Genomic DNA, 60948 nt, shown 5'->3' on the forward strand with positions numbered 1-60948 from the left:
GAGCCATGAGCTAATTGGCACAGGGTCAATAAAATTAAGTAGGTAAATGCGTGGCTCAAAGATTGATGTGGGAGAAATGGGTTTGCATTCATGGGAGATTGGCACCAGTGCAGGAGAAGGAGGGAGCTGTTCCGAGGAAGGGTGTACTTGCTCTCGAGGGAGTGCAGCGAAGGTTTACCAGACTGATTCCTGGGATAGCGGGACTTATGTATGAGGAGAGATTGAATCGGTTATGGTTGTATTTGCTGGAGATCAGAAGAATGAGGGGGGATCTCTTAGAAACCTATAAAATTCTAACAGGACTGGACAGGGTAGACGCAGGAAGGATGTTCTCGATGGTGTGTGTGTCCGGAACCAGGGGTCACAGTCTGAGGATACGGGGTAGACCATTTAGGGCAGAGATGAGGAAAAATGTCTTCACCCAGAGAGTGGTGAGCCTGTGGAGTTCATTACCACAGGAAGTAGTTGAGGCCAAAACATTGTCCGTCCAGCGACGCTGGAATCGCGAATTGCAATTGAGTGGAGAATAGCGCGTCAGCCGACAACTATAAAAATAATCTTTATTGCTACAAGTAGGCTTACATTAACACTGCAATGAGGTTACTGTGAAAAATCCCCTAGTCGCCACTTTCCGGCGCCTGTTCAGGTACACTGAGGGAGAATTCAGAATGTCCAAATGACCTAACAGCACGTCTTTCGGGAGTTGTGGGTGGAAACCGGAGCACCCGGAGGAAACCCACGCAGACACGGGGAGAACATGCAGACACTGCACAGACAGTGACCCAAGCCAAAATCGACCCTGGGACCGTGGAGCTATGAAGCCACAGTGCTAACCACTGCACTACCATGCTGAGGCACCCAATGGAATGCCGTGCTCCTGCGCCTGGACAGCAGCGTAAATGCATTCCATGCCACGCATGCAAATTGGACAGTAAAAGCCGTTGACATAACATTAATGGTCCCAACCCAGCACGATGCTCCGCTCCTGCCTCCGCCATACAGAATTGCCGATGGCGAGGCTCATGTGTGGTATTTAAAATTGGGAAATGGCTGCTGTAGCTGCTGGGAGGGGCTAGGAGAAGGTCAATCATGTTCTCAAAGGTACAACCATGGGCTGCCAGTCCTGACACTGCCTGGTGGTGTGTTGGGGGGGAACGTCTACTAGAGCTGGGGGGGACCAGCAGGGGGCGACTTTGGGATGGGCCGTGGTGTCAGGATATCCCCGCAGGACTAGGATGTCCTGGCGCGGATGACATCCATGGGTGGAAGCCTCCTGCCCATCCCGGGAACAGGGTGTCCCACCTCTCCTCCACGGCATCCAACAGTGTCTTGAGCTCGGCATCAGCAAATCTCGGTGCCCGTCTTCGGGGTGACGTCTTCTTGGCTGGAATGAGAGTGTGTGGGGAGTGGAGCGCTGAGATGCAGCTGCAAATTGACAGGTTGAGTGAGTGAGGGGGGTACAAAAAGTGTCCAACTTAGTAATAGTGTGCTGACAGTTGTGCCGCTAGCCGGCGGGGGAGGGGTGGGGGGGGGGGACTTCTGCCAGAGATGGGGGTGTAACGGGGGGGGGGGGGGGGGGCAGCCGAAAGGTGGGCCGTGTGACCGGGTTGGACAATGCCGCAGCCTGTAAGGCAGCCATGCAGCTGCGCAGTCCAAAGACTGCCCACTGTGAATTTAGTACCACTGGTCTTATGGGGTACCACCCAGGGCCGCCACCTAGATACCCTCTGGCCCCAGCTGACCTATCAATGGGATGGGTGCTCCAGCGCAACCAGTGCCATCTTCTTGGCTGGGATGAGGTTGTGTGAGGAGTGGAGTTTCTAAATGCAGCTCCTGCTTGTCAGGCCCTTGAACTCCGATCGCGACCCTGGCGAATCACATGCCAGCGTTCGTTGGAATTGCACTAGTGTGGTGCCGGTGCTAGCCCATTAGGATGTCCTGAATCGTTCCTGGACTGGTTCCCCTTGCGGGGCCAAAGAACTCTCGCGATTCAGTGCCGGTGTCAGCACTGTCTCTGAAATGGAGAATTCCACCCTGTGTGCTTTTAGATATAGCGAAGCAGTTATATATAGCACATAGGTCAAAGGGAATCAAAGGATATGGGGGGGAAATGGGATTAGGCCATTGAGTTGGATGATCAGCCATGATCATCGTAAATGGCGGAGCTTATCCTCAGGCTGTGTCCCCTGGTTCTGGACACACACGATAATGGGGAGCACAGAGATGGCGGAGGCACTGAACCAATATTTTACCCCTGTCTTCATTTGGAAGGTCTAATGCAGGTAGGGAATATACAGTGAATGGTAGAACCCTCAAGATTATTGACAGTCAGAGAGATCTAGGTGTACAGGTCCACAGGTCACTGAAAGGGGCAACACAGGTGGAGAAGGTAGTCAAGAAGGCATAGGCATGCTTGCCTTCATTGGCCGGGGCATTGAGTATAAGAATTGGCAAGTTATGTTGCAGCTGTATAGAACCTTAGTTAGGCCACACTTGGAGTATAGTGTTCAATTCTGGTCACCACACTACCAGAAGGATGTGGGGGATTTAGAGAGGGTGCAGAAGAGATTTACCAGGATGTTGCCTGGTATGGAGGGCATTAGCTATGAGGAGGGGTTGAATAAACTCAGTTTGTTCTCACTGGAATGACAGAGGTTGAGGGGCGACCTGATAGAGGTCTACAAAATTATGAGGGGCATAGACAGAGTGGATAGTCAGAGGCTTTTTCCCAGGGTAGAGGGGTCAATTACTAGAGGGCATAGGTTTAAGGTGCGAGGGGCAAGGTTTAGAGTAGATGTACGAGGCAAGTTTTTTACACAGAGGGTGCCTGGAACTCGCTGCCAGAGGAGCTGGTGGAAGCAGGGACGATAGTGACATTTAAAGGGCATCTTGACAAATACATGAATAGGATGGGAATAGAGGGATACGGACCCAGGAAGTGTAGAAGATTTTATTAAGTCGGGCAGCATGGTCGGCACGGGCTTGGAGAGCCAAAGGGCCTGTTCCTGTGCTGTACTTTTCTTTATTCTTTATTCTTTGTTCTTTGTTCTTTTGATCGGGAACATCCTTCCTGCATCTACCCTGTCTAGTCTTATTATAATTTTATAGGTTTCTCAGGGATCCCCACTCATTCTTCTGATCTCCAGCGAATACAATCTTAACCGATTCAATCTCTCCTCGTACGTCAGTTCCACTATCCCAGGACTCAGTCAAGTAAACCATCGCTGCACTCCCTCTAGAGCAAGAACACCCTTCCTCGGAACAGTTCCCTCCTCCCCCAGTGCTGGTGACAATGTCCCATGAATTCAATGACCCCGCAGCTTGCTGAGCTACACTGGCTCATGGGTGGCACGATAGTACAGTGATTAGCACTGTTGCTTCACAGCACCAGGGTTCCAGGTTCGATTCCCGGCTTGGGTCACTGTCTGTGTGGAGTCTGCATGTTCTCCCTGTTTCTGCGTGGGTTTCCTCCGGGTGCTCCCGTTTTCTCCCACAAGACGTGCTTGTTGGATGAATTGGACATTCTTAATTCTCCCTCTGTGTACCCGAACAGGCGCCGGAATGTGGCGACTCGGGGATTTTCACAGCAACGTCATTGCAGTGTTAATATAAGTCTGCTTGTGACAGTAAAGAGTATTATTATTATAATTTGCAAATCTCTCCTGATTTCTGCAATCTCCTCCTGCCTCACAACCACCAAGATCTCTGCGTCCCTCTAATTCTGGTCATTTGTGCATCCCTGATTTCCCCGGTCTCATCTTCAGCTGCCAAGACTTACGCTCCGGAACTCCCTCCACACCCTCTCTGTCTCTCTTTCAGTTTATTTTAAGACGCTCCTTAAAACCTTGCTCAAAGCTTTAGGTCATCAGGCCCAATATCTCCCTCTGTGGCTCAGTGCCAAGTTTTTTGTTCATACTCCTGTTTACTGCATTAAAGGTGCTATATAAATGCAAGTTGTTGTTGTATCTATGCATCAGTCTGCCTGCCTGTTGGTTCGGGGGCCTGTTGATCTACCTCGTTGATGTTATATATGTTTTGATTTCACGACCTCATGCCTGTTGCATACATACTGTGTACTTAAAATACAACTAAGTCACAGAATTTGATTTCCAGTGTTTCATCTGACAACACAATTCTTTCTATTTTTAAGTTTGCCACCATCCCTGACTTAGAAACTCATTTGCTCATGGCCAGAGCTAATTACAGTTGTTGCAATCTCAAACCTGTATGAATCACACCCTAGATTAGCATCTGATTGGCAATATGGCAACACTGATACCAAAAGCTTCTAGAAGTATTTAAAGAGGAAGAGAATAGTTTAAAATTTCATTTACGGGATATGGGCGCCACTGGTTAGGCCAGCATTTATTGCCCATCCCTAGCTGCCCTTCAGAATAGCTAAAGTAAATGTTGACCCTTTAGAGGACGATACTGGTGAGGTAATAATGAGGAACACAGAGATGGCGGAGGCACTGGACCAATATGTTGCCTCTGTCTTCATTGTAAAAGACAATAAAAATTTACAAAAGCTGCAGTTAATGCAGAGGAACCTGGTGCAATAAACATCACTAGAGAGATGATTTTGAATAAACAAATGGGATTAAGGGCAAATAAGTCTCTGGGACCTGATAGCTTGCACCCTCGGGTATTAATGGAGGTGGCAGCAGATAGTGGATGGATTGGTTATGATATTTCAAAATTCCCTGGGTTCTGTGTCATGTGAGAGTACCTTTAAGAAATGGGTGTTTAAGAAATGTACCTTTAAGAAATAGATGTTTATCAGTGATGTCAGGGCAGCACGGTGGCGCAGTGGGTTAGCCCTGTAGCCTCACGGCGCCGAGGTCCCAGGTTCGATCACAGCTCTGGGTCACTATCCGTGTGGAGTTTGCACATTCTCCCCGTGTCTGCGTGGGTTTCGCCCCCACAACCCAAAAAAAGATGTGCAGGCTAGGTGGATTGGCCATGCTAAATTGCCCCTTAATTGGAAAAAATGAATTGGATACTCTAAAGTTTATCAGTGATGTCAGAGTGTGGGTGGAGCTGGGCTTCCTGTCTGCTTTTACTTTCGTTTTAGGCTGTTTACTGCAGGGTGCGTTTTAGTTTCGTTTTCAGTGTTGGAGCTGAAGCCAGACAGAGCAGGTGTACTGTTGATCTCGCTGCCATGAAAAGACTATCTCTTGATCGTTTGGTGTATTCAGAATTATAAATGTTCCCAGTAGTGAATGTAAACCTGATGTGTGTCTGTTAAAAGGTGTTTCTTTTGTCTTCTGGATGTTGTTTGGGAAGTTATTAAGGATTACTTAGTGTTGCGCTCTTTGCGGGTTGTATTTGAATTGATGGTTGCTAAGATGTTCATTGTATGTTTTAGAAAGGTTAACTTGAGTTCATAGAATAAACATTGTTTTGCTTTAAAAAATACTTTTCCATTTCTGCTGTACCACACCTGAAGAGTGGGTCGTGAGCTCCCCATACCACAATCTATTAAAAGTTGTGGGTCAGGTGAACTCCATGATACACTTTGGGGTTCTCTAAACCCTGGCCCATAACATCTGGAAAGGTCCCAGTGGATTGGAAACACAATTAATGTAATTCCCTTATTGAAAAAGGGAGAGAGGAAAAAGCAGGAAATTATAGACCTGTTAGCTTGGCCTCTGTGGTGGGAAGTTGCTGGAATCAATTATTAAGGAGGAGATGACTGAAAATTTGGAAAGACAAAGCTCAGTCCACCATTGGCAGCATGGTGTTATGAAGGGTAAGTCATGCTTGACAAACTTGCTTGAATTATTTGAGGATGTAACCAGCAAATTGGATAATGGGGAACCTGTGGATGTGGTATATCTAGATTTCCAGAAGGTGCTTGACAAGGTGCTGCAAAACAAGTTTATCCAGAAGGTGAGATTGCAGGGGATTGAGCTAAAGTATTAGATTGGATTGAAGATTGGCTGACTGATAGAGAGCAGACGGTCGGGATAAATGGTTCTTCTCTGCCTGGTGAACTGTAACTAGTGGGGTGCCTCAGAGGTAACTCCTCGGACCTCAACTATTTACAATCGATATAAATCGTAATATAGCAAAATTTGCGATTATACTAAAATAGTTGGGAAAGCAGCCAATGAAGAGGAGATAAAGAGTTTACAGACAGATATAGATAGGCAAGACGAATGGGCCAATATTTGGCAGATAGGGTTTAATATGGATAAGTATGGAGTTATCCACATTGGAGAGCAGATTCAAAATGTGTCTGGACAAAGGGATCTGGGTGTCTTTGTCCATGAGTTGTAGAAAGTCGCTATGCAGGTACAGCATGTAATTAAAAAGGGAAATGGGATGTTAGCGTTCGTTGCAAGAAGACTGGAGCATAAAAGTAGAGATGTGTTGTTGCGATTGTATAGGGTGTTGATGAGACCACATCTGGAGTATTGTGTCCAGTTTTGGTCTCCTTATTTGAGGAAGAATGTGGAGGCATTGGAGGCAGTTCAGAGGAGGTTCACCAGATTGATTCCGGGGATGAAAGGGCTGACGTATGAGGAGAGATTGAACAGTTTGGGCTTATATTTGCTGGAGTTTAGAAGGACGAGAGGCGATCTGATCGAGGCACATAAAATACCAAAAGGGATTGATAAACTAAATGTCGACCAAATGTTCCCCCTTGTGGGGCAATCTAAAACGAGAGGTCACAGATATAGGGCGTCATTCTCCGACCCCCCAGCGGGTCGCGCCGGTTGGCGGGCCCCCCCGCTCGATTCTCCGGCCCGAATGGGCCGAAGTCCCGCCGAGAAATTGCCTGTCCCGCCGGCGTAAATTAAAGTAGCTATTTACTGGTGGGACAAGGCGGCGTGGGCGGGCTCCGGGGTCCTGGGGGGGGCGCGGGGCGATCTGACCCCGGGGGGTGCCCCCACGGTGGCCTGGCCCGCGATCGGGGCCCACCGATCCACGGGCGGGCCTGTGCCGTGGGGGCACTCTTTCCCTTCCGCCTCCGCAACGGCCTCCACCATGGCGGAGGCGGAAGAGACTCTCCCCACTGCGCATACGCGGGAAACTGTCAGCGGCCGCTGACGCTCCCGCACATGCGCCGGCCCGAATGTCATTTCCGCGCCAGCTGGCGGGGCAACAAACGCCGTTTCCGCCAGCTGGCGGGAATGAAATCCCTCCGGCGTCGGCCTAGCCCCTCAATGTCGGGGCTCGGCCCCCAAAGATGCAGAGCATTCCGCACCTTTGGGGCGGCGCGATGCCCGTCTGATTGCCGCCGTTTTGGGCGCCAGTCGGCGGACATCGCGCCGTTTGGGGAGAATTTCGCCCATAGTTTGAGAGGCGGTATATTTAAACCTGAGACAAGGAGGAACTACTTCTCGCAGAGGGTGGTGAATTTGTGGAACTCGCTGCCTTATAGTGTGGTGGAGTCTGAATCATTAAATGGTTTCAAGAAGGAGATAGATAGGGTGGCATGGTGGCTCAGTGGTTAGCACTGCTGCCTCAAGCTGGTGAGGTATGGGTTCGATCCCGGCCCCATGTCACTGTCCGTCTGGAGTTTGCCCATTCTCCCTAAATCTGCGTGGGTCTCACCCCTACAATCCAATGATGTGCAGGGTATGTGGATTGGCCACTCTAAATTGCCCCTTAATTGGAAAAAAAAAATTGCCTACTCTAAATATGTGCGGCACGGTAGCACAGTGGGTAACACTGTTGCTTCACAGCTCCAGGGTCCCAGGTTCGTTTCCCCGCTTGGATCACTGTCTTTGTGGAGTCTGCACGTTCTCCCTGTGTCTGTGTGGGTTTCCTCCGGGTGCTCCAGTTTCCTCCAAGTCCCGAAAGGCATGTTGTTAGGTAGTTTGGACATTCTGAATTCTCCCTCAGTGTACCTGGACAGGCGCTGGAATGTGGCGACTAAGGGATTTTTGCAATAACTTCATTGCAGTGTTAATGTAAGCCTACTTGTGACACTAATAAAGATAATAATTATTATTAAATTTATAAAGAATTAAGGAATAGATATATTTCTGATAAAAAATGGGTTAAAGGGATATGGGGAACAGGTGGGGAGGTGGATTTGAGACCAGGAAGAGATCAGCCATGATCTGTTTGAATGGCGGAGCAAACTTGAAGGGCTGAATTGCCCACTTCTGCTTCTAATTCCTTGGGTGCCCTGGATTCTGGATGCATAGTAACAGGGTGTGAGATTGGCAGTGTCCTAGTCCCAGTATGCAGCTGGCCCCACAACTCCTAGAATTCCTTTAAGAATGACAGCAGGAATGTCTGGATGTACTGCTTAGAAATGCTTCCCCTCCTCCACTGCTGTGTAGTACTGCAAGTATTAAGGATTATAATTCCGCAGGCAAACAGTTTGTAGGGCTGGTGAGAATTGTTAAGGGTTCTTAACAGCTATTTGCTTGTGCCATCCTAGGCTTTGCGGATTCTTCTGATGCCAAGTGATGTCACTATTTTGTGTTTGCTTCCACTAAATGTGAATAACTATCACCATTTTGCCGGCCGCTGCCACCATGTTGTGTTATTGGCACTTTACACAAATGTTCCAAACACTATAGCCCGGGTCCCCCCACTTCCTCCCACCTCCCTCACTGCCCAACCCAGTAGCTGGTTTTCTGGAGGTGGGGCCTGCCATTGGTCGGTGAGCCTTGGAAAACACCATTTCCATCAGCAGGACTGGAACATCCTGCCTCTGGCCCATAGCGGGCTGTTTCCACCACTGGGAAACCCACCACGGGGTGGGGTGTGGCCGGAAGGGGGGCTTAGTAAATGGTCAGTTACTGAAGAATTCCAGGACAACTTTTTATACACTTTTCTTTTAAAATTTAGAGTACTCAATGCATTTTTTCCAATTAAGGGGCAATTTAGCGTGGCCAATCCACCTAGCCTGCACCTGTGGGGGCAAAACCCACGCAAACATGGGGAGAATGTGCAAACTCCACACGGACAGTGACCAAGAGCCGGGATCGAACCTGGGACCTCAGCGCCGTGAAGCCGCAGTGCTAACCCACTGCGCCACCGTGCTGCCAACTTTTCATGCACATCTAACATGCTGGACAACACTGCTGCAACTACTGTAGTAAACGTTTACATGGACCACTTTCCATAGTGATGCATACTAAACTATTTACATGTTCATCTGCATGTTAATCAATATGTTAAATTATAAGCAATATAAAACAGGAATACAAAGAAAAACATGATCGTTTCCAGTTTTTTAAACTTAACATTGATGAAATCTATGTATGATGCTACAAAAACAATAACTTGCACCTTTAACCTAGTTAAACAGCAAATTCACAGGAACATCAGCAAACATAAGTTGGTAACAACAACATGAAGCCATTTCTATTTATTTATAGGATATGGTGTTGCTGGTTGGGCCAGCATTTGTTACCCATCACTCATTGCCCTTGAACTGAATAGCTTGCTAGGCTATTCCATTTTTTCTAAATTTAGAGTACCCAATTCATTTTTTCCAATTAAGGGCCAATCCACCTCCCCTGCACATCTTGGTGTTGTGGGGGCGAAACCCACTCAAACACGGGGAGAATGTGCAAACTTCACACGGACTGTGACCCAGAGCCAGGATTAAACCTGGGACCTCGGCGCCGTGACACAGCAGTTCTAACCACTGTGCCACCTTGCTGCCCTTACTCGGCTATTTCATGAGGAAAAGCAAGACTCTGGGGCCACATGTAGGCCTACCAGGTTAGGGCTGGCAGAATTCCTTCCTGAAGGACATTTGTGAACTATGTGGGATTTTCTCTTTACAACAATGGCTTTATGGTCACCATTAGAATTTTAATTCCAAACTTTCATAGACTTAGAATTTCACCATCTGCTGTGGTAGAATTCTAACCTTGGTCCCCAGAAGCTTTCTGTCTAGAGGCAATACCATTTACGTCATCAACTTCCCCCTCATAAACAAGGAAAGTTTTAAGGAACATCTTAAAGGAAGAGAGAGATCAAAAGGTTTCAAGAGGAAATTTGGTGCTATAAATGCTCAAAAGGTGGCACAATGTTTAGCACTGCTGCCTCACAGCACTAGGGACCCAGGTTCGATTCCGGCCTTGGCTGACTGTGTGGAGTTGGCAATTTTTCCCCTTGGGCAGCACGGTAGCACAAGTGGATAGCACTCTGGCTTCACAGCGGCAGGGTCCCAGGTTCGATTCCCTGCTGGGTCACCATCTGTGTGGAGTCTGCACGTTCTCCCAGTGTCTGCGTGGGTTTCCTCCGGGTGCTCCGGTTTCCTCCCGCAGTCCAAAGATGTGCAGGTTAGGTGGATTGGCCATGCTAAATTGCCCTTAGTGTCCAAAAAGGTTAGGAGGGGTTATTGGGTTACGGGGATAGGATGAAAGTAAGGGCTTAATGTGGATCGGTGCAGACTCGATGGGCCAAATGGCCTCCTTCTGCACTGTATGTTCTATGACTGTGCGGGTTTCCTCCGGGTGCTCTGGTTTCTTCCCACAGTCCAAAGATGTGCAGGTTAGGTGGATTGGTCATGCTAAATTGCCCCTTAGTGTCTGAAGCTGTGTAGGTTAGGTTAAGGGGTTATTGGGATAGGGCAGGGGTGTGGACCTGGGTGGAGTGCTCTGTCAAAGTATCAGTGCAGACTCGATGGGCCGAATGGTCTCCTTCAGCACTCTAGGGATTCTATGATTCTATGAAGGCCAGGATAGGCAGACCATAGACATCTCAGAGGACAGGAGAAGATGAAAGTTTTCAGAAGGGCAAAGGGAATGGAGGGATTTGAACACAAGGATGAACATTTTAAAATCAAGGCAATGCTTGACCGCAGGAGTCAAGTCAGGTCTACGAGCACAGTGCTCACTGATGAACGGGACTTGCAAGTTAGGAAATGCGCAGCAGAATTTTGGATGAGCTCAATTGTGTTTGAAGCAACTCAAGATAATAAAGGCATGGACAAGAGTTTCAGGGCAGGTGAGCTGAGGCCGGGGAGGAGCCAGGTAGTGTTACAGCGGTGTAAATAGGTGGCGTTATTGATAGTCAGTAGCTAATCTTGGGACCAAAAACAGCACAAAGCATATGAATACTCTGAGTCTCAGACTGTTGCCAGGGCGAAGGATGGAACTGGCAATCAGGGAAGGCAATGACTTGAATTGCGTGTTGTCAGCTTACTGATACAGATTTTGGGAAGATGTTGCAAGGGACAGCATGTAGATAAGAAATAGGTGGGAGGTCAAGGGTAAGTCCTTTAGGTACAACCAGAAGTAAAGGTGAGGGGGCAAAAAAATAAACACTATTTCAGGTAACTGTCTGGCTACAATTGGATGGCTATGAACCAAACCATGCGAAGGTTGTGCAATCCAGCTGAATGGCATCCAACCTACACTCTGTTTGGCATTGATCAGAAAGCAGAGAGATGAATAAATACTCTTTACTGTAGAGTGGTTCGAGCATGGAGTGGTTTACCTCAGGGAATAGTTGGTGCCGAAACCACTGCATCTTTTGAGCGTAAGATGGAGAAAAAGTTGAACTGGAGAATTTTTGTTCTTTCATGAGATGGAGACATCTCTGGCAAGGCCAGCATTTGTTGAGGACACTTTACAGTCAACCACATTGCTGTGGTTCTGGAGTCACATGTAGGCCAGGCCAGGTAAGGATGGCAGATTTCCTTCCTTAAAGGACATTAGTGAACCAGATTGTTTTTTTTATCACAATTGATGATAGGTTTCATGCTCACTATTAATGAGACCAACTTTCAATTCCAGATATTATTCATGGAATTTAAATTCCATCAGCTGCCATAGTGGGATTTGAACTGACATCCCAAGAGCATTGGCCTGGACCACTGGATTACTAACCCAGGGATATGAGAACTTCTCCCCACTGGTACAAAGCTAAAGTAGAAAGAAACAGCTGGGGGGGACGGGGGGACGAGAGAGGTGGGGGGGGAGGGGGAGGGGGGGCGGGGAGAGGGGGAGGGGGGGGGGCGGGGGGAGGGGGAGGGGGGGGCGGGGGGAGGGGGAGGGGGGGTGGGGGGTCCATTTTCGATTAGTTTTGGCAACAAATCAGTGTGATAAGGCCAAATGAGGCATTTTGGGATCTATCCATGCTCTGAATTATTGTAGTTTTAGCTTTTAAAAAAATAAATTTAGAGTACCCAATTTTTTTTTCCCAATTAAGGGGTAATCTAGCGTGGCCAATCCATCTAATCTACACATCTTTGGGTTATGGGGGTGAAGCCCACAGAGACACGGGGAGAATGTGCAAACTCCACACGGACAGCGACGCGGGACCTGGTTCGAACCCGGGTCCTCAGTGCCGTGGGGAGCAGTGCTAACCACTGTGAGACTGTGCCACCACAATTGTAGTTTTATATTTAAAGGATTGTTTCTTAATCTGACATGTGGCAAATACACGTTGATATTGTTTAATCTGAATTCATATCTTATACTGATTTTTAAATGGTTACACCAGGTGTACTTCCATAATTTATGTTTACATGAGAGAAATTTTAAAAACAAACTGCCGGGAAGAAATGCCCAATTATCTGTAGGACTGTGCCATTTCTCATCATTACAACCAGATACTGAATAAAAATCCTTGATTTCAAGCATGCTTATTTAAGCAGAGTCTTTCAGTACGACTAAATCCCTTTATGGAGATGGTGGAAGCTAAAGTGGAATTATATAGCACCACCTTTGGGAGGGTTGAAACTAGTTAAGCAGGGGCTTGGGAACCTGAATTGTAGCTCCAGTATACGGGAGGTTGAGAGTAGTGAGGTCATGAATAAGGTTTCAAAGTTGCAGGAGTGTACCGGCAGGCAGGAAGGTGGTTTAAAGTGTGTCTTCTTCAATGCCAGGAGCATCCGGAATAAGGTGGGTGAACTTGCTGCATGGGTTGGTACCTGGGACTTCGATGTTGTGGCCATTTCGGAGACATGGATAGAGCAGGGACAGGAATGGTTGTTGCAGGTGCCAGGGTTTAGATATTTCAGTAAGCTCAGGGAAGGTGGTAAAAGAGGGGGAGGGGTGGCATTGTTAGTCAAGGACAGTATTACGGTGGCAGAAAGGACGTTTGATGAGGACTCGTCTACTGAAGTAGTTTGGGCTGAGGTTAGAAACAGGAAAGGAGAGGTCACCCTGTTAGGGGTTTTCTATAGGCCTCCGAAAAGTTCCAGAGATATAGAGGAAAGGATTGCATAGATGATTCTGGACAGGAGCGAAAGCAACAGGGTAGTTGTTATGGGGGACTTTAACTTTCCAAATATTGACTGGAAACGCTATAGTTCGAGTACTTTAGATGGGTCTGTTTTTGTCCAATGTGTGCAGGAGGGTTTCCGGACACAGTATGTAGATAGGCCAACGAGAGGCGAGGCCATATTGGATTTGGTACTGGGTAATGAACCAGGACAGGTGTTAGATTTGGATGTAGGTGAGCACTTTGGTGATAGTGACCAAAATTCAATTATGTTTACTTTAGTGATGGAAAGAGACAGGTATATACCACAGGGCAAGAGTTATATCTGGGGGAAAGGCAATTATGATGCGATGAGGCAAGACTTAGGATGCATCGGATGGAGAGGAAAACTGCAGGGGATGGGCACAATGGAAATGTGGAGCTAGTTCAAGGAACAGCTGCTGTGTGTCCTTGATAAGTATGTACCTGTCAGGCAAGGAGGAAGTGGCCGAGCAAGGGAACCGTGGTTTACAAAAGCAGTCGAAACACTTGTCAAGAGGAAGAAGGAGGCTTATGTAAAGATGAGGCATGAAGGTTCAGTTCGGGTGCTCGAGAGTTACAAGTTAGCTAGGAAGGACCTAAAGAGAGAGCTAAGAAGAGCCAGGAGGGGACATGAGAAGTCTTTGGCAGGTAGGATCAAGGATAACCCTAAAGCTTTCTATAGATATTTCAGGAATAAACGAATGACTAGGGTAAGAGTAGGGCCAGTTAAGGACAGTAGTTGGAAGTTGTGCTTGGAGTCTGAGGAGATAGGAGTGGTGCTAAATGAATATTTTTTGTCAGTATTCCCACAGGAAAAAGACAATGTTGTCGAAGAGAATACTGAGATTCAGGCTACTAGACTAGAAGGGCTTGAGGTTCATAAGAAGGATGGGATTTATCCTAGGATTCTCTGGGAAGCTAGGGAGGAGATTGCTGAGCCTTTGGCTTTGATCTTTAAGTCATCTTTGTCTACAGGAATAGTGCCAGAAGACTGGAGGATAGCAAATGTTGTCCCCTTGTTCAAGAAGGGGAGTAGAGACAACCCCGGTAACTATAGACTAGTGAGCCTTACTTCTGTTGTGGGCAAAATCTTGGCAAGGTTTATAAGAGATAGGATGTATAATCATCTGGAAAGGAATAATTTGATTAGAGATAGTCAACACGGTTTTGTGAAGGGTAGGTCGTGCCTCACAAACCTTATTGAATTCTTTGAGAAGGTGACCAAACAGGTGGATGAGGGTAAAGCAGTTGATGTGGTGTATATAGATTTCAGTAAAGCGTTTGATAAGGTTCCCCGCGGTAGGCTATGCAGAAAATACGGAGGCATGGGATTCAGGGTGATTTAGCAGTTTGGATCAAAAATTGGCTAGCTGGGAAAAGACAATGGGTGGTGGTTGATGGGAAATGTTCAGACTGGAGTCCAGTTACTAGTGGTGTACCACAAGGATCTGTTTTGGGGCCACTGCTGTTTTGTCATTTTATAAATGACCTGGAGGAGGGTGTAGAAGGATGGGTGAGTAAATTTGCAGAATGCACTAAAGTCGGTGGAGTTGTGGACAGTGCGGACGGATGTTACAAGTTACAGAGGAACATACATAAGCTGCAGCACTGGGCTGAGAGGTGGCAAATGGAGTTTAATGCAGAAAAGTGTGAGGTGATTCATTTTGGAAGGAATAACAGGAAGACAGAGTACTGGGCTAATGGTAAGATACTTGGCAGTGTGGATAAGCAGAGAGATCTCGGTGTCCATGTACATAGATCCCTGAAAGTTGCCACTCAGGTTGAGAGGGTTGTTAAGAAGGCGTACGGTGTGTTAGCTTTTATTGGTAGAGGGATTGAGTTTCAGAGCCATGAGGTCATGTTGCAGCTGTACAAAACTCTGGTGCGGCCGCATTTGGAGTATTGCGTGCAATTCTGGTCGCCGCATTATAGGAAGGATGTGGAAGCATTGGAAAGGGTGCAGAGGAGATTTACCAGAATGTTGCCTGGTATGGAGGGAAGATCTTATGAGGAAAGGCTGAGGGACTTGAGGCTGTTTTCGTTAGAGAGAAGCAGGTTAAGAGGTGACTTAATTGAGGCATACAAGATGATCAGAGGATTGGATAGGGTGGACAGTGAGAGCCTTTTTCCTTGGATGGTGATGTCTAGCACGAGGGGACATAGCTTTAAATTGAGGGGAGATAGATATAGGACAGATGTCAGAGGTAGGTTTTTTACTCAGAGAGTAGTGTTATTGCTAACTTTAGCCTTAGTTTAATTGCTCTGTTCTATCACCTTTGCTCTTGAGTCACCAAGTATCTTTCTGATACCGCCACGTGGTTCACGTCCGAGTAATGATCAATAATCCAATACACCGCTTAGTAAGAGTTAAATCAAAGCACATTTATTATATCCAGTAATCAATACTCATGCATAAATTCTACGTCTAAGCTACTTCCTACAACTAACAGGCCAATACTTAACTTGGAAATGGCCCACCAGGTCAGGGAAACGAATGGCCTTTCGTTCGGGTTCTGAGCATGCGGGATTCGAAGTTGGTACAGATTGGTAGCTAGGAGCGCCTATCTCATAGCGAGCGTTGAAGTAAGACTTACGGGATGTTTCGCGATGGCTGGACCGGTCACTGTCAAGGGTTGGTCTGCGTTGCTGAGTGACTCAGTCAGAAGAAAAAGCAGAAGGGTGCAGGAGGATGCAGAAGGGGTAGCAGCAGAAGGTTCGATTTGAACTTGGACTCTATTCCTATAGTCCCCAGGGGCTTCCCGCCTTTTGGGGCGAACCCTGTACCTGGTTCCAAGTGATTGGACTTTGTCCCAATCACTTGGTTCGATATTCTCCAATGCTGGAGCGATTCCTTGATCGATGGGCGGTCTTGAGGTGATCGTTCACCTTCCTTTGTGTAGGCTCCTGTTGGCGCTGAAAAGTCTGGGTTGGTTTTGTTTCTAAAATGTTGCACATTGTTCCCGGGGATTGCTCATTAATATGCAGATGGCTGGTGTTTTGTTGTGCTGATGGTTCCCGGTATCGATCTTGTCTGGCTTTCCCAGAGGTGAATACACAGTCTATCTGTAGCTGCTTGTTTTAGTCCTGTTGGCTGATTTTTCCCATCAGCCTTTGCCGCTTGCCATTTTAAATCGGGGTTAGCTATTCTAAATCGGGAGTTAGCCATTTTAACTGGCTACATTCCCTCCTTGTGATCCTAACGCGAAGCGTGAAGGATCACATCACTATGTTGCTTTCCATTCCCTGACCTGGGGGGGGGGGGACACTTCCTTCATGGCCTCTGCACTGACCATAGCTATGCAAAATATTTTTAACTAACAATTCTAAGGGCGCTATGTCAGATAGGGACATAAACAAAACATTACAAAACAATAAACTGGGAACCTCTAACTTATTCTTAATATACTACACTCACTTAAACATTCCATTATCCTACCTTCCTCAATCATACAACAAAATCAGAGCATTTGACAAGGTACCGCATGGTAGGTTGTTGCAGAAGGTTAAAGCTCATAGGATCCTGGGTGAGGTTGCCAATTGGATTCAAAATTGGCTGGACGACAGAAGACAGGTGGTTGTAGAGGGTTGTTTTTCAAACTGGAGGCCTGTGACCAGTGGTGTGCCTCAGGGATCGGTGCTGGGTCCACTGTTATTTGTGATTTATATTAATGATTTGGATGAGAATGTAGGAGGCATGGTTAGTAAGTTTGCAGATGACACCAAGATTGGTGGCACAGTGGATAGTGAAGAAGGTTATCTAGGATTGCAACGGGATCTTGATCAATTAGGCCAGTGGGCCGACGAATGGTAGATGGAGTTTAATTTAGATAAATGTGAGGTGATGCATTTTGGCAGATCGAATCAGGCCAGGACCTACTCAGTTAATGGTATGGCGTTGGGGAGAGTTATAGAACAAAGAGATCTAGGAGTACAGGTTCATAGCTCCTTGAAGGTGGAGTCGCAGGTGGACAGGGTGGTGAAGAAGGCATTCGGCATGCTTGGTTTCATTGGTCAGAACATTGAATACAGGAGTTGGGACGTCTTGTTGAAGTTGTACAAGACATTGGTACGGCCACACTTGGAATACTGTGTGCAGTTCTGGTCACCCTATTATAGAAAGGATATTATTAAACTAGAAAGAGTGTAGAAAAGATTTACTAGGATGTTGCCGGGACTTGATGGTTTGAGTTATAAGGAGAGGCTGGATAGACTGGGCCTTTTTTCCCTGGAGCGTAGGAGGCTTAGGGGTGATCTTATAGAGGTCTATAAAATAATGAGGGGCATAGATAAGGTAGATAGTCAACATCTTTTCCCAAAGGTAGGGGAGTCTAAAACTAGAGGGCATAGGTTTAAGGTGAGAGGGGAGAGATTCAGAAGGGCCCAGAGGGGCAATTTCTTCACTCAGAGGGTAGTGAGTGTCTGGAATGGGCTGCCAGAGGTAGTAGTAGAGGCGGGTACAATTGTGTCTTTTAAAAAGCATTTAGATAGTTACATGGGTAAGATGGGGAGAGAGGGTTATGGGCCAAGTGCGGGCAACTGGGACTAGCTTAATGGTAAAAACTGGGCGGCATGGACTGGTTGGGCCGAAGGGCCTGTTTCCATGCTGTAAACGTCTATGATTCTATGATTCTATGATTTCATACAGTCTTTCCTGGCTTGGCAGTCAAACTCAGGATCATACAATTTCCTCATGAAAAAGTTCTTTACAGTTCTTTATTTACAATAACAATAAACGCAAGTGAATGCTCTTTATTATAGATCGCGGGGGTCGGGGGTCTGGTCGCATCCGAACATAGGGGATCTGATCCTATATACCGGGGTTCGAGCGCGGTAGGCTCTCCTTCTCCATTTCCGTAGACGCATAGTCTGCACAATGCAGCAGAGTATCGCTAATGCGAGTAATGTTTCGATTACATAGGACAGAGAGTACCAGGTTATAAACCTGGCACACCAAGATGCTGTAGTGTCGCTGGTGACTGGGCTCTGGGTACTGCGGGATAGTGAAACATTAACGGCTGGGGGTCTTGAAGTCATGGGGTTCACGTTCACGCGCAACCAAATGTCCAAAAGCACAAGAGTGATCCACTTGAAGGAAGTCCTCATGGCTCTTCTCTTTCCTTTTCTTTCTTTGTCTTCTCCGGTCCTGGAGCTTCTGGAGTTCTGTAGAAACAAGCATAGTGTCTGTAACTATCTTTGTTTAATATCTGGTACGCTAGTGTGTCTGTCTTGTAGTGCCAATTACTTCCTTTATAATTGGTCACTATGTGTGACTCCCTCATTTTTTTTCAAAAAACAAATTTTCGGACACGGCACACTTCCCAATAATGAACCAGTGCTGATTTACCATCCAAATGTTCCAGGATGTAAATAGCAGATGGCCGGCAACTTAAAGGTTACCTAAACAAACCAAAACTTTTTGAACTGAAAAATGCAAAAATGAGGTGCCTATGGGCCGCAGCGGGTACGATTTGGATGGAGTCCCCGGGTAGGACGGCTACCAATGCCGTATCTCTCCTACCCGAGCGTAGTTGACCAGAGGGGGTTTTCCAGGCAGGGCGGGTCTCAAGCCGTTTCTCCACTGCCTGAGCAACCGACAAGAACGGGCAAAAAACGTAGTCATCGTGGTGGGGCTGCCGTAGTGGTTCTATCCTTCGAACCAGAAGGGTAGTTACGAACGGGCGTCTGGTTCTGTAACCAGTTTCTGCAGACAAGCTCTCAGAGGTTTCTGCTGAACTGGTGAGTCTCTGTAGGCAAGTCCTCAGAGGTTTCGGCCGAATAGGCGTGGGACAGTGAGAAAATAATTCTCCTCTCGGACAGACAACATTTAACAAACTTACAAACAACATAAAACATTCTGCAGGTTCCATCAGAAAGGACAACACTTCTCCCAAGTGGTTCCTTTTAAAACATCATCTGGACACCTCAGTTCTCGGTTGCGAACAGGGTCACAAAGGGGTTCTCGGTTTGGGAGTCAGATCCAAGGTCGTCCTCTTCTCCCGGGTGCGAAACTCTGGAGTGGATTAGGGCTGAAAGGGCTGCATGGTGTGAGGTGGGGTTGCTCTCGCCGTTGCGGACGAGTTGGAACGAGTTGTCACGACGCCAATAATTGGTGTCTAGTTGGGTGGGGACAAAATCGGGGTCGTCAGTGTGGTTCGGTGGTCGGTGGTGGGGTTTGTTTAGGAAAGTGATCATGAAGGGATCACTTGGATCGTAGTCGGAATCGCTGGGTGTGGGTCCTGTTGCATGGGGATAGTAGGGAGACGTGCTGTGGCTATCGAGCCGAGTCACAGTCGCTGTCTCTGTTGCTGCAGTCTGTGGGCGTTCCGGGGCGGAGTGTATATGTCGGGGGTGGAGTCGAGGTCGAGTCCGTGGCTGGGCTGGAGGTGTTGGGAGATGGTAGGGTTACGTTGGCTGTGGGCGGGGTGTGGCGTGCTGCGTCAAGCATGACGTGGTGTGCGTGGTTCGACTGTGTTCCATATGCCTTCAGCTGGTTTATATGAAACCACGCAGTCTTACCATTGGGGTCCTTTATTTTATAAACAGAAGGGCTTACTTTATCCGCAATGGAATACGGACCCGAGTATTTTGGTGACAGGAATGTGCTGGGATTATATACAGAGAGCATCACTTGCTGTCCGATACTGTACTCAGTCGCATGCACTGTCTTGTCGAAACAAGCCTTGCTCTGTTTCTTCCTTGTGCCCAATTTTACTGCGGCTGCTAGCTGAGCCGTTTTAACAGTTTCCACTAATTGTGCTACTGCTTTCTCGTGTGTGAGGGCCGTCACTTCGCGGCTGGTCAAGTCCAAACCTAACAAATATTCTGTGCCTTTCATGGGGTGTCCAGTCATGAGGGTGTGTGGGGTGTAACCTGTGGAAGTCGAAATTGTGTTACGTATAAACATCAGCACATAAGGGAGAACTGAGTCCCAAGTGGTGTTGTTCTGCTGGACCATTTTTCTGAGGGTGGATTTTAGGGTCCGATTCATGCGCTCCACGATACCACGCGACTGTGGGTGGTATGCTATGTGGAATTTTTGGATGATGCCAAATATTGTGAGGACGTTCTGCATGACACGTCCCGTAAAATGGGAACCTTGGTCTGATACAATGCTGCGGGGGAGTCCCCATCTTGTAAAGATGTGGTGGGTCAAAATCTTGGCTGCGGTTTTTGCAGTGTTTGTGCGGGCTGGGAATGCTTCCACCCATTTTGTAAATGTGTCAATTACCACAAGTACATATTGATAGCCATTCCTGCAAGGGGGCAATGGTCCTATAAAATCGATCTGGAGGTTAGTCCAGAGGCCATTAACGGGTCGGGTGTGGCTGAGTTGGGCCTTTTTGGCATATCTGTCCGGATTATTCTGGGCGCAGATAAGACAATTCTCGATGTAATGGTTTACATCTTCCTTTAAATTTGGCCACCAACAAAGCTGCTTGAGATGGGCTGTAGTGGGATCGATTCCCTGATGTCCATGACCGTCATGGAACAGCAAATTAATTGATTTCTGTCCTGTTCAGCACCCACATAAAGGGTGTCTTTTAACACCACACCGTCATGGGTGGTCAGTGTATTTCTAAACCTCTCACAGGGTGCTGGATATTTTCCTTTTACAATCTCCCTGAGATTGCTGCCCTGCTTCTGGTCCTCCACTAGATCCTCGATCTTTGTCTGTGAGATCTGAACTGCACTCACTGGTGCGCCTTCGGGGGGGTGTCCAACAATATCCGTGTCTGGAACCTGCTTTGGCCAGTGCGTCGGCTTTCACATTTCCAGGGGGGGGAGCAACGATGGTGACGACGAACCTTGACTATCCCAAAAGTCCTGTTCTGTGCTCGCTCTAAAATGTGACGGAGCAATGGGGCTGAGGGGAGGGGTTTTCCGTCTGCGGAAACAAATCCTCTTGCTTTCCACAGGGGTAGAAATTCCGTGAGGCTGTTGCAGACATAGAGGCTGTCCGAGTATATGTCTGCTGGGCTGGGGAAGGAATCTGGGTGCTCAACTATATATGCGACGGCCGCGAGCTCTGCTGCCTGCGCGCCTAAGTGTCCGGGTAGTTTAAACGATATTTCCTCGAGGCGCGTCCTCGACATATATACTGCAACCTGTTATGCGTTGCCCATCCAAGACTGTGGAAGATCCATCCACATAGATCTTTATGGGCCCACACGTGTCCGTGTGCTGGGGGCTCTGAGTTGAACTACCTATCTTTCTGGGGGCTGTTTTAGCGATAAAGAGGCCTGTGTTGTGGTGTGGAGAGATAATCTCACATTCATGGGGGGTTCCGGGGTGCTGTCAATTGTCGGCTAAGTAGGTGTGTGTCTTTGTCCTTTTCACAGTGATGTCCCGTCCCTGCAAGAGAAGGGTCCATCTAGCTGCTCTTATTTGACTGACAGTACCGTCCTTGAGTCGTTCGTCCAGTAAAAGTTGGGTGGGGGTGTGTTCGGTGAGAATTGTGATGGGGCTCAGTCCGGTAATGTATGAAAAATACTGGACTGCCCAGAATACTGCGAGTAGGTGCCTCTCACAGGCTGAAAATCCCTGCTCCACAGCATCTAAGAGTCTGGAGGCGTAAGCTACGGGCCTTAACTGGTCGTGCCGTTCCTGGAGGAGCACGGCTGACAGGGTGCGGTCTGTGGTCGCTACCTCTATGGCGTAAGGGGAAAGAAAGCGGGTCTGGAACTTGTAGTGCGGGGGCTGCCATGAGTGCCTGTTTTAAAGAGTCCACAGCATCCGTATGCTGCGGAAGCCATTCCCAGGGGGCTCCCTTCTTTAGGAGGTCTGAGAGGGGTGCTGCCTTGCTGGCGAAACCGTCAATGTGGTTTCGGCAGTAGCCAACCAGTCTTAAAAACGACCGGAGGGCTGAAACGTTCTGGGGAAGGGGCAATTTAGCAATCGAGTCAATCCTTTTTGGCTCGATCTCGCGTTTACCGTGTGTGATAATTGTTCCCAAATATATCACTTTTTCTTCCAAAATCTGGGCCTTTTTGGGGTTGACTTTACAAACCGATTGCATGTAATAGTTCCAGGAGTTCGGACAGAAGCTCAATGTGCTCTTCCTTGGTGTCTGTCTGCAGTAGTAGGTCGCCTACATACTGTACCAGACATTCGGGGCGAGAGAATTTGGCTAAACCATTTGCCAGCTGTCAGTGGAAAATGGAGGGGGAGTGTGGCACAATCAATTACTCACGAGTCGAGAAGTGATGAAGTCAATCGAGGCTTTATTAAGCAAGACTTGTTCCCCAGCAGCTCAGTTACAGAATGCGGCTGCTGGGAGAACCCGGGCTCTTATACTCCGCCTTACTGGGTGGAGCCAGCAGGCGGCAGGTCCAACCAGGACCCAGTGTCTATCTACCAATAGCCTCTCGGCATCACAGGTACTGTACTACCCCTAATACATACCACCACAGGGAGTTGTGGAATCCTTGTGGCAGGCATGTCCACGTGTACTGCTGTGCTTTAAAGGTAAAGGCAAATTTGTACTGGCACGCCTTTGCCAATGGAATGGACCAGAATCCATTACTGACGTCCAAAACCGTAAAGAATCGGGATTTGAGTCCCTGCTTGAGCATGGTCTCGGGACTTGTTGCTACTGTGGGGGCTGCTGCGGGGGTGACTTTATTGAGTTCCCGGTAATCGATGGTGTAGCCACCTAAAATGGCTGATTCCCGATTCGAATGGTCAAACCCCGATCTAAAATGGCGAACGAAAGAGGTTGATGGGAAAATCAGCCAACAGGACTCAAACGGTCAACTGCAGGTAAAACAGTGTATTCGCCTCTGGGGAAGTCGGCCCAGACCAATACCTGCAGCCATTAACATCACAACAAACCAGCCATCTGCATACTAAGCAGCCATTCCCGGGAGCAATTGCTACACATTAGCAACATAAAGCCGATCCAGACCTTTCGGCGCCAGCAGTGGCTGTGACAAAAGAAGGTAGACGACCACCCCCCAATCAAGGAATCGCCCCATTATTGGAGAATATCGAACCAAGTGATTGGGACCAAGTCCAATCACTTGGAACCAGGTACGAGGCCCGCCCCAAGAGGCGGGAAGCCCCTGGGAACTATAAGAATAGGGGCCAAGTTCAGGTCGACCCCTCTCTTCCTGCTCGCAACCTTCGAGACCCTTCGACAAAGAAAACAAGTAAGTCTTACTCCAGCGATCGCTACCAGATAGGCGCTCCTGACTATCGACTTGTACCACCAGCCTTTGAATCCCGCAGGCTCAGAACCAATTCGAAAGACCATTCATTTTCCTGACCTGGTGGGCCATTTCCAAAGTTAAGTATTGGCCTTTAGTGGTAGGTAGTAGTCTAGAAGTAGGATTATTGTATAATTATTTATTGCTGTATATAATAAATGATCGTTGATTTAACTCTTACTAAGCGGTGTGCTGCATTATTAATCATTACTTGAGCTTGAACCACGTGGCGGTATCAGAAAGATACCTGGCGACTCGTGAGCAAAGGTGACAGAATTAGAGCTAATAAAACTAAGGCTAATAAGAGCAACATTTGTCAGTCGCCATGATCCATCGGGCTTTCGCACTGGCCAAATCGGGGCATTATTAGTGGAGGCTACTGATCTAACTACGCCCTGCTCTAATAAGCTTCCTATTACCTTGGAGATTTCTCCCTCTGCCTCTTGGGGAAATCCGTACTGTTTTTGGGGTCTAGGGTCATGTCCTGTTACTTGTACGGAGCCAGTCATCCGTCCACAGTCGTGCTTGTGGGTCGCGAATGCTGCCCTGTTCTTTTGCAGAACTGCCCTAACCTGCTTGCCCGTACAAAGCGTGGTCGGGTTGAACCAAAATTCGCCTACAACGCTAATTTTGTTCATGTACTCTCCTATGTTGAGCGTTGCGGGGGCTCTTGCGGATTCTGCCATCTTCCAGACACACTGGTTGACTGGATCGAATGAAAGGTGGTGGGAATTGATGAAATCAATTCCCAGAATGTGTTCTGCTGTGTGGGGCAGGTCAACTAAAACTACGGGGTGCTTGGTGGTGATGGTGCCGATTTGAATGGGTACAGGGGCTGTGATGTGTCCCTGCTGTGAGTGGCTTGTAAAGCCACTGAGGCTGATGGTGGCTGTAGTGGGCCACGTGTCTTTTTGAAACAGGTTGGAGGAATTTATCGTGGTGCGGGACCCTCCTGTGTCCCAGGGAAATTCGATGGGCTATCCCCGAATTTTCGCTGCCACTACCGGTCATCCGGACCTAGCCCAAAGGGTGTCGCAGACCCAACTGGGGGAGCCCGTACACCGTCAGTCCGTTCCGGTCAAGTCCGTCTGATCTGACCGGGCGCTAACGCTATGAATGGGCTCTGTCTTTTTCTTAATCAGAGTGCCCGTCTGCTGGGCTCTCTGTGGCTTTTTAGGGTCATTGCACTCTCTTGCAAATGTCTCAACTGTCCGCAGTTGTAACACTCTTGTGACTTGTGTGGGGGGCTGTTCTTTCCCTCATTCACCCATGCGGGGTTGTGGTGTGTTGTTTTTACTGCCTGCATATCTGCAACGGCCTGCTTTTCCTCGCTATTCTTAACGGTGGGTTTACTTTGAACAGATTGCTCCCAAGCGCGGGACAATCTTTTCACTACCCACTTCTCGTTATGGGCCTCCTCGGAGGGATCATAACTCGTACAGGCTTTCTGTCCTGTTTCTGTGGCATGGGAGATAAGGGTGCGGGTCCATTTGGCCATGTTGTCTGGGGACAAATGGGCACGGTCTAAGTCTCCAAAGACGGCTGCAAAGTGGGTCCACAGGCGTCCAGCAAACGCTGTGGGGTGCTCGGATTTCTTTTGCCTACATTTGTTGAGGCCATCTATGGGGTCACGCCAGTTATACCCGATCGCACCCAGGATCGTGGTATGCATTTCTGCAAGGGTGCCTCCTCCTACATTCTGTGGGTCGGGAAGGGCTGCTGCTACTGACGGATCTAAACTTAAATCCATGAGCTTTACATGCTCTCGCTCATCCAGGCTGTACATGTTCGCCTGACGTCTAACTGTGGCAAAGAAATGGTGGGGGTCTGAGGTGGGGAGGAACAGTGTGATTTTATCGCACACGTCCCGTAATTGGGTCATTGTTAAGGGGGTGGAATATAGAAATTCCGCATCGTCCGATGTGGCTGTGCAGTGAGTAGTTACAGGGTTCATTGGAGCCTGAACTATCTGCTGTGTGGGGGGTTGGGGTGCTTTTCTCTTTTGGGGCTTTCCCTGCGCACATGTTCCCTGAACATATCTCTGTGCTGTTTCATTCAGTTCTTCCCAATCAGGCCGTCTTCCTGATCTAATTTTTCCCCAAAGGTTTCCTGAAAACCTTTTTGAACTGAAAGCAGTGATTGCAGCTCGGCAATCTGCTTCCGACACTTTGCGTGGTCTAATGTGCTTTGTCTTTGTTCTGTGGTGGCAGCATGGAATGCTCTTAATGCTGCCTTTAGATCGCTACACTGTCTCTGTAACGCTTCTACCTGTTTTTCTGTCTCCTCACGTACCAGGACTGCATGTTGCGTGTCCTGATAGGCCTTTTCGTATTGAGACTGGAAGCTGCTTAAATGCGCCAGACAAGACTGGTAAGCCCTTTTGGCGTCACCCACCTCCTCATCTTTCGCTGCCAATTTCCTCCTCAATTCCGTATTCTCCTTTTCTACCTCACTTACATCGACCTTACTCATCCGATGTATGCCCTCAACTTCTTTCCGGAGCGTCCTAACGACCTCCTCTGTGCCTCGCAATTGTGCCAATCAGGACACGATTGCCATCGGCTTGCGAGCTTTCCCCAAGCTCTTTTTGTGGACCTCGCTCAGGTTCTCCCACCAAGTATGTCCTATACTCCCGGGACCTGATTCCTCGTTATCACAGAATTCATTCCAAAGGGGCCATCCTTTCCCTTTGAGATATTTCCTGATCTCTTCCTCCCTAATGGGATACGGTCCCACTCTGCTGCTGCTGGTCGCTGTGACTGCAAATTCCTCAGGGTTCATGAGGCGCTGCATTTCCTGCATTGCCATCCTTCCTATCCGAATGCTTCTTTTAAATTTGGAACAGGGGAACTAAGGCGGTGCTGTAAATACGGGTACGGCTTTCGCTACTTTCCGATATACAAACTTCCGACAGTTTGGCGCAACAAAATCTATCAGTTTTACCTTATAGCCCTGTTAGTTACGCATGCATACACACACTTCCGAATTATGACTATTGATCAGAACTGCTTGAACACTTGTGGTTTTCTGTTTCCAATTGGATTTCTAATTCAAATTCTTGAGTTCTCCCGGAGTGGTTTTCCACTTCTAGATCGGGTCCCATCAGCATGTCACCAAATGTTGTTGCTAACTTTAGCCCTAGTTTAATTGCTCTGTTCTATCACTTTTGCTCTTGAGTCGCCAGGTATCTTTCTGATACCGCCACGTGGTTCAAGTCCGAGAAATTATCAATAATCCAATACACCGCTTAGGAGGAGTTAAATCAAAGCACATTTATTATATACAGTAATCAATACTCATGCATAAATTCTACGTCTAAGCTACTTCTACGACTAACAGGCTAATACTTAACTTGGAAATGGCCCACCAGGTCAGGGAAATGAATGGCCTTTCGTTCGGGTTCTGAGCCTGCGGGATTCGAAGTTGGTACAGATTGGTAGCTAGGAGCGCCTATCTCGTAGCGAGCGTTGAAGTAAGACTTACGGGATGTTTCGCAATGGCTGGACCGGTCACTGTCAAGGGTTGGTCTGCGTTGCTGAGTGACCCGGTCAGAAGAAGGAGCAGAAGGGTGCAGGAGGATGCAGAAGGGGTAGCAGCAGAAGGCTCGATTTGAACTTGGACTCTATTCTTGTAGTCCCCAGGGGCTTCCCGCCTTTCGGCGCGGTCCCTGTACCTGGTTCCAAGTGATTGGTCTTTGCCTCAATGACTTTGTTCGATATTCTCCAATGCTGGAGCGATTCTTTGATCGGTGGGCGGTCTTGAGGTGATCGTTCACCTCCCTTTGTGTAGGCTCCTGTTGGCGCCAAAAAGTCTGGGTTGGCTTTGTGTCTAAAATGTTGCACATTGTTCCCGGGGATTGCTCATTAGTATGCAGATGGCTGGTGTTTTGTTGTGCTGATGGTTCCCGGTATCGATCTTGTCTGGCCTTCCCAGAGGTGAATACACAGTCTACCTGTAGCTGCTTGTTTTAGTCCTGTTGGCTGATTTTCCCATCAGCCTTTGCCGTTTGCCATTTTAAATCGGGGTTAGCCATTCTAAATCGGGAGTTAGCCATTTTAACTGGCTACATTAGTAAGGGCATGGAATGACCTGCCTGCAACAGTAGTGGACTCGCCAACACTGAGGGCATTCAAATGGTCATTGGATAGACGATAAGGGAATACTGTAGATGGGCTTTAGAGTGGTTTCACAGGTCGGCGCAACATCGAGGGTTGAAGGGCCTGTACTGCGCTGTAATGTTCTATGTTCTGTCTTCTATCATGGGGGGGGGGGGGGGGGGGGGGGGGGGGGGGTAAAACGTCAGCAAGCCATTCAAAACTCCAATCACTTCAGGGTGAACAGAGGATTATGTTGGGGCTGTAATATTTTGCACATAGTTAATCTTCTGCCAATTCTATGTTACTTGGTCTTTGTCAGAAATGCCAATGTCTTCAACAAATGAGGCATGTTGTCGATTTAATGATTTTTAGTTCTTTCATGTGATGTTGGCATCGCTGGCTAGGCCAGCATTTATTGCCCAACCTTTGCCAAAACCCTTAGCACTTCCTTTTGCCTTTTCCCTCTATACCTATCCTATCCATGTGTTGGTCAAGATGCCTTTTGAACGCCGTTAATGTATCTGCTTCCACAACCTCCCCTGGCAACGCGTTCCAGGCACTCACCACCCTCTGTGTAAAAAACCTGCCTCGCACATCTCCTCTAACTTTGCCCACAGATCTTAAACCTATGCCCCCTGATAACTGACCCATCCATCCTGGGAAAGAGTTCCTGGCCATCCACTCTATCCATGCCCTCATAATCTTGTAGACCTCTATCAGATCACCCATCAACCTCCGTCTTTCTAATGAAAACAGTTTGAATCTATTCAGCCTCTCCACATAGGTAACACCCTCAAGACCAGGCAACATCCTGGTAAACCTCCTCTCCACCCTCTCCAAAGCCTCCACATCCTTCTGGTAGTGTGGCGATCAGAATTGTGCGCAATATTCCAAGTGCAGCATTTCCAAGGTTCTACACAATTGTAGCATGACTTGTCGGTTTTCGTACTCAATGCCCCATCCATGGAAGGCAAGCATTCCATATGCTGTCTTGACAGCCTTGTCCACTTGTGTTGCCACCTTCAAAGATCTGTGGACCACTCAGTCTTTCTATATTCCTTAGAGTTTTGCCATTTACGGTATATTTCCCCTCTATGTTAGACCCACCAAAATGCATTACCTCACATTTGCCATAAACTCCATTTGCCATTTCTCTGCCCAAGTCTCCAACCTATCTATGTCCTGCTGTATCCTCTGAGAATCCTCAACACTATCTCTACCAACCTTGGAGTGCAGTGCATCTTGTAAATGGTACACAATGCAGCTTCCACCCAAAATGTTTAAGGTAGCAACTGGGGTGCTATTTAAGCAGCTTTTGAGTGTTGTTAGAGCCACACTCATCCAGACATTGATAAAAAGCTGTTTGCTCCAGGTGAGACATACAGAGATTTATTTGATTAATTGTGGTATTGATGCGCAATAAATTACTCTCGAGACAAGGTGAGTCATGACTAATAGGCTTTAATCTGCTAGAACTGTTCCCCAGCAGCTTCGATACAGAAAGTGAAGGCTGCTGGGACGGCATTGGTTCTTATACTCCGCCTCTCAGGGCGGAGCTATGTACATCAGCCAATGGTAGACTCCTGGGTCTAGCCAATGGTCATCCACCTCTCAGGTACCGCAAAACCTGGTATTACCACAGTATGAAAAAGAATAAGTTAATTCCTTGAATTTTGCAGGTTAAGGGGATATTTGATTAAAGTTAATGAGATATCAAGGGAAGCAGATCGTGTTGAGAGAAGCTATTTCCATTGCATGAGGAAGCCATGTCAAGGAGAATTAATCAAAAAATTAGAGTCATTTCTTTCAAGAGTAAAATTTGAAAACATTGCTACACTCAAAGGTTTGCAGATGTTTGGAACTCTCTTCCACAAATAGCGGTTGTTAACTTTAACTGAGAATGATGGATTTTTGTTAACTAAAGATATTCAAAGATATTGGGTAAAGGGAGTTAGATCAGAGATCAGCCTGGATTATATTGGGGCAGCACGGTAGCATTGTGGATAGCACAAATGCTTCACAGCTCCAGGGTCCCAGGTTCGATTCCGGCTTGGGTCACTGTCTGTGCGGAGTCTGCACATCCTCCCCGTGTGTGCGTGGGTTTCCTCCGGGTGCTCCGGTTTCCTCCCACAGTCCAAAGATGTGCGGGTTAGGTGGATTGGCCATGCTAAATTGCCCATAGTGTCCAAAATTGCCCTTAGTGTAGGGTGGGGTTACTGGGTTGTGGGGATAGGGTGGAGGTGTGGACCTTGGGTGGGGTGCTCTTTCCAAGAGCCGGTGCAGACTCGGTGGGCTGAATGGCCTTCTTCTGCACTGTAAATTCTATGATATTGCATGATGGGACTAAAGGGTCCACTCATGTTCCTTTGGGCTGGACTTTATCTGGTGTCATGTTCCCTGTCCGCTTCCATCCCTGATTCAAAGTCAGTGGGGTGACGGCCCATGAAAAACTGACTGCCTGGCTGCCATATTACAATCGGCAGGATGCCAAACAATTGGCTCAGGGTGGGACGGATGCTCCAATCCAATTGGCTGGCAGCTCTGCTGTCCCAGGAGCACCAGGTTCGAGCAATGGTCAATGCCAGAGGTACAGCCAGAACCCAAAGAAGAGAAGATCATGGAGGCCAGACCAAAGGTACGTCCTGGGTTTTGGCAGGGCCTGGCTGGCAGGCCCCAGTGAGTAGGGTTGGGGGAAGAGGGAGGTGGAAGAGAGTCAAGTTGGGAGGGTTAAGAGGGGACATGACCATGCGGAGGGTGCCTCCACTGAACACAAGAGACCCTTCCAAAGGAGATCCCTTCCTTCTTCCTAACACCAGCTCGCCCAGTAAAAGCTACCGGCTACTCGTTTGGCCTGTACGTCCCCTTGACATGGGAAAAATAGCAGTCAGGGCAGGATGAAGCACTGAAGCACTTAAATGACTTACACCACCCACCATTAATTGGGAGACAGGTCAGAGAAGGGTGGAAAGACAGGCAGGCCACGTGTTGCATTTTACAAGCCCACCCCCGCACATTCATACCGACTAGCAGAGGGCCATAAATCCCAGCTCTATCTTCCTATGAACAACGGGGAATGAGAAAAACTATGACCTAGTTTCCAATGACCAACCAAAAATTTACTTTGCTGTGTCTAAGCAGGTTTCATGAAGCATTAATTCCAAATCCCTCGGAGAGAGGTCTATGAACATCCGCTGCCCTCACACCTTCACGGCCCAGCAATCTCTTAGCAACATGACTCAGCTAAAATACCATAGAAGGTCGGCTGGTTCCATATGATGTTTGAGTGTCTATCTCACTGAACAACAGATGAATTTTCCGTATCCTGACCAATACTTTTTTTTCTTTTATACATTTAGAGTATCCAATTAATTTTTCCAATTAAGGGGCAATTTGGCGTGACCAATCCACCTACCTTGCACATCTTTGGGTTGTGGGGGCGAAACCCATGCAAACACGGGGAGAATGTGCAAACTCCACACGGACAGTGACCCAGAGCCGGGATCGAACCTGGGACCTCGGCGCCGTGAGACTGTAATGCTAATCACTGCGCCACCGTGCTGCCGTAGTGAGCTGCCTTCCATGTGGTGTAGGTACAACAACTGTGCTATTCGGGCTGGAGTTCCAGGGTGTTGACCCAGCGACACTGAAGGAACAGCGATATATTTCCAAGTCAGGATGGCGAGTGGCTTGGAGGGGAACCTCCAGGTGGTGGGTGTTCCCAGGTATCTGCTGCCCTTGTCTTTCTAGATGGAAGGTTCAAGTGGTTAGCACTGCAGCCTCACGGCACCGAGGACCTAGGTTTGATCCCAGCCCCGGATCACTGTCCATGTGGAGTTTGCACATTCACCCCATTTCTGCGTGGGTCTCACCCCTACAACTCAAAGGTGTGCAAGGCAGGTGGATTGGCCACGCTAAATTGCCCCTTAATTGGAAAAAAAAAGAATTGGGTACTTTCAATTTTAATAAAAGTTGAAAGAAAAAGCATATAAGGAGGCAAAAGGCAGTGATAACCCTGAAGGCTGGGATAAATTCAAAAATCCAGCGAAGGAGGACTAAAAAGATAAGAAAGAGGGAGAAAATAAACTATGAGGGCAAACTAGCGAGGAATACAAACACTGACAATAAGAGTTTCTGTAAATATATAAAAAGGAAGAGAGAGGTCAAAGTGAACTTCGGAGCCTGAGGGAATGAATCTGGGGAGATAGTTCTGGGGAAGAAGGAAATGGCAGAGAAGCTAAACAGGTATTTTGTATCAGTCTTTATGGTGGGAGATATTTTGAACATTCCTTTAATACAAAAATTGTGGAATTAAATACCATCACCATCAATAGAGAAGTGGTGTTAGACAAACTAATGGGGCTAAAGATAAGTCCCTGGCCCTGATAGCTTATCATGGATGTACAGTGCAGAAGGAGGCCATTTGGCCCATCGAGTCTGCACCGGCTTTTGGAAAGAGCACCCTACTCAAACCCACACCTCCACCCTATCCCCATAACCCATTAACCCCAGCTAACCTTTTTTTTTGAACACGAAGGGCAATTTATCATGGCCAATCCACCTAACCTGCACATCTTTGGACTGTGGGAGGAAACCGGAGCACCCGGAGGAAACCCACGCAGACATGGGGAGATCATGCAGACTCCACACAGACAGCGACCCAAGCCGGGAATTGAACCTGGGACCCTGGGGCTGTGGAGCAACTGTGCTAACCACTGTGCTACCTTGCTGCCCGAGCTTGCATCCTAGGATCCTAAAAGAAGTAGCTACAGAGATAGCGGATGTATTGGTTGTAATTTTCCAAAAATCCTTGGATTCTGCAAAAGTACCGGAGGATTGGAAAATTGCCAAATGTTCAAAAATGGAGGGGTGCAAAACGAAGGTAACTGTAGCCTGATTAGCCTAGGATCTATTGTTGGAAAAATGCTGAAATCAATTATTAAGGAAGTCATAGCAACACATTTGGTAAATCATAATCTAATCAAGCAGAGTCAGCATGGCTTCATGAATGGGAAATCATGGGCGAAATTCTCCTACCCACCCCGCCACATTTCTGCCCCGACCGGCTGGCGGGAGTCTCCGTAACACCGGCCGGTCAATGGGGTTTCCCATTGTGGGGCAGCCCCACGCCGTCGGGAAACCCTCGGGCGCCGGCAAAACGGAGACTCCCGCCGGCGGAGAATGACGCCCCATGTCTGAATGATTTATTTGAGTTTTTCGAGGAAGTCTGAACCAGAGTGGATAGAGGGGAACCAGTAGATGTGCTCTATTGACCAGCTCCAAGATTCAGGGATGCCAACCTTGCCAGAATGTTGGCCGCAGTAGAGCCCAGATCGGATGCCCTGTTCCCCCGAGGACTCGGATGGTCAGCCGCAGGTCAACGGCCGTCAGCTCGGGAGTGTCACTGAAGCACCGGCACCCAGTGCCGTAAGAAGATCAACCACCTCCACCGGGTCACACAGGTGAGTTGGCACTGGTCCCCTGGCACCAGCCCCACCTGCCAACCCCGCCACCCCAACAACCATGCGCCTGGCTTCGCCCCCACCCAGCTACATACCATGCCCCAGCCCACCCATGTCCAGCAGTGGAGCCCCCCCCCCCCACCCCGTGCAGCTCACAATGCCCTCTCTGTGTCCCCGCAGGAGAGGTTCACCCACAACAGTGTGACTCAGTCAGGGATTGCCATGCTGAGGGCCTCGGGAACATGGTTGAGTCGCTGATAGACGCGTCCCAGTCCCAGGTGGACAATTCTGAGGTACTCCAGAGCATTTCCCAGCAGCTGGGGGACATGTCCGAGCCTCAGATGGACCTTGCCGGGACTGCTCAGTGCACATCACAGTCACTGACGAGCATCGGCATCATCAGGGGCGAGGGGTAGTGCCATGCAAGGCAGTCCACGTGCAGTTAATGGGTGTAAGCGTGCACTCAGCAGACAGACAGGAGTCAGACTATGGCTTCGGGTAGTGATGTTCCCAGGACACATTTTTAACAATCAGCCATCCTTCGCGACCCACGCTGCCCGACCTGCGCAACCCAACATTTTCACTTACCTTTAATGTGACAAGTGAGCTTGCTTGGTCCTCACAATCTCACTTGCTTTGTTATTCAATGTTGCATTTCTGATAATGACTTCAGTTGATGATTTGAGATCGCACAGCAACTATTGAAAAAAATAAATAGGTTTGCCCTTGAACGCGGGGGGAGGCAAGGTAGCACAGTGGTTAGCACTGCTGCCTCACAGCTCCAGGGTCAAAAAACAAAGAACAAAGAAAATTACAGCACAGGAACAGGCCCTTCGGCCCTCCCAGCCTGCGCCAATCCAGATCCTTTATCTAAGCCTGTCGCCTATTTTCCAAGGATTTACTCCCCTCTGTTCCCCGCCCATTCATATATCTGTCGAAATGCATCTTAAATGATGCTATCGTGCCCGCCTCTACCACCTCCGCTGGCAAAGCGTTCTAGGCACCCACCACCGTCCACGTAAAAAACTTTCCACGCACATCTCCCTTAAACTTTCCCCTCTCACCTTGAAATCGTGACCCCTTGTAATTGACACCCCCACTCTTGGAAAAACCTTGTTGCTATCCATCCTGTCCATACCTCCCATAATTTTATAGACCTCAATCAGGTCCCCCCTCAACCTCCATTTTTCCAACGAAAACAATCCTAATCTACTCAACCTTTCTTCATAGTTAGCACCCTCAATACCAGGTAACATCCTGGTGAACCTCCTCTGCACCCTCTCTAAAGCATCCACATCCTTCTGGTAATGTGGCGACCAGAACTGCACGCAGTATTCCAAATGTGGCCTAACCAAAGTCCTATGCAACTGTAACATGACCTGCTGACTCTTGTACTCAATACCCCGTCCAATGAAGGAAAACATGCTGTATGCCTTCTTGACCACTCTATCGACCTGCGTTGCCACTTTCAGGGTACAATGGACCTGAACACCCAGATCTCTCTGTACATCAATTTTCCCCCGGACTCTTCCATTGACCGTATAGTCCGCTCTTGAATTACATCTTCCAAAATGCATCGCCTCGCATTTGCCTGGATCGAACTCCATCTGCCATTTCTCTGCCCAACTCTCCAATCTATCTATATTTTGCTGTATTCTCTGACAGTCCTCCTCGCTATCTGCAACTCCACCAATTTTAGTATCATCTGCAAACTTGCGAATCAAGTCCTGGGTTCGATTCTGGCCTCTGGTGACTGTCTGTATGGAGTTGTACTTTCTCCTCGTGTCTGCCTGGGTTTCCTCCCACAATCCAAAGTTGTGCAGGTTAGGTGGATTGGCCATGATAAATTACCCTTAGTGTCCAAAAAGGTTAGGTGAGGTGAATGGGTTATGGGGACAGGGAGGAGGCATGGGCTTAAGTCTGGTGCTCTTTCCAAAGGCCGGTGCAGAGTTGATGGGAACTATGAACTCGCCATGCTTAGCCTTCAAATGTCTTTGAAGTTTTGAGGGTTTTAAACTTTCATTTGCCGGTAATTCCCTGCATATAACACACATGGGCAGGAATCCTCTATTGGCGATTGCGCGGAGAATAGGTTCCGACAGTAAAATCGCGGCGGGTGCTGATTTGACGCCAAATTGCTATTCTCCGCCACCTCGACAGCGGCATCAATGCGGTCCGGAATACAGGTGCAGTAAAAAGCGTTTGCATGTCATTAGCGGGCCCGACCCGGTAATTCTCCTGGGCCTCCGCGATGCTCTGTCTCCAATGGGCCGAGTTCCCGATGGTGCAGTTCACTTGTTCTTTTTAAAATCCTGAAACCGGTGTCGTGGCTGCTGAGGGGGAGAGAGGGGGTACGGAAAGTGACCAACTTCGCCATAGTTTGCTGACAGTTGTGCCGCTGGCCGGTGGGAGAGTAAAGGGGAATGGCCAGGAGGTGGGCGGTGGGATCGGGGTGGACGGGCATGGAACACCATTGCCACAGCCGACAAGGCAGCCATGCCGCTGCACATGCCGCTGACTGCCCACTCTGAACGCGGGTCATATAGGTGTCCTCCCAGGCCAGCCCCCGCTGTTGTACCCGGTCTCCGCATTGGTCACCGGCCTCCATATTGGCGTCATTAGCTAGATCCTAAGCGCAGGTACTACTAATCCCCCAAGAGCCAACCAATAATCCTGGGGTGCCCCTTAAACATGCCGTGGGTCTCCTACTGCCCAAGGTGTAGTTTTCGTGCAAACCCCCGGGGAAGCCTGCACACACGTGGATGATCTGGAGGTGGTGGTTGCACATAAGTTGAACATTCAGGAGTGGAAGCCCTTCCTGTTGATGTAGGTTACTCCCTCACGCCCCAGTGCGTGCAAAGTGACATGCGTGCCATTTATTACCCCCTGGACCTGGGACATCTCAGCTTGGTCCAGGTTAAAGTTTATATAGCTCGCTGCCTGGGCAAACAAGGCATCCTTGGATGCACACGTGGGCTGCAGCTTGTGAAATGACACATAAAGCTCCGCTCGAGCCCTGGAAAGATCCTGAGGCATAGACATTCAGGGCTGCATTTCCCTTGGTGGCCACCAGGAGTGGGTATCTTCCTCCTCCACATGGCACAGGTGCCGCACCCTCCCCTTGTTGAGGCAGAGCCTCCTGCGGCACATGCTGTCCGTCATCTGCTCGAAAGACCTGCGACGCCTGTACACTTTGGGCCATTGTCAGCTTCCCCCTTTGGGTCCCTCCCTGGCCTGTAGTGCGACCGTGTCCTCAGGGTGTGGGGCGGGGCCCTACACATGGACTGCCACCTCAAGCCTCTGTTGATGCTGCTGCCGCTACCTTCTCTGGCATCTGCGACCAGCACTGTGAGCGCAGCCTCCGGGGGGGGGGTCTAAGATATCTTCCATCTCATGTAATATCTGTAAGGAATTAGAGAGGGCGAGAGACAGACAGTCAGCAATGACTTCCACCCGGGGACCCTCCAGTCCTTCATAGCTCTCCCCCACTCACATCCCTTGCATTCCCTCATGGATGCCATCCAACCCGCCTTGCCCATGCACCCCCAGTCACAGCGGAGGCCTCTGGGCACCAGACCCTGTACCCCAGGCACCCGCTGGTAACACTACCTGGGCCGGGTGCTGGTTCCCTCATGGTGCATACACCCATCCTCTGGTCGTGGAACCATCCCCAGTGTTGAGGCCCAACCCCTTGGTGTTTGGATGAGCCTGCTTTTGTGATGTTGAGGCCTCCAGTGTTCAGGCAAAATGTCCAGGCCTCACGGTCTGTTTGGGATGCTAGGCAATAACTCTCACCTGCGACATGGCATGCCTACCCACGGAATTCCACTTGGGAGTTATGAAGTGCTCACTTCACTATGATTGCCAAAACGCAGTAAGCAATACCTTTCAGCCGTGCGGCCAGAGGCCACTGGGAGTTATGAGTGGTCGTGGGATTGTAGGGCAGGAGCTGGAGTTGCCTCCGTTGTGGGTATACATGATCCAGGGGGTGGCATGGTGGACCTGCGGGCACTGAGACACCCACCTCCCTCCCCACCAATGACCGAGCCCACTCCCCCCCACCCCCCCGGGGGCTCCCCCTACCGCCGAGCACTGAGGCAGCAACCCTAGTGCCCCTGGGCTCACTTCTCAGGATTGAAGATGGCACTCACCTCCTCTGATCCCCACAGCAGCCATTTTGCCAGCTTCACATTTTGGAAAAGGTGTACTAATTGGTGACTACCAGGTGGGGTGACGGCTAAATCACGGGGGGCTGTTAGAGAAAAAGGAGGTAGGCAGAAAGCGGGTAATTATAGGCCAGTTAGCTTGACTTCTGTCGTAGGGAAGATGCTGGAATCTACCACCAAGGAAAAAATAGCGAGGCACCTGGATGGAAATTGTCCCATTGGGCAGACGCAGCATGGGTTCATAAAGGGCAGGTCGTGCCTAACTAATTTAGTGGAATTTTTTGAGGGCATTACCAGTGCTGTAGATAACGGGGAGCCAATGGATGTGGTATATCTGGATTTCCAGAAAGCCTTTGACAAGGTGCCACACAAAAGATTGCTGCATAAGATAAAGATGCATGGCATGAAGGTAAAGTAGTAGCATGGATAGAGGATTGGTTAATGAATAGAAAGCAAAGAGTGGGGATTAATGGGTGTTTCTCCGGTTGGTAATCAGTAGCTAGTGGTGTCCCTCAGGGTTCAGTGTTGGGTCCACAATTGTTCACAATTTACACAGATGATTTGGAGTTGGGGGCCAAGTGCAATGTGGCCAAGTTTGCAGACGACACTAAGATGAGTGGTAAAGCAAAAAGTGCAGAGTATACCGGAAGTCTGCAGACGGATTCGGATAGAACATAGAACATAGAACATTACAGCGCAGTACAGGCCCTTCGGCCCTCGATGTTGCGCCGACCTGTGAAACCACTCTAAAGCCCATCTACACTATTCCCTTATCGTCCATATGTCTATCCAGTGACCATTTAAATGCCCTTAGTGTTGGCGAGTCTGCTACTGTTGCAGGCAGGGCATTCCACACCCTTACTACTCTCTGAGTAAAGAATCTACCTCTGACATCTGTCTTATATCTATCTCCCCTCAATTTAAAGCTATGTCCCCTCATGCTAGACATCACCATCTGAGGAAAAAGGCATTCACTGTCCACCCTATCCAATCCTCTGATCATCTTGTATGCCTCAATTAAGTCACCTCTTAACCTTCTTCTCTCTAACGAAAACAGCCTCAAGTCCCTCAGCCATTCCTCATAAGATCTTCCCTCCATACCAGGCAACATTCTGGTAAATCTCCTCTGCACCCTTTCCAATGCTTCCACATTCTTCCTATAATGCGGCGACCAGAATTGCACGCAATACTCCAAATGCGGCCGCACCAGAGTTTTGTACAGCTGCAACATGACCTCATGACTCCGAAACTCAATCCCTCTACCAATAAAAGCTAACACACCGTACGCCTTCTTAACCCCAGGCTTTTCCCCAGGGTAGAGGGGTCAATTACTAGGGGGCATAGGTTTAAGGTGAGAGGGGCAAGGTTTAGAGTAGATGTACGAGGCAAGTTTTTTACGCAGAGGGTAGTGGGTGCCTGGAACTCGCTACCGGAGGAGGTAGTGGAAGCAGGGACGATAGGGACATTTAAGGGGCATCTTGACAAATATATGAATAGGATGGGAATAGAAGGATACGGACCCAGGAAGTGTAGAAGATTGTAGTTTAGTCGGGCAGTATGGTCGGCGCGGGCTTGGAGGGCCGAAGGGCCTGTTCCTGTGCTGTACATTTCTTTGTTCTTTGTTGTTGTTAACAACCCTCTCAACCTGAGTGGCAACTTTCAGGGATCTATGTACATGGACACCGAGATCTCTCTGCTCATCCACACTGCCAAGTATCTTACCATTAGCCCAGTACTCTGTCTTCCTGTTATTGCTTCCAAAATGAATCACCTCACACTATTCTGCATTAAACTCCATTTGCCACCTCTCAGCCCAGCGCTGCAGCTTATCTATGTCCCTCTGTAACTTGTAACATCCTTCCGCACTGTCCACCACTCCAACGACTTTAGTGTCATCTGCAAATTTCTAACCTTCTACGCCCTCCTCCAGGTCATTTATAAAAATGACAAACAGCAGTGGCCCCAAAACAGATCCTTGTGGTCCACCACTAGTAACTGGATCCAGTCTGAACACTTCCCATCAACCACCACCCTTTGTATTCTTCCAGCTAGCCAATTTCTGATCCAAACTTCTAAATCTCCCTGAATCCCATGCTTCCGTATTTTCTGCAGTATCCTACTGTGGGGAACCTCATCAAACGCTTTACTGAAATCCATATACACCACATCAACTGCTTTACCCTCATCCACCTGTTTGGTCACCTTCTCAAAGAACTCAATAAGGTTTGTGAGGCACGACCTACCCTTCACAAAACCGTGTTGACTATGTCTAATCAAATTATTGCTTTTCAGATGATTATACACCCTATCTCTCATAAACCTTTCCAAGCTTTTGCCCACAACAGAAGTAAGGCTCACTGGTCTATAGTTACCGGGGTTGTCTCTACTCCCCTTCTTGAACAAGGGGACAACATTTGCTATCCTCCAGTCTTCTGGCACTATTCCTGTAGACAAAGATGACTTAAAGATCAAAGCCAAAGGCTCAGCAATCTCCTCCCTAGCTTCCCAGAAATCCTAGGATAAATCCCATCCGGCCCAGGGGACGTATCTATTTTCACACGTTTCAGAATTGTTAACACCTCCTCCTAATGAACTTCAAGCCTTCTAGTCTAGTAGTCTGAATCTCAGTATTCTCCTCAACAACATTGTCTTTCTCCAGTGTGAATACTGACGAAAAATATTCATTTAACACCTCTCCTACCTCCTCGGACTCCAAGCACAACTTCCCACTACTGCCCTTGACTGGCCCTACTCTGACCCGAGTCATTCGTTTATTCCTGACATATCTATAGAAAGCTTTAGGGTTATCCTTGATCCTACCTGCCAAAGACTTCTCATGTCCCCTCCTGACTCTTCTTAGCTCTCTCTTTAGATCCTTCCTAGCTAACTTGTAACTCTCGAGCGCCCTAACTGAACCTTCATGTCCCATCTTTACATAAGCCTCCTTCTTCACCTTGACAAGTGTTTCGACTGCTTTAGTAAACCACGGTTCCCTTGCTCGACCACTTCCTCCCTGCCTGACAGGTACATACTTATCAAGGACACACAGTAGCTGTTCCTTGAACAAGCTCCACATTTCCATTGTGCCCATCCCCTGCAGTTTTCCACTGTGAATGGGCTAGGGTCTGGCAGATGGAATACAATGTTGACAAATGTGAGGTTATCCATTTTGGTAGGAATAATAGCAAAAGTGATTATTATTTAAATGATGAAATATTAAAACATGCCGCTGTGCAGAGAGACCTGGGTGTGCTAGTGCATGAGTCACAAATGGTTGGTTTACAGGTGCAACAGGTGATTAAGAAGGCAAATGGAATTTTGTCCTTCATTGCTGGAGGGATGGAGTTTAAGACTAGGGAGGTTATGCTGCAATTGTATAAGTTGTAGCGAGGCCACACCTGGAGTATTGTGTTCAGTTTTGGTCTCCTTACCTGAGAAAGGACATACTGGCACTGGAGGGTGCGAAGAGGAGATTCACTAGATTCACAGAGCTGAATGGGTTGGATTACGAGGAGAGGTTGAGTAGACTGGGACTGTACTCGTTGGAATTTAGAAGGATGCGGGGGGGATCTTATAGAAACGTATAAAATTATGAAGGGAATAGATAGGATAGATGCGGGCAGGTTGTTTCCACTGGCGGATGAAAGCAGAACTAGGGGGCATAGCCTCAAAATAAGGGGAAGTAGATTTAGGACTGAGCCTAGGAAGAACTTCTTCACCCAAAGGGTTGTGAATCTATGGAATTCCTTGCCCAGTGAAGCAGTCGAGGCTCCTTCATTAAATGTTTTTAAAATAAAGATAGATAGTTTTTTGAAGAATAAAGGGATTAAGGGTTATGGTGTTCTGGCCGGAAAGTGGAGCTGAGTCCACAAAAGATCAGCCATGATCTCATTGAATGGCGGAGCAGGCTCGAGGGGCTTGATGGCCTACTCCTGCTCCTAGTTCTTATGTTCTTATGTTCTTAGATAGGGGGTCGTTCCCATTAATTGTATGGAAATAGGCTTTAATTGGTGATTATTAGTTTCTCGCCATGCCGCGGCAGGATTTGATCCTCACCAACGCGAACAAGCCGGTTAGATCGCAAACCGAATGGCGCCCCGCACGGTTCTCAATTTTGGCCTCTCCCACGATCTAACGACCTCGTTGCGCTCTCGCTCAAGCGCGACGCGGCCGTTAAATCGTGCAGTCTTCTGTCTGTATACTTTTTTAAAAAATGTATTTTATTACAGACATGTATCAAAACAGGTTACAGTAAATAAACACCCCGGGAAACATACTTCCCAACAATCAATTAAACAGTCTGACAGATTTTTCCCCTTTTTGACCCTCCCCCCACCCCCTGCGACGAACAGCCCCTCAAACACGGTCTCAAAGCCCCCTGCAGAGGCCCTTAATGCATACTTTATCTTCTCTAACCGCAGGAAGTCGTACAGGTCACCTAACCAAGCCGCTACCCCCGGTGGCGATGCCGACCACCACACCAATAAAATTCGCCGCCATGCAATCAGAGAGGCGAAGGCCACGACATTGGCGTTATGTGTCTGTATTCTACAGTGGAAGCAAGCATCCATGAAGGAATGTCCCCTCAGAGTATAAGGTGCTTTTGGGAATCTGATTGGAGTTCCTGGCATGAGTCCCAAGCACTGCCACTGCCGAAGGCAATGTTGGGGGGGGGGGTGCGGGGATGTGGGATGGGGCAGAGAAATAAACATTCCTCGTGACCAGTGAGTTTGTTTATGCTGAGATATGCTTCAGGGTTGCACAATAATCCCCCAGCAATGCTTTGTTAAAAACCATCAATATCGTCAGTTCAGGGTACATCAAGGATTCCTCAAATGGGCAGCACACCCTTGATGCAGATGGATGCTGCTGAATGGTTCCACAGCTTTCTGTCTGCAGTTAAATAACATGGTTTGTGCTAAATCAGGTCTCTTGGTGCACCCCTGATTCATAAATGTACAGGATTTTAAAAAAATAATTTGAGGGATGTGGGCTTTGTTTGCTAGGCATGCATTTATTGCCCGGCCCTAATTGCCACTGAGAATGTGGTGGTGAGCTGCCTGCTTGTTCAGCTGGAGGTACCTCTCCAAGTCACTCATCCCCCCGACTTGCAAATATATGGGTCGGGATTCTCCGAAATCCAGGCTAAGTGTTGACGCTGGTGTAAACACCGGAGTGGTGTACGCCGGCGTCAACGGGCCTCCTGGCCCAGAAATTGACCGGTCTTTAGGAGGCTAGCACGGTGCCAGAGTGCTGCGCGCTGCTCCGGCGCCGAAAGGCGGCCCTGCATGACGCATGCGCGTGGTTGCCGTCTCTGCGCCGGAGCGGAGCAATATGTCGGGGACCTTACAGTGGGTCGTGTGGAAGGAGGTAGGCCCCCTCCTGATCGCGGCTGCCCGCCGATCAGAAGCCTCCGATTGCGGGCCCGTGGAGGCCCCTCTCCGGAGTCAGACCCCTCAGCCCCCCCCCCCCCCCCCCCCACCAGGACGATCACCGCGGCTGTGGGTCGGATCTTCCGCCGGGTGGTATCAGGTTGGAACCACACCGGTGGAACTCAGCAGGAGTTCGGCCCGTCGGCCGCAGCGAATCGCCGCGGGGGCGATTGGTGGCAATTCTCCGGTCGCCGGAGAATCACGTCACGGCGTCGGAGCGGCGTGGCGGGAATTTCCTGCGCCCCACCTATTCTCCGACCCGGCGCGGGCTCGGAGAATTCCGCCCATCGCCTTTGCTTCACAATCGCTGGGCCTAAGTCCTGGAATACCCTCCCTAATAGCACCGCAGGGACTGCCACTGATGGCACAGTGCTCTATTTTACAGGTCCACCCGTTGCTTTCCCACATGCTGGTGGCCTGTAAAATCCAGGCCCCCAGGAGAAGGTGTCGGCCATTTTAGATTCTGATGAGGAGAAATTTCTTCACTCAAAGGATTTGGAACTCTCTCTCGCTCAGGGAGCTGGGTACGCTCAGTGATTGAGCATATTAAAGGCAGGGATTGATTGATTTTTGAGCACTAAGGGAATCAAGGGATATGGGTGTGGTGATGTGCATCACTGTAAATACACAAGGGGTTAATGGAGATACACTAGGACACTGTAAATGCACAAGGGGTTAATGTCGATACACTAGAACTAAATAAACACTAGAGGGAGCACCAGAGACATCATGATACACAGACATTCAACCAATAGGCCAGTAAGATAGGACACGACCAATATGCAGTCAAGACGCCTAGAGGTGACACTACCACAAGGGGCTACCCATATAAAAGGACAGGGCACACATACTCTTTCTCTTTCCATAGGCGACACTCAGAGACACAGGGGCAGATCAGGGAAGCATCATTCCCACAGCGTGGATTAGAGCAGACTGGTTAGTTAGATCGAGTTTCTATAGGTAGATTAGCAGGAGAGTCGAAGCCAAGTAGGAGTATTGATAACTGTTCAATAAATGTGTTAAATCTATCTCCAAGTCTGAACCTTCCTTTGCCAGAGTATACATCAAGGAAGCAGCTTATGCTATGCGAAGAAGCATAACACAACAATGGGGATATAGTGGGAAAGTGAAGTTAATGTCGAATTTTAGCCATGGCGAGATTGAATGTCGGAGCTGGCTCAATGGGTCATAGTCCACACCTGGCAATTATTCTTATCTTTGCATTTTTAATGTATCCTGCACACATTTTTTGTGCAGTCACGGTGTCGGTCCTTATTCATTTTTATGGGATGTGGACGCCGCTGGCTAGCCGTGTGCCCGTTTGCCGCCCCGGCAAAATTTTACAAGTGACGGGAGAAGCATCTAGTAGCTGTTCACCTGTGGCCCAATTGAGGCCTTTAAGTGGATAATTATTGCCCACTTAATGGCCGCATCTGTCTGCCGCTCAGATTTTTTTTCTTTACATTTAGAGTACACAATTCATTTTTTCCCAATTAAGGGGCAATTTAGCATGGCCAATCCACCCACAATGCACATCTTTGGGTTGTGGGGGTGAGACCCACGCAGACATGGGGAGAATGTGCAAACTCCGCACAGACAGTGTGGCGCAGACGTGTGCCCAATGTGCAGCTGGCAGGTTTGACCCCCACGGGGCCGCTGGCTTGCAAAAAGGGAGAGAGTGCCTCCTTTTCAGGCGTCTGGTGTGAATCAGAGGCAGCCCCCCTCGCTACAGTTTCCCACACAGTATCCAACATGTCCCCTTGCCCTGTCCAACAAGTACCACTTAGCCCCTTTGCCAGGCTTGCCCCTGGTGAGACCTTGGTCTTACCTGCGATCTGCTGCTTCCAGGATTGCTCTTTCTCCCAGGGCCTGCTGCAGCACCTGTAGAGGCTGCTGCTCCCTGTGGCACTGCCAGTGCTGCAGAGCTGCCGGCCCTCCTGCTTGGCCAGTAGCTACTATGAGGTGGGGCATTTTCCTGGTGAGCAGCGGAAGTCTCATCACACCATAATTGAAGACATTCACGCCGGGCTGCAGGCAATCCACCCTCAGCTTTTAATCCAACAAGTTGACTCGTGGTTCTGGACTCTCCAGCCAGGGGAAACAGCCTCTCAGTTTTATGGTTTTGTGATGGTGCGTCACTGGGCGTTGAAAGGAAACCAATACCTGATCCCTCCAGGTATAGGTGGCCAAATACAATGAACCTACTCAACACAGCTTGACATAATAAGTAGGGAGGTTACCTGTTCAGCCTTTGTAATTGACGGTAGCTAAATAAACAACCATCTACAATAAATAGGAGCAATGGTTATTCATTCAAGTGCAATTTAGCCTGAAGAATTGACACTTAGAGAAGTGGCTACGTTTCTAGCACAGGAATACTTACATCAAAGGACTTTTGCTGCTCATTTAGTTATGAATGAAGACTCCCTATCAGCCCTACATTAAAGCGCTGAATTTCTATTTCAAATGTAATAATTAGGAGAGTTAAGAGCCAGAGAAGGAACCGCATGTAAACATAATGATTCAAGTTGTAATTGAAAGCAGTAAATTAACAGTAAATTAAATTTGCCAGCTGATTTTGAAGTTCTTGGCTAAACTTGTGCCATGTCTCAGCTGTGAATCTTGGAAATTCCCTCACCTCAGTGTCAGAAAAATGTGGGTTCAAATCCCATGCCAGAGAATTTACCACAAGGTTTAGGCTTGAGAGCGACACAGAGTCCCAGATTGTATGCAGCACCGTAGGAGGCCATTCAGCCCATTATATCTGTACTGGCACTCTGAAGGAACAATTCACCCAGGTCTGGACACTTCTGCGCTGAGTCCAACAGGCCCGCTGCCACTTTACTCTCAAGCAGGCATTGATTGGCCGGCAGCTCTCCAGCCCCTTCAGGCACAGCACTGGAGTGGACGGAAGAGGCACTGCAGTAACATGGATGGAACTAAGTGCAGGGAGCCTGAGTGAAGAGAAATGGCAAGGATTCACAGGAGGTCACAGCGAGGGCATTTGGCGTTCTGCAGAATAGGCAGGAGACAGAGGTCCAAATGTCTCCGGCCTAGAGGGGAGGGTGCCCAGGTCAGAAGGGGGGCGGGGGGGGGGGGGGGGGGGGGCTCTGATGGAGGTAAGCCCCCACCCCCCTGTCCCCCCACCCTCACCCACCCACTTTCTACCCAAAGTGTATGTTTGGTCATTTTTCTTTGACTCCTGTTCTGTCATTCGCTCCCGCAAACCTAGAAATTGAGACTGGGCGGCGAAAGGCCATGAAGTGACTATTTAAGGGCCTCAATTAGGGCAAGGATGTCCCACTTGAGGCCCTGTCTGCCCCACCGTAGAATTGCAGCCAGGTTGGGGCAGGTGAAAACCTGGAGGGAATCCCCGCCTTACAATTTCACACTCCATCTCCCCTTTCCCCATCCCTTCATGCCCCCCACCTCAGGACATTTTCGGGGGTGGTGAGCATAAAATCCTGGCCCTAGTTCCACTTTGACTGAATCTGCCTCCGCCACACTCTCAGGAAATGCACTCCAGGTCGTAACCACTCCCCATGTGAAAATGTTTTTCCTTATATTGCGATTTCTTCTTTTTCAATTGCTTTGAATCTGTGCCCTCGCATTCTGAATCCTTTCACCAATGGCAATAGTTTTTCTTCCCTATCTACTCTGTCCATACCCCTACATGATTTGGAATACCTCTATCGAAACTCCCCTCATTCTTTTCTTCTCAAAGAAAACCAGTTCCAACTTGTTAGGGGCTGATTGCTATTGATTTGTCCTGCTTTTTGTGGATAGCACATATCGAGACAACTTTACACATTGTCGGGCAGGTGCCAGTGTTGTAGCTGTAGTGGGATGGACTTTGTGGCCTGTTCTTGAAAACAGGTTTTCGGTGACTGAGCCGGGATGTTGTCCGTGTCCACAGCCTTCCCTTCACCCAGTGTGTTGATCCGTTCCTTGATATCGCACGGAGTGAATCGAACTGCCTGATGACTGGCATCTGTGAAATCATGCTTGATAAATCAACTATAATTCATTGAAGATGTAACTAGTCGAGTTGACCAGGGAGGACCAGTGGATGTGGTTTATTTAGACTTTCAGAAGGCTTCAACACTGCCCTCATTGGCATTTTGGCATCATTGGCAGGGATGGTATTTATTGCCCTTGAGAGGGTGGATTGGCTTACTATGTCATATCAGAGGGCAGTTAAAAGTTGACCGCTATGGGTCTGGAGTCACATGTAGGCCAGACTTTGTGTCTGCAGCATATTTGCTACCACAAAGACTATTAAGAATATTAAACAATATAATTAGGGCCACATGGTAGCACAGTGGTTAGCGCTGTTGCTTCACAGCTCCAGGGATCCGGCTTCGATTCCCGGCTTGGGCCACTGTCTGTGCAGAGTGTACATGTTCTCCCCATGTGGGTTTCCTCCGGGTGCTCCAGTCTCGTCCCGCAAGTCCCGAAAGACGTGCTTGTTAGGTGAATTGGACATTCTGAATTCTCCCTCTGTGTACCCGAACAGGCGCCGGAATGTGGCGACCAGGAGATTTTCACAGTAACTTCATTGCAGTTTTAATGTAAGCATACTCGTGACAATAATAAAAATTATTATTAGTGAACCAGGCAAACTTTCAAACAATCAGTAGTTTCACCATTATTGGCCATAGCTGCTTTAAAAAAGTTATCCCAAACTTATTTTAGAAATTGCTTATAAATTCCCTAGCTGTGACGGTAGGAATTAACTTCTTCTGGCCCCTTAGCCCAGCCTCAAGTTCAGTAGCCCAGCGCATAACCACTGTGCTACCATATATCATGCAGGTTGCTGCCATTGAGCATATTAATTTTGACACAGATTTGGCACAGAGAGGGAAAGATGATGCTGCCCTCTAGTGAGCACACTTTGCATTTCAGTAAAACTTTGCTGTTCACCATTTCTGCCCAGCCTGCCCACCCATTGCCAGAATTTCAATGTTTACTTTGGATTTCTTAACACTCCTGGCCTTCTCTTTATCTCCACTCTAATGGCATTGTTTGCCTGCTGGGAATCTCCTTCGCTGGTATTTTAATAGTTTGTACCCACCAACATCAGCAACACTGCTTCCACTGAAAGTAGAATGTGCACGAGGGGTGCTAATGTTCTCCCCATCACTAGAAGCAGGAGTTCCCACTGTCTGCCGCAGCCTTAGCCTTCTCCCAACTACAGCCGAAGGGTCTTTTGAAGGGAAAGCGACAAAGAGTCATCGGACTCGAAACGTTAGCTCTCTTCTCTCCCTCCAGATGCTGCCAGACCTGCTGAGATTTTTCAGCATTTTCTCTTTCTTTTCAGATTCCAGCATCCGCAGTAATTTGCTTTTATCCTGCATTTATACAACGTCTGTCACAACTTCAGGACATCCTAAAACCAATGAAGCACTTTTGAATTGTCGCCACAGTTTTGATGAGGTTGTGGCTAATGTGTGCACAGCAAGCTCCCACAACTGCAGTGAGGTAAATCACCCGATGGTCTGTTTCGATGATAAGCATTGATCAGGAAGGCAACACGGTGGCGCAGTGGGTTAGCCCCGCTGCCTCACGGCGCCGAGGTCCCAGATTCGATTCCGGCTTTGGGTCATTGTCCGTGTGGAGTTTGCACATTCTCCCCGTGTCTGCGTGGGTTTCGCCCCCACAACCCAAAGATGTGCAGGCGAGGTGGATTCGCCGCGCTAAATTGCCCCTTAATTTGAAAAATTAATTGGATACTCTAAAGTTATAAAAGAAAAAAAAAGTATTGGTCAGGATACGGAAAATTCATCTGTTCTTCATTGAAAAACCGTTTTACATTCACCTGTTTGGAACAATCGTGCGTTAACGTAATAGGCACGATCCAAAAGCCAAGCTGCGCCCAAAAAACAGTACAGCATAGTCGATAAAAGCCGGAGACCCCACTCTCGGGATCTACCCTGATAGCAACATTTCTCACGGTCTAATGCAATCTCGTGAGACGTTGCGATGAAAATGAGCGAGATCACTTTTTAGCAAATCTGCATTTTAGAGCGAGGCAGCTAGTCTCACTTTAATATGCAGTTTCTCGAGGCTCCCGAGTTGTTGGGATCCACTCCCTTTGCCTCGGAGATCTCAGGCGAGCATTGTTCTGTACTGGTCTCCACAAACGGGGACCAGACGGAACAACACTCGTGGGGATCTTCCAGGGGATCGGAGACCCCCAGGTACATGTCATGTAGGTGGTACCCCAGCACTGCTGGCGTCATCTGGGCACCCTAGCAATGCCACCTGGGTGCCAGCCTTGCATTGCCAATGTGCCCAGGTGGCACTGCCTGCTGGTGGGGCACTGCCAGCATTTCAGGTTTGCACATCCAAGCTGGCATATTTTGTGTGCTGGCGTTTGGGCTGGGGTGCTCTGTGTGGGTGTTGCGGGGGCAGAAGCGGACCCTCCCATCGTGTGTTGGGGCTTGGTGGGGTGATCAGGAGTTGACACGGCATTTAAAAATGGTGCCCCGATCTCTCGCTATACTGAGGGGTTCTAGCGAGCGGAGCTGATCGTTACAGAAAATGGACCTACGTGTGGCCTCGGTCACACGTTCCCTGCTGAAGCTGCTTATTTAACGTGAGTGCCGTTTTATTGCCATGTGTTTCTCAGCGCTGCAAGCGCCTCAAAACACATGGCTATACGCGCTCCCTATGGGACTTTATTCCCATTTAGTTGAATTGCACCCCACATTTAATCGTAAAGATAGCGCCTCTGTCAATGCTGGACCCCCTCAATATTGCAGTGGAGTGTCAGTGTAGATTATGTGGTCAGAATGCACTGACAGAAAAGACTGTGGAAACAAATTTGATAGCTAATTTTCAAAAGGCAATTGGATGTATGCTTTCTCGGGACTCATTTGCAGGGCTATGCGGAGAGGGTACCATAGAATTCCTAGAGTGCAGAATGAGGCTATTTGGCCCATCAAATCTGCACTGACTCTCTGAAGGAGCACCCTACTTTGGTCCACTCCCCCTCCCTATCCCCATAACCCCAGCTAACCTTTTTGACACTAAGGGGCAATTTAGCGCGGCCAATCCACCTAACCTGCACATCTTTGGATTGTGGGAGGAAACCGTAGCACCCGGAGGAAACCCACGCAGACACGAGGAGAATGTTTAAAAATGTACACTGAGTCACCCAAGGCTAGAATTGAACCCGGGTCCCTGGAGCTGTGAGGCAACAGTGCTAACCACTGTGCCACCGTACCGTAAGTGGGTGGCATTAATTGGATCGACCGTACAAAGTATCAGCACAATTATGATGGGCTGAGTGGCCTCCTTCACCATTTAGAGGCATTACCACAGGAAATAATATAAAATTATGAAGGGAATAGATAGGATAGATGCGGACAGGTTGTTTCCACTGGTGGGTGAAAGCAGAACTAGGGGGCATAGCCTCAAAATAAGGGGAAGTAGATTTAGGACTGTGTTTAGGAGGAACTTCTTCACCCAAAGGGTTGTGAATCTATGAAATTCCCTGCCCAGTGAAGCAGTAGAGGCTCCTTCATTAAATGTTTTTAAGATAAAGATAGATAGTTTTTTGAAGAATAAAGGGATTAAGGGTTATGGTGTTCGGGCCGGAAAGTGGAGCTGAGTCCACAAAAGATCAGCCATGATCTCATTGAATGGCGGAGCAGGCTCGAGGGGCCAGATGGCCTACTCCTGCTTCTAGTTTTCATGTTCTTACGAAATTCTGCCAGTTCTGCCTCACAAGCCTGATACAGGTGCAAACTCAGCACCGTCTGCTCCGTGGAAAACAACCCTAGCTTCTTTAGCCTCTTCATGTAACTGACGTCCCTCATCCCTGGTAGCATTCAGGTAAATGTCCCCTGCTCTTCCTCCAAGCCTTACAACACCAGGTTAAAGTCCAACAGGTTTGTTTCAAATCACTAGCTTTCACGGGCTGGTTTAGCACACTGGGCTAAATAGCTGGCTTTAAAAGCAGACCAAGGCAGGCCAGCAGCATGGTTCAAGTCCCGTACCAGCCTCCCCGAACAGGCCGTAATGTGGCGACTAGGAGCTTTTCACAGTAACTTCATTTGAAGTCTACTTGTGACAATAAGCGATTTTCATTTTCACTTCATTGTTTCAGGGCACTGAAATTCACTCACCTGAGGAAGGAGCAGTGCTCCGAAAGCTAGTGATTTGAAACAAACTTGTTGGATTTCAACCTGGTGTTGTAAGACTTCTTACTGTGCTCACCCCAGTCCAACGCCGGCATCTCCACATCAAGCCTCCAAGGGCCTTGACCTCCTTACTGAAGCAAGGTGCCTCAAATTGGACACAGCAATCTTGGCTGAGGGCTAATCATTACTTACATTCACGTGACGTGGTGAGACTTTGAAAGTCAAACGGCAAAAGCTTTACCCAGGATGGTGCCGAGTCTATGGATGTGCTGGAGCAGATCCTGAAGAAGCAGGGAGATGTACAGGTGCCATTGCTATCGCCTCAAAGTTTTGGGTGGTCTGGCCGCAAACCCTTCCCCGTGCTTTTGTTTCAGACGGAATGGTGGAGGGAGTCCAAATTTGTCAAACAGAGCAGCTGTCAGGTGCAGCTCATGTGGAATGTGCCTGGCTGTCATTAAAAAATAAAGTACTCTTATTATATAATTAAACGCACAAGAAAGGTGATTAGATTAGTTAAGTTTCAGGGAACTCGTGCCTTTTCCTGCACTCTTTGGAGTTAGGCAGACAGCATTATTGCTTTGTTTTATTTTGGATCCAATTTCGCCTGCAGGCAGTGATTTATATTGTTTGCTAGGTGCCATCAGCGCGAGTGGCTGTTCTTTGTGGATTTAGGCAGCGAGAAGCTACAGGCCATTGGACAGTAGGTAGGACCCACCAGAGTCAAGTAACACCTGACCCCCTCACCTAGGGACCTCTTTCCCGTATTGGGGTGGGAGTTGGTTGTGGAAGGTGAAACTTGAAGAACTGGGACGCACCTCTCGCCTCTGTCGCTAGGGCACACCGAAACGTATTTATTATCCCCACTGTCGTCTTGACTAAAATGGGTTAATCACAATATCTCACGACGTTAACATATCCTTCAACTGCACAAACTGGATCAAGTGCAAAGGGTAAACCAGGCTGGGGGTCTCCTCTGTAGAAAACAAAAGAAGGCCAGGGCTTGATCTGACGGAGATATTTAAAATGATGAAGACATTTGATAGGCTGGCTGTTGAGAAGACGTTTCCATGTGGAGGAGACCAGAAATATAAATCCGATAAATAATTCAGATGAAACTCCTTTAATCAGAGAATCATGAGAAATGTGGAAGTTATTGTGGCACGGACTAGTTGAGGCAAATAACATAGATGTCTTCAGGGGGAAACTTGAGAAGTGCATGAGGGAGAAAGGAACAGAAGGTGATATTAATAGGGATAGATGAAGTAAGATGTGGAGAATAAATATACAAACAAGCGGGTGGCACGGTGGCGCAGTGGGTTCGCACTGCTGCCTCACGGTGCCGAGGTCCCAGGTTCGATCCCAGCTCTGGGTCACTGTCCGTGTGGAGTTAGCAAATTCACCCCGTGTTGCCCCCACAACTCAAAGATGTGCAGGGTAGGTGGATTGGCCATGCTAAATTGCCACTTAATTGGAAAAAATGAATTGGGTACTCTTAAATTTGAAAATAAATAAATATACAAACAAGGAGCTGGAGTGGGCCACTCAGCCCCTCGAGCTGGCTCCACCATTTAATAAGATCTTGGATGGTCTGATAGTAACCTCAAATCTGCATCCTGCCTATTCCCAATAACCTTTCACCCTCTTGTTCATCAAAATTCTATCGTCCTCTGCCTTAAAAATATTAAAGACTCTGTTTCCAACACCTTTTCAGGAAAACAATTCCAAAGATCCACGGCCCTCTGAGAGAAGACATTTTGCCTCATCTCTGTTTCAAATGAGTGACCCCTGATTCAAGAGAAAACATCCTCTCCACATCCACCCTGTCAATACCTCGCAGGATCTAATATGTTTCAATCAAGTTGCCTCTTACTCTTCTAAACTCTAACAGATTCAGGCCTAGACTGTCCAACCTTTCCCCATAAGACAACCCACCTGTTCCATGCATCGAGGGCCGAAGGGCCTGTACTGCGCTGTAATGTTCTATGTTCTATGTATTAGTCTGGTAAACCGTCTCTGAACTGCTTCCGATGCACTGACATCCCCCCTTAAATAAGGAGACCAATACTGTACACACTACTCCAGATGTGATCTCACTCGTGCTCTGTATAACTAAAGCATAACCTCTCTACATTTGTAATCAATTGCCCTTGCAGAAAATTATAACATTCTGTCAGCTTTCCTCCTTGTCTACCAGTCTTTTGTGATTCATGCACTGGGATATCCGGATCCCTCTGCATTTCAGAGCTCTGCAATCTCTCACCGTTTAGATGGCTTTTCTTGGCCTGTTTCAAACTTGTTGGAAATATCCACTTAATCTCTTTTGACCGATCCTGATTTGTTATGTTCTCGGTGTAACATAAGCGGCTTCCTTGTGGTGCACTTGACGAAGGAAGGTTCAGACGTGGAGATAACTTCAACATGTTTATTAAACTACTTACACTTCTGTGTCACCTCTGTGTGTATCGTGAATGTCCATTGGTCGTGTCCTATCTAACAGATCTATTGGTTGAGTGTGTGTGATGTCTCTGGTGCTCCCTCTAGTGTCTAGCTAGCCTACATGTATTTACATTGATGCACATCATCACATCCCCCCTTTTTTATATGTTGCATATTTTCTGCACACTTTGAGAAAATTGAACAAAAAACAGGTAGATAAGTTAAGGTATATACAAGTTATGGGAACAGTGATTAAACAATAAGTCCAAATCATTCATGTCAGTCCAAAACCATCAATCATCATGGTCAAATGTCTCTCTTGGTTTCGAACGCCATCAACGTCCCTGTGCCACTGGAATCAAGAAGTGGTCAAATCGTTTCGCTGTCTGATTTGGAGTCCCTTTCTTTTTCAATGTTTGTGATGGTGCTGTCGGATGGCATCTTGTAGCTGATAAGGTGTTGACATTGAAGAGGTACCATCAACAGTATAATTCGAGGTCATGGATGTGCCATATGTTGGAGTTGGATAAGACTGTGTTGGAAGGGTGATCCTGCTGAGAACCATTGAAGCTTGTCGAACTGGAAACAAAATTTCTGCTCGCATAAATACCTGGTGATGGTGTGAAACTAGAACCTTGCACCTGATAGGAATATGCCGTCTGGCCAGGCTGGGGTGCAGCTAATCCTGGGCTGTAACTAAGACATCCAGTCTGTAGTGCAGATTGCACTTGCGGTAGTCCTCCTTCGGTCTTGATTCCATTAGTGGGCAATCCATACTGATGGCCTGTTTGAGAATATGCTGCATAGACTGCTGGCTGCTGCATGCCTGAATACTGGGTTTGTCCAGCATGAGCTGTCATTGGCTGCACTGCTGGTGTGGAAGAAATGTGTGGATATAGCTGTGGTGAATATTGGTGTATTCCTCTTGGACTGTAGCCACTACTTGTTATTACTGACCCAGTGTAATTGTTAAGTGATCCATCTCCTGTCATTGTGTCATCTGCTGTCACCCTGAGCGTGCCATCACTGAGGTTGCGGCACTCCCTGCCAGGAGCAAAGTCCGGTTTACGTGAATCACAGTCGGCATTTGGTTGCTCCCCATCTGGAGTCTGGTCTGTTTTAACCGAGTCAGTGTTGGTTTGTTGATGCTCCCCGTTCGGAGTCTTAGCAGGTTCTTGGAGTCGGAACATGCAGGAATGCATTGACTTGTGGAGAGGTTCGAGCAAATGAGGGTTGAAGTATCATGGTGTCACTGGAGTCACCAGTGGTCTCACAGTGATCGTCGAGTGCCTCTGTACACACTAGCTGAGGTCTGTCACTTTGCACATCTTGCATGGGACGTGGGACGCTGTCGTCACTCATCTCACATACCGTGGGTAGAGCCTCAGTAGCTGCTTGTTGTTCACTTGGGTTGGGTAAATTGTCAGAGTCTTCATTTGGTGGCACAAACAATGTGGGTGGACTGTCATTGTCTTGCTGTTGTCCTTCATTTGGGCTTGGACGTCGCTTTGTTCTTCACTGTAGCATGATAGACCATCATGGTCGTCCTGCTGTGCACTGGAGTGTGGTAGACTGTCATAGTCTTCTTGCTGTTTACTTGAGCATGGCAGACTTGCATCGTCTGCCGCTAGTTGCTCACAGGAGGTTTCTAGACCCTCATGGTCTTGTTCCTGCAAGGACTGCATGTCGGCGTCTTGCGTTGCTTCTGTTGTGGAGTCAGTCCACGAGCTCGCTGTGGAGGCTTGTGACACTGGAGTCACTTCTTGTTCGTTCAAGGACTGCGGTGTGGAGTCATGCGTGTCTTCTTTCGTAGGGTTGGGAACCCTGAGCGGTGCGTGGACCACGCTCTGTGTGGCAGCAGGCCGTTCTCTGTGGGCCTGTACCGCTCTCTGTCTCTTGGTTTCAGGCCGCAGCATAATCCTGCACTCACGAGTTGGGATGCCATATCTGCTGGGCTGAAGATCCTCAAATCCGAAGAACTCGTTGTTGGGGTCGTCAATTTGCAACATGTCTAGTTACGGTTCGGATTTGGTACTGGGGTAGCCTCCCAAAGTGAAAGCTTCGGCTGAGTCATAGTCTTCTAGGACCATACCATCACTGTTTGCGTCGGAGCTGGCATTGGGATGCGTGGTCCAGAGAAAATGTAAAGGTCGGTATCGATGTATTCAAGGTCGGAATCATTGGTTTGGGCATAGGTAACTGCTTGTTGCAGGGTTCTTTGGAGGTTAATTTCATTTCCTGGTTCAATTTGAGGCTTTGTGCTGTCATTCCAGGTGAAAGAAGGTTATTTTACGGCTTTTAAAGAGTTTTTCTTTGATTTGGGATGTTTCCGCTTTAAATGGGCGTGGACCTGGGCCTCTGACGCCTGTGACATCATACGTAGGAAGCGTGCGCAAATCACTGTTCCGGTTCTGGGGGCCGTTTTCGTGATTGCGCATGTGCAAACGGACCTTCCCGTTCTGTGCATTTCTCGCACAACTGCGCAAGTGCAGTCCCTTTAGAAAGATGGCCGCTGATCAAAATTGTTCTCTGCTCCGGGATCTCAGCCTCGTGGTGAGTACTGGCGCTTCTCTTACCTTTTCTTGCTGGTTGGAGTGTGTTTTCCTCACAGTATTTGCCGAATTTGTCCAGGACTGCCTGGAAGTCGCTCCTGTTTTGCCCTTTGGAGAACTTGAATTTTTAAAAGATTTCTTCTGCTCTGGCACCGACGATGGTGAGCAGAAGCTCTGTCTTTTCAGCATCAGCCACGTCTTGTAGGTCGGCTGCTCCCAGGAAGATTTCAAACATTTGCCAGAATACCCGCCAGTTTTTGTGGAGATCGCCGTGGCACTGGAGCTGCTGCGGAACCCGGATCTCGAACATCTTGCCTGGGTATCATTGCTGGGTGTCACTGTACGCTGAGGTGTGGCTATATGGATTGAAACAGTTCACTGCTGGTACCATGATTTGTTATGTTCTAGGTGTAAAATAAGCAGCTTCCTTGTGGTGCACTTGACAAAGGAAGGTTCAGACGTGGAGACAACTTCAACACGTTTATTAAACTATTTACACTTCTATTACTCGGATTCGACACTACTGCTAATCCTACTATAGCTACCCAGACTGACTAACCAGTTGCTGCAATCCACGTGGCGTGAGTGATATTGAATCAACCCTGTGTCTTTACTCACTGACTGTCCCCACTGGAAAGAGGCAGATCATGTGTGTGGTGTCCTTTATATATGGGTTGGTGAAATGCCTTCCTGTGGTGGTGTCACCTCTGTGTGTATCGTGAATGTCCATTAGCCGTGTCCTATCTAACTGATCTATTGGTTGAGTGTGTGTGTGTGATGACTCTGGTGCTCCCTCTAGTGTCTAACTAGCCTACATGTATTTACATTGATGCACATCACCACAGATCCCGTAACCTAATTTACCAATTCAGTTTAACCGGCAGTTTTCATGCCCTCATAATTGCCATTGTTAATTTTAAAAGCACATATATATATATAGCCCGTAACTTCCTTGGAGTGGCAAAAATTGCCACTCTGCAGCGATCTACCTGTGATTAAATTGGAAAGCGCCTGTCTTGTCCAATCTGCCTGACTCTGATTGGCTGAGAGTGAAGAGGTGACGCACAACCTATGCAAGAAATCCAGGTACAACCTCCGCAAAGCCATCTGGGATGCCGAGAGACAATATCAGACCAAGCTGGAGTCACAGACTAGCTTTACAGACTCTCACCGGTTGTGGCAAGGCCTAAACAACCTAACGGGCTACAAAGCGAAGCCGAGCAGTATCTCCAGCAGCAGCGCATCCCTCCTCGAACTCAATGCATTCTCTGCTCGGTTCGAGCAGGAACCGTCAATCCGCTGTCGAGTGCCCCAGAAGCCCCGAACACACCCATACCCACATCACAGCTTCCGAAGTCAGATCGGCCTTCCTGAAAGTGAACCCTCGGAAGGCGATGTGCCCGGACAGGATCCCTGGTCGTGCACTCAGAGCCTGCGCAGACCAGCTGGCAGATGTGTTCGCGGACATCTTCAACCTGTCCCTACTCCGCTCCGAGGTCCCCACCTGCTTCAAGAAGACCACCATCATACCGGTGCCAAAGAAGAATCAGGCAATGTGCCTCAATGACTACCATCCGGTGCTTCAAGAGGTTGATCATGAAGCGCATCACCTCCATACTCCCAGGATGCCTAGAACCACTGCAATTCGCATACCACTGCAACCGGTCTAGTAGATGCCATCTTTCTGGCCCTACATTCGTCCCTAGAGCATCTCGACAACAAGGACTCCTACATCAGACTCCTAATTATTAACTACAATTCCGCCTTCAGCACCATAATCCCAGCCAAGCTCATATCAAAGCTCCAAAACCTAGGGCTTGGCTCCTCACTCTGCAACTGGATCCCCGACTTTCTGACCCACAGACCACAATCAAGAAGAACAAACAACAACACCTCCTCCACGATAGTCCTCAATACCGGGATCCCACAAGGCTGTGTACTATACTCCCTATACACACACGACTGTATGGCAAAATTTGGTTCCAACTCCATTTGCTGACGATACGACGTTAGTGGGTCAGATCTCGAATAACAACGAGTCAGAATACAGGAGGGAGATAGAGAATCTAGTGGAGTGGTGTAACAACAACAATCTCTTCCTCAATGCCAGCAAAACTAAAGAGCTGGTCATTGACTTCAGGAACCAAAGTACTGTACACACCCCTGTCAGCATCAACGGGGCAGAGGTGGAGATGGTTGACAGCTTCAAATTCCTAGGTGTGCACATCTCCAAAAATCTGTCCTGGTCCACCTACGTCGACGCTACCACCAAGAAAGCACAACAGCGCCTATGCTCCCTGAGGAAACTAAGGAAATGCGGCATGTCCACACTGACTCTTACCAACTTTTATAGGTGCACCATAAAAAGCATCCTATCAGGCTGCATCACAGCCTGGTATGGCAACTGCTCGGCCCAAGACCGCAAGAAACTTCAGAGAGTCGTGAACACAGCCCAGTCCATCATACAAACCCGCTTCCCATCCATTGACTGTGTCTACACCTCCCGCTGCCTGGGGAAAGCAGGCAGCATAATCAAAGACCCCTGCCACCCGGTTTACTCACTCTTCCAACCTCTTCCATCGGGCAGGAGATACAAAAGTCTGAGAACACGCACGAACAGACTCAAAAACAGCGTCTTCTCCGCTGTTACCAGACTCCGAAACGACCCTCTTATGGACTAACCTCATTAACACAGCACTCCTGTATGCTTCACCCAATGCAGGTGTCCAGGTATTTATATTGTGAACCTTGTGTTGCCCTATTATGTATTTTCTTTTCATGTACTAAATGATCTGTTTGAGCTGCACGCAGAAAAATACTTTTCACTGTACCTCGGTACACGCGACAATAAACAAAATCCAACATCCAACGTCCATGGCTCCAGTGGGAAAAAGGCGGAGCGAAGGAGGACACACACTCTTTTTACAGCACGAGCTGATCTAGGGGTGTGGGGATTCAGACATCAGGTGGGGAATTTGGACATCCGGAAGGCACATGGGGCCAGGTTGAGGGGGGAGGGGAGGTCGAGTAAGAGGGGTGATCAGGTCTGTAAGGGGGTGTGGTCAGTTCACAGGGGTGCTTCCATGTGGGTTAGGCTGGTGAGGGTTTGGGAATACCATGGGAGGTGCGGTGCTTAGTTGGGGGGTGGGACGTTTGGCATCCCCTAGGGGGACTGGGGCTGTGGGGTTGTGCCGGTTTTAGTCTGGGTGTTTAAAATAGTTATCTGAAGTTGGAAGTGTATTTTTCCCTTCAAACTCTTTTCGAGTAATGACAGGTGAAAACTGACAGAACTACCCGAAGTTAGCAATTTAAATCGCTTTGTTGGATGTTTCCACCCCAGCGCAATAGTTGAGGAGAGCTTCGCACTTCTGGACAATTGCCGCGTAAACCCTTCCCGGATTCCAGGACTTCCATGAGGGAATCCCCAGCACATCTCTGAGGTAACCCCCAAATCTGACATTGGGGAGTCAGGAAATCATGACTTGTAGACTCGGACCCATGCACTCCCTCAAACTGAATGTACAATTCAGTAATTTTATGGTCACTGGTGCGTCTTATTAGGCAGTCCCTTTGGTTTGAGGATGACTTGCTTCCTCACTAAAAATTAGTTCCCAGGTGACTGCGGAGTTCAATGCGTGACCTGCAGTATCTGTCACAGGTGGGGTAGATGGGGGTATGAGGAGCGGGCGGATGGGTGAGTGGGGTGCCCGGATTGCCACGCAATTCTTTTCCTGCCAACTGTTGGCTTCGGTTTGCTCTCGCCAATGAAATTCGAGGCGTTCAGCCTCTTCCCGGATGCTTTTCCTCCACTTCGGGCGACCTTGAGCCAGAGATTACCAGGTGTCATTGGGAATGTTGGACTTTTTCAAGGAGGCTTTGAGGATGTCCTTGAAGTGTTTCTTCTGCCCTCCAGGGGTTCACTCATCATGCCAAAGTTCCGAGTAGAGAGCTTATTTCCAGAGTCTTGTGACAGGCGTGCGGACAATTTAGCCCGTCCAGCGGAGCTGATCGAGCGTGGTCAATGCTTCAATGCTGGGGATGTTAGCTTGAGTGAAAATACTTACATTGATGTGCCTATCCAGCCAATAGACTTTCAGGATCTTGCGAGGCAGCATGGATGGTACTTCTCCAGGTTTTCAAGGTGTCTGCTGTACATAGTCCACATCGCTGAGCCGTATGGCTGGTTTAGCTTAGTGGGCTAGACAGCTGGTTTGTGATGCAGAACAATGCCAGCAGCGTGGGTTCAATTCCTGTACCAGCTGAGAATTCTGAATTCTCCCTCTGTGTACCTGAACAGGCGCCATAATGTGGCGACCAGAGGTTTTTCACAGTAACTTCACTGCAGTGTTAATGTAAGCCTACTTGTGACAATAAAGATTATTTATCATTTATCTATAGAGGGTGGGTATCACTACTGTTCTGTAGACCATGAGCTTGGTGCCGGCCTAGTTTTCAAACACTCTCTTCCTCAGGCGACTGAAGGCTGCACTGGCACACTGAACCTCATCGTCAATGTCTGCCCTGGTTGACAGTAGGCTCCCAAGGTATGGGAAATGGTCCATTGCTTCGTCCTGGATTTTGATGAGTGGGGGTGGTGATGGAAGGGCCATGCCATGTGTGTGTGTGTGGGGTGGGAGGGGGTTGGGGGGGGTGGGGGTGCAGGTTGGTTGAGGACCTTTGTCTTCTCGATGTTTAGTCCATGCTCCCATATGCCTCGGTGCGATTGGGATGATGGTTTGGAGCTTGGCCTCAGGGTGTACGCAGACGCAAGCATCGCCTGCATATGTAGTTCAATGACAGAGGATAGGACAGCCTTCGAACTGGCCTGGTGGAGGTTGAACAGCTTTCAGTTTGATCTGTAGTTTAGCTCCACTCCAGAGGAGAGCTTGTTGAGGATGACATGGAGCAGAGCAGCAAGGAAGATCAAGTGGAGCGCTGGTGCGATGATAAAGCTGTGCTTGACCCCAGTCCGAATATGAATTGGGGTCTGTGCTGGGTCTGTTTGTCAGGAGCGCGGCGTGCATGTCATCGCGGGGGATGGTGACAAACTTATGGGGCAGTTCCATAATCCCTCGCAGTTAACAGTGTTGAAGGCCTTTGTGTGGTCAAAGAAGGCCATGTACGGTTTCCTGCATTTCTCTTGTAGTTACTGCATGGTGAAGATCATGACCTTTGTGAGCGGAATTCACATTGCTCTTCATTGTGGCCGAGAGCAGGAACATTCCTCTGCAGTTACTGCAGTCAGACTTGCCACCTTTCTAGAGATGGTCACAATTACGAT

General features: G+C 48.5%; 1 long non-coding RNA gene across 1 annotated transcript; it reads right to left on the reverse strand.

Moving 5' to 3' along the window:
* Positions 1–15586: 15586 nt before the first annotated feature.
* LOC140409282 (uncharacterized) lies at positions 15587–44677 on the reverse strand. Its single transcript, XR_011940314.1, has 3 exons — positions 44361–44677; positions 33523–33632; positions 15587–18333 (listed from the first exon to the last, which is right to left on the reverse strand). It is a non-coding gene; the product is annotated as an uncharacterized lncRNA (long non-coding RNA).
* Between the last annotated feature and the right edge of the window lie 16271 nt (positions 44678–60948).

The sequence above is a fragment of the Scyliorhinus torazame genome, chromosome 3, assembly GCF_047496885.1.
Source record: "Scyliorhinus torazame isolate Kashiwa2021f chromosome 3, sScyTor2.1, whole genome shotgun sequence".
Classification (NCBI taxonomy): Eukaryota; Metazoa; Chordata; class Chondrichthyes; order Carcharhiniformes; family Scyliorhinidae; genus Scyliorhinus; species Scyliorhinus torazame.